This window comes from Stegodyphus dumicola, chromosome 4 (assembly GCF_044657685.1).
Source record: "Stegodyphus dumicola isolate Sdum_Otavi_A_Nest chromosome 4, ASM4465768v1".
NCBI classification, from domain to species: domain Eukaryota; kingdom Metazoa; phylum Arthropoda; class Arachnida; order Araneae; family Eresidae; genus Stegodyphus; species Stegodyphus dumicola.
The window spans coordinates 104,436,555-104,508,643 of NC_140771.1; the positions used below are offsets into that span (position 1 = coordinate 104,436,555).

General features: G+C 32.1%; 1 protein-coding gene across 1 annotated transcript; it reads left to right on the plus strand.

Moving 5' to 3' along the window:
- The first annotated feature begins 3,279 nt into the window (after positions 1-3,279).
- On the plus strand, positions 3,280-46,320 carry LOC118182797 (homeobox protein six1-like). Its single transcript, XM_035352186.2, has 2 exons — positions 3,280-4,036; positions 45,068-46,320. Exons 1-2 carry the CDS (start codon positions 3,426-3,428, stop codon positions 45,375-45,377), a joined length of 921 nt encoding a protein of 306 aa, XP_035208077.1. The 5' UTR covers positions 3,280-3,425; the 3' UTR covers positions 45,378-46,320.
- Positions 46,321-72,089: the final 25,769 nt, after the last annotated feature.

Consider the following 72,089-nt stretch of genomic DNA (forward strand, 5'->3'; position numbering starts at 1 on the left):
ATAGTTGGCCGACATGTACAAAAAACATCTGGAAAGTATAATGTGTCAGCTATACACTGACTACCAATAAGTATTTGGACACCTGTGATAGAAAAGAAAAACTAACTTTATTCAAAATCAATAATTGGTAGAGCCTCTACGAGAGGTAATTACAGCGTGGACACTCCGGAGCATACTTTCCACAAGTCTTTGTATGACAGCTAGTGGTATTTTCTTCCACTCGGAGAAGACAGAGAAGTTCCTTCACCGATTTTGCAGGGGTAGTGCACCCCTGAATTCGGCGATGCAACTCGTCCCAGAGGTTCTCGATAGGGTTCAGGTCTGGACTCTGGGCAGGCCAGTCCATTCGATGAACTTCATTGGCACCATACCAAGCTTTGGTTAACGTCGAAACATGACAACTGGCAATGTCGTCCTGAAAGTAACAGGGGTCCAACCCGTAAAACTGCCACAACGTAGGAAGCATATTGCCATCTAAACTAGTGCAGTAGGCATCGGAGTTGAGCTTACCATGAATGGGGACCAAGGGTCCCAGCCCATACCAGGAGATACACCCCCAGACGATAATTCCACCTCCGCCGAACTTGACTGTTGGCACAATGCATTCTGGCAAGAGACGTTCTTCAGGTAGACGCCAGACCCAGACCCTGCCATCCGAACAGTAAAGGGTGAACCTTGATTCGTCACTCCAAAGAACCCGTTTCCATTGACCTACGGTCCAATTTTGATGTGCTTTGCACCACATTAACAGAGCAGCACGGTTGGACTTTGTGATCAAAGGCTTATGGCCAGCAGCACGACCATGAAAACCAAGCAGATGTGCTTCCCTACGGATGGTATTCATTGAAACAATACTCCCAGATGCCTGTTGAAACTCCTCGCGGATGAGGGCCATCGGTTGGGTGAGGTTCTTCCGAATTTCTCTGGACACCACTCGTCGGTCTCTATCTCCCAGTTTCGTTGGTCTGCCGACTCGGGGCACATTCCGACAATCACCGCTCACCTTCCAGTTCTTAATCACATAGGCCACTGTCGATTTTGGCTACTTCAGATCGCTAGATATGTCCCTTAAGGATCGGCCACATTTGTGATACACGATAATTATACCTTTCTCGAAATCAGAGAGCTCCGAACTGCGAGACATCTTGCATGCGACTAAAGCCGGTGCTGTTTCCTACACGATATATACCGGCAGAGTCTGTGACGTACATTAGGACCGCAGATATCGTCATTTGCCTAGGTGTCCAAATACTTATTGGTATTCAGTGTATAAATGCCCTTTAAAGGCATTTAAATGCCCATGTCTGCAGTGAAATTCTTTATAAAATATTTAAAATATATCGCAGTTTAAAAACATTTTTACGTATACATCACTTACACTGTTCTTTATTTTGGGGAATAAAAAATAAAATTTCGACTTCTTTAAGAAAATTTTGAAATTTGAATGTCCCCTTAAACTCTGGACTAGTTCATTTTCGAATTGCCCCCCCCCTGGGGGCGTTGGCCCCACGTTGGGAAACACTGGTTTAGGTATTCTGAGATCAATCACCAAATAAAGATTTTAAGCAGCGAGCTCCAGTATTATTTGGGTATTTGTCCTACTACCAAGTGTTCAGCGACTTTACCGCTCGGTTATTTAAATTTTCAAATCCTAAAAATACATTATTAATATTCTCGCGCGCTTTCATTAATTTAGAAATATAATTTATGATATATAAAAAATCATTAAATTAGAAATATTTCACATTTTAAATTTATGTAAATAACGTTACGAGTTGCCGGTGCTTTAAACAATATTAAGTGCTTAAAATTAACTCTATTCCTTTGACATACTTTAGTAATTAAGCAAAAATGGGTAACTATAAACAGATAATATTGAATACGCAAATTAAACCCAAGTTATGCAAGCCTCGCTTAACAGAAGACCTGAATAACCGAAAGGGTAAAAGTAATATTAATCATATATGTAATACTATGTTAGTTATGTGTTAATAATATATGTCCGAAAAGTAAAAATGGCAATACTGACAAAATAAATATATAAATATGTTCGGAAAATAATAATCTTGATTTTTTTAATAAGCATTTTCATTGCCTTTTTTTCTTTGAAATAAGTACATATTTTACATAGCTAAACAGTCACTTCAGTCTATGGGACGCAATAATAGTGAATTATTAAAGCTCTATCCCGAACGTCACTTTCAAAGACTTACATTCAGCTCCCCTAGAAAAGTTCTCTTAAAAATGAATAAACTTTTGAAAACCATCATCAAAGATTTCAGTAAACTATATCAAAACAAACTACAAAACAAGTGAATTTTTGCCATTTTATAAAGAAATCTGCGAGCTTACCAGCAAAATATTCCAAAAGAAGATTTCTCGGGTTGAAAACTTTCGATGAATTTTTAAACGTCTGCAAATAAGATTTAAAACTTCACCATATCCTACGAATAGCACAAGGTCTTTTTGTTTATTCGGGGGGGGGGAGGAATTACTTCCCTGTTTTCATAAGTTTTATGCTTTTGTAAATAATTTACTTTTATATTTTTAAATTCTGCCTTAGGTTGATTTTCATCGTACGTTTTGTGGCTTCGCCTATGGAAAATTAGTTTAATAATTTTAGAATGAAATTTACATTAAAGCAAAAATTTAACTTTCCCTACCCCTATTTTTAAATTTTTGATATATATCATTTTCTCTGCGGGATTTAATTGAAAACAAATTAAAAGAGCTATTTTGAAATTTATGTAAATATAAAGGGCAAAATGCATTCGAAAATAATATTATAGAAAGTAAGGTGAAATCGAAAGTAACGTAAATAAAAAATTAACAATTTTCCTCCCTCTTTTTTTTCACGCAAAGAAGCCTGGGTGCTTAAGTTCCTGGTGGCTGCAGTGCTAAGTTCAGCCGGAGCCCTGTATGAAATCTAAAATTCTAATGGAAGCTCCCAAAAGAGAAGATTTCTAGTATTTTAATTTATTATTTAACTCCTCATGATTAATTTAATTTATGCATTTTATTAAATTTTAATAATTTATTATTATTTACAAGAAAATTCTTGTAAATAATACTTATATTATCGATTTGTATGAACAATAATATGAGACTGCAAAAATATAACTGTTGTGTGTTATGCAATCATCTCTACTTCTGTTCAGCCATCCTCTCTGATCTCTTCTTAGACGGAAGAATTGGCGGGTTTGGCGACATAACACCATGCGCCAAGTGCAGTACGTCGGCCTCGGCAACCTCCCCCAAAAATCACGTCGCGGGGTTAGATGCTTTTACTCTTCACAACGGCGTTTCTCCTCACACAGCATGGATAACAGCTCTAAAAAAACTCTTTAAACTTACGGAGCTATACTTAAACGCCTTTTCGGAGAAATTTGTTGGCAGCATTAACGGGCAACTTGCAAGAAGCCCCCATGATCGCCGGGGCCAACATGTCCGATAACGCGGGGTCTCCCAACAGCAATAATAATAATTTACCATCTTTTGGTTTCACTCAAGAGCAAGTAGCGTGTGTATGCGAAGTATTGCAGCAATCCGGCAACATCGAACGACTGGGCAGATTTTTATGGTCTTTGCCGGCTTGTGAGCAGCTGCAGAAGAATGAGAGCGTTTTAAAAGCCAAGGCGCTGGTTGCCTTTCATAGAGGGAATTTCAAAGAATTGTATAGGATTCTAGAGAGTCATTCTTTTACCCCTAATTCTCACCCAAAATTACAGAGTCTATGGTTGAAGGCCCACTACATTGAAGCAGAGAGACTGAGGGGCCGACCCCTGGGCGCTGTAGGCAAGTATCGTATTAGGAGAAAGTTTCCTCTACCCAGGACTATTTGGGACGGAGAAGAAACTAGCTATTGTTTCAAGGAAAAATCAAGGAATATTCTACGAGAATGGTATCACCACAACCCTTATCCTTCACCCCGGGAAAAACGGGACTTGGCAGACGCAACGGGACTGACGACCACGCAGGTCAGCAACTGGTTTAAAAATCGGCGGCAGAGAGATCGAGCGGCGGAGGCTAAAGATAGGTATGGTGATATATAATTTTACGCGTTATTAAATGCTATTTTAAAAAATGGCAATTGTGAAGTGCATGGTATTTTTATATAAACCCAAATATTTCAAATCTTATGCAGTACTCTTTAAAAGTAAACATAATTTAATATTCTTCAGTTATTCTATTTTTTTCTTCATTGGCAACTTAATAAAAAGTATTTCTCTTCTATTCATCAAATAAACCAACTAATATCGGACACTTCAGATGCTGGCATGTGTACAAAAGAAAAAGTGTTGCAGAGTTGTTCTTTAATAATCTTAAAAGAAATGATAACTTGATTGTTTCTCTGTAGTAAATTAAACAAGTAAGAAGATATAAAACATTGCTGTCACACATACTAAACAAAAGTATGCGTTTGAAAAGCAAAATTATATCTCAGATTTTATTTTAAGCTTTCAGTTTCATTAACTCTTCTGTCATTTCTTCTTCTTCTTCTTCTTTTTTTTTTTTTTTTTTTTTTTTTTTTTTTTTTTAAGGGGGGCGGTTGGAGGGAAAGTCTGAATAAAAGTCTGAATATAAACAGTAAGGTGAATGAAAATTACAAGTATAAGCATTTAAAATTGACAGTTCATATTTAATTTGAATTTCAGTAACCCAAAAGCATATTTAATGAGACTTGAAGAGATTTGCATACGAAATCTAAACAATGTATGATAAAAAAATCAAGCCTTGTGTGATTAAAAATATATGCACAATTTTTTAAAATTTATTACCCGTTTTTTTAATTATTTATTGTCATGCGTTTTCATTTATAATTCTACGGTTTCTTAACAACATGTATATGAAACAAAAAAATGCCACAAAATTTATGTGAGTATGTACAAAAAGTGTAGACCGTAATTTTAATTAAAATCAAAGATCATTAAATACTTTCTACTTGATGTAAACTTTACTTGATGTACTACTTTGATCTTTTCTACTTGATGTAAAATTTAAAATTTCTTCTTTTAATATAAGCTAATGAAATATTTTGACTTCTAAGTATTCCAGTCCTTATCATTTAAGAGATAGAAATCTGTACGTTTAAAAGAATTTATCTTTATACTTACATATTATGGCTGTTAAGATTAATGAGACTGTTTTAATGATTTTATGTTATGTTATATTAACATAACAATATCGCAGTAAAAAAAATAAGATAATGATAATTTTATTACAAATTAGTAATTTATCACATTTGTGATGTTACGGAAAGTTCAAAGTAATTCATTTGAAACGTAAATAGAACCAGTGTTATGAATTTTTTAACGTTTTTATGAAACATATAGTGTTTCACGGACACTTTTGACTCGCACTGACTGGACACTTGATTTCCAAAAGTTTAAATGCATTAAACTAAAACTATAAATTGCATTTTTATTTAATGTATACGTTTACCTGGTGTTCTTACATTAAATTCTTTTCCAAGAAATAAAATAATTGAACTTAAAAATTAATGTCTTCCCTAATGAGCAGAATGTTGCAAAATGTCTAAATGTCATAAAAAATCATCAGTCATTTATTCTTCTAGCAAATAAATATATAAATTTTTTCTATTTTTTTATTATAACTAATTTTCGAAAATGTGAATTAATCGTTTTATTATTTCTAAATCTTATCCCATTGTTCAAAATATCTACTCATAGACATAGGGAAAAAGAAGGTGAAGTTATATTTTGGTTTACCAAGCTCAGAATTTTTAAATTCCCACTTGGTCAGAGCACCCATACCCAAGTTCTCTTTAAAGTCTTTAAAGTATAGGTACATTCAGTCTTCGATTATTTTAATTACTTTTTACATTATTACATTATATTCCACGCATATTTGTGATGGTCTCCTAAGAATGCTAGAATGCTTTCATTTTGAATTATGTGTTGCTTTCAACATAATTTTACGGTATCGCAAACTGATAAATGTTTTAAATTAACCATTTGAATAATTTTTCCAATGGATTTCGTTTTTCCTAGTTGTATGTTAAGAAAAATTTATGAATTTAACTACATATGCTGTTTTGAAGAAGCTTTGAAGAAAAAGGGTTGGGCAGAGACAAATTCTTGGAAAAAAAAATTTAAAAAAATCTGAAATGTTTCAGATTTTAAATTACGTCCAAAGGGGCGTTTTTTAACATTTTGTGTGTTACCTTTCTTTATTAAATATCATGTTCCTCGCACTTAAACCATAAGATCCAGTGCAACGGCAATATCGCAAAATAGTTTTAAAACGAGCATATCTTTAGAGTTTCCGATACAGAGACTCACGCGCTGGAGATAAAAATGTTTTTTCTGCACAACGTTGCCATTGCTCGCTTTGAAATCCTTGAGTTTGTTTATCAAAAATTCGTCAAAGTTTTAAAAAATAGGAAATCGATCATAAAACAAATTTCAAATTTCAAATTTGGTCTTCCACATGCTCATATTCGTTGGAGGATTACGTTATTCAAAATTCGATGACTCTATGTACCGTTATTTTATGACAATGTGAGAAATATACATACATTTACGCAGATTTTCATTATTTAATTTCTTAAAATATAATGCAGGACTTTAACATTTTATGGCAACAGTTTGAAAAGTGAACCGACATTTATCCGTCCGACGCAAAATGCCAAAACGAAACTAAATAGTCCTTCGGGGTTCAAATCCCTTTGGACTAAAAACAGCTTTTGTGCACAGCAAAAATACTCACCCAACACATGTAAAAGCACTTTGACAGGCGCTCAAAAGAAGTTAAGAAAAAAAAAAAAAAGCGATATTCATCATTGCATATCAAGAAACGAAAATTCGGAATATAGTAGATATAAACAATATTATAGACATTAGAGATGTGGAATGCAAATAGATTGTCATCATTTATTCTCAAATTTTGTCCCACTTGGAAAGTTTTCGCTGAAAATTTGGAAATAATTCTTAGTTTGTTTACTTTCAGTTCATTTTCGAAAGTAAGTTATTTAGTAGTTAATTCAAAGTATTAGAATTATTTAAAATGAATGTCAGACCGAAAATTTAATATTTAGCTGTTAGTACGTTTGAATTACAAAGTGTAACCTACGGAAATTTCTTACAAATAGAAAATAAATATTGTAAATTTGAATTTTTTCCTCTACGTTATTTCTATAGTTATTTATGTATATTTTAATTACTATTCAGTGAGTAAAATTTGAAATTAAGTTATAATTTAATCAAAATTTAGCTAGTCATTTGAAATTAATTTTCATTTTGTATAAAACAATTGTGGCCCGTCGTCAGCTCTCAAGTCGCCCGCATACAGTTTCAGTTTGAGATCACAGCAGTAAATTATGACCATGCATATTGTATTTAGTACGGATTATTTTGTCTGGTACTTTAATAGTAATAGTGTCCAAAGACTTTTGTGGCATGATTTTCTAGTTTTGATAAGAAGATATTAATTTTAATTTTCTGAAAAGAATTAACATAAAGGAAGATTAGATAAATGCACATTTCGATGAAAATCACATGGTACAGTTACATATTTTATACGGCTGAAATGTTTTAACTTATTTACGGAAATTTTAAATGTCCGGACACTTTTTAGGAGGGATGTATACAGCATTTAAGAAATGGCAAATAAATTTTATTTGACATATAATTAATAAACCCAGTTTAATTTTTAAAACTGAGATTCTTTCCGAACACAGCGTATTGAAGATGTAGTACCATTAAAGTTGAAAGAATATTCACATCACCGTGTTCAGTAAATGGATTAATTAGAAATTTCAGAAAACACAGTAGTGCTCGTTTATTGTATGCCATATATATTATGCATATTATACATTGCATTTGATATATGTAGTTATGGCAATATATGAGTTGTTTATTAAAATTAGTACTATTATGTAAAAACTAGTCATATGATTTAATTTTTAGTCTTGAAAAATGAAAATATTTAAAGAAATAACGAAGGGAAAAACCAAGCTCCAACTAGCCTCAAAGCTTCTTCCCTAAATTATATTTTTTTGCAATTTTATGGTTTAAAGTGTTGATATCATATAAAGATATTAATAATAAATTATGTAATTAGATTTTAAATAATGTAAACCCGCATTCTTCTTATTTGAAGTAATTACTTTATTGATTTAAATTGAAGTAATAAATTAATTGATTTAATTTCAATTATATATCGAATTTCGATATAATTTACCATAAGTATTGAATTAGAACAACCTAGCGCAGGGTTTCCCAAATGTTTTCTTCCATCAACCCCTTAAAAAGAAGGGCTTTCTTCGTCGACTCCCCTTACAGTTTTCTCTATAACATACATCATATAATATAATCACTATATGAGTAATTGTGCATAAATAACTTACAAATAGCAATAACACTAAGAACAAGGTTAACGGTTTTGGAAATAATGGCTTATTAAATTTATGTTTTATTGTTTTTTGCATTATTATTATTTATAATTTTACAAATATAAAAAGTTTTTAGATACAAAATCGCAGATATTAATTGCACAAAGGTTCGATTTTAATGAATGTTATGGCTGCACTTGATATATTAATGCTATTTAATTTTATATTTGGCATAAAATTGCTTACCTTAATTCTTAAATCTTATTGTTCAAGAATATTCAACCTGTTTCTTGTTTTCTGTAGTAAATTATTAACCTGAATAAAGCCTGCTTTCAAGTAGGTAAAAAGATGATTTCAAGTCAGTGATACTGGCTTGGTAACAGCTTTTACTGTGGATATTTCTCTCAGATGGCTTTTAACTTCTAAAACTTAGCGTACCCATGTATTTTGAATAAGACTTGTGTTTGAACATCCTTCTTTAATTCAATAAACTATTCTTGCATCCCAATTTTATTACATTTTACCCTCATATTTATTTTACATGTTTCTTTCTTTACTAGACGACGTAGCTTTATATGAACAAATGATTAATTATTAATTTTATTAAAACTTTTTTATGTGGGATCTTGATTATGAAGATCAATGTACACATATTCGGCTATCAACCTTGATCAACAGTGATAATTTTTTAGATTTGTTTGACCCCCAGGAGTTTAATACTGAGCCTGTTGGGAACCTGTGGTTTACCTGAAGGAAATAAATAAAGTTCAAAATTATTTCTGCATAAGTTTCGATGCTTTTTATTACCTTCTTATATTTTTTATAAAATAAAATTAATTAGTTTTTTTTTTTTTTTTTTTTCCAATGTGCATGTTTGTTGTTATCGGACTTAAACACTTCCCAAACTTTCTATGTAGCAGATATTTTAAAAACATTTATGCGATTTGTTTGTACTCCCGTAAATGACTGCAGCCTTCAGTACTGCTTATCATTCTAAGATTATTTTTTAATTAAGTAAGCAAGGTAAGGGCATGGTGATGACTTTTCACATATTACAAATTCAGTGTAAAAAAGAAATTAAGATCTTTCTTAAAAAAACATTTACTTGCTCCCATTCCTTATCAGTTCGCTGGCTAACAGATACTACTGTACACGGTAATGATAAGTCTAGATTTAATACAGGTAATTCTGCACTGGAATTTTTTTTTCATTTATGAACGTAATCAAATAAAATATATCCTGTTAAATTATAAGCAAAATATTTTACATGAAGCATATTTTGGTAATATAGACTATGTAATACTTCTTTGGCGAAATGAAGCAACTCCAATGATGGAACACAGCAATAACTTTTATTTAACACACAAAAAAAATGGCGACATGCAAACAAGAAAAGAAAACATATTCTAACATTTAAAAATAATTTACATTCTTCGTGCGAGAGTCGCACGTTACAGTCGAGTCTGGTTTCAAATATTGCCATACACAAATACCTAAATGTTCATCTATTTAAATTATTTAAACTACAAAATTTTAATACTATTTAAAGCTGTTACAACCTCTTCCCCAACGGAGAGACTTTTTCCGAAGGGAAAAGTTCTGTAAATTTCGAAAGTTTATAAGCTCGGCTTGCTCAATTGCGTAAAGAGAAAAGATAACTTCTCTCATAAGTTTCCAAATTTTCAGGTCGAAAATTTTAAATTTTAAACAAATATTTTTACACCACATTTAAATAGGAAGAAAATGGACCAGTGTTCAAATTAGTCTTCTTTTTTTTCTTGACGGCGCCTAGATCTCTTCCATGGTGGACCAGTTCCTCGGCTATAATTCACAGCAAAGCCTTTCCTCAGTTCATCTGTGCCTTTCGGATAATATTCATTTGTCATTTGCTTTCGACAATTGTTTTCTTCGTCTATTAGTAGCGGCTTTGATATTAAATCAAAAGGCGAAAGATGATGATAACGCTGCATTGCAAAATGATTCTCAATATTAATTTCTTTATCATTTTTTAAATTTTCGTGAACATCTTCCTCGTTTAATTCTGGTGATTTAACTTCTTCTTCAAATACATCTCTCGATGCTTTATTTTCTTCCTTCATCGGTTCCAAGATCTCCTCTTCAGCTATTTTTCTTTTCCTTTGAGCTCTAGTAGAAATGGCATTAAAATGGTATCACTAAGTTTACGTTCAAGTGATAAACTAATAAAATAAGGCAGTTCAGTGTTAACAGGAAGTAATAACCTGATATCACTAATATTATGTTCAGTGAGGAACTAATAAAATAAGACAATTCAATATCAACAGGAAGTTACGTTCAGTGATGAACTAATAAAATAAGGCAATTAAATATCAACAGGAAGTTATAATCTGGTATCGCTAATTGCGTTCAGTGATGAACTAATAACATAAAGCAATTCAATATTAACAGAAGGTAATAATCTGGTATCACTAATATTGCGTTCAATGATGAACTAATAAAATAAAGCAATTCAATATTAACAGGAGGTAATAATCTGGTATCACTAATATTATGTTCAATGATGAACTAATAAAATAAAAATACGCACGATTATTCGATCTCAGTCGGTGCCTCCAAAATAATTAAGACTGTTAATACTTCTTTGGCGAAATGAAGCAACTCCAATGATGGAACACAGCAATAACTTTTATTTAACACTCAAAAAAATGGCGACATACAAACAAGAAAAGAAAACATATTCTAACATTTAAAAATAATTTACATTCTTCGTGCGAGAGTCGCACGTGGCAGTCGAGTCTGGTTTCAAATATTGCCATACACAAATACCTAAATGTTCATCTATTTAAATTATTTAAACTACAAAATTTTAATACTATTTAAAGCTGTTACAACCATTACCGAAACATACTATTATGTTATTTTACTAAGAGGTCCTTTCCCTTAGTCAGGTAACCCTCGTGTACTTTTTGACGTTATCAAAAATCTTTACTCTGCCGTTTCTGCTGGGACTTGACTTCCACATTCGGATTTAAATCTGCAGGGCAGCCACGTGAACAGCTATAGATGTAATTTGTTTGCCTGAGTCCTTGCGTAGCAGCGATGACGATGACAGGCCAGAAAAATTTTTGCATTTGCAGAAAAATACTACAGAATTTTAAATGACTTAATGATGATAAAATTTATGTAATGTATGTAATTATGTGATGTAAATTTATGTATGTAAAATTTCTGTACATACTCTTTTTCTGATTAAATCTGAAATGAATAAAGAACAGAAATCTTTCTTGTTTTTTGCTCTATCACTCTTTAAAACTGACTTCAAGGTTTTGTATGTGTTGTCTCTGTTATTTATATATTTTTAAATATTATTTCTTGAGCAACTGAGTGCTCACCAGTAGCTAAGTGGATAAAACCGCTGAACAGTAACAGCTTGACTCGGGTCCAAATGCCTGCGAATGCACTTCTGTGTGGGCGTTTTCATAGATTTTTCCATATGATAAAAAGCCCTCCGCGAAGGCATACTGCCTCTTAGGCCAGGGCTTCCCAAACCTATGCCGGCGGGCACCGGTGCGCCCGTCAACGGTTTTACGTGTGCCCGCTGCTGTGCAATCATGATAAAAAATATTATTGAAGTTTTCAATAAAATGTTATGTAAAATGTTTTATAGATAGTAATTAACCAGAGGGATTATAAGCGTATTTACTTAAAAAATTACTTATTTATAATTGTATGCTTATAATTTTAGGGGTTACCAGACGTGTCCCGATTTGATCGGTTTTGTCACAGTTTGAAGGTACTGTCCTTGCGTCCCGGCCAATTTGTCATTTTGACCAGTTATTTGTTAAATATTAAAAAAAATGACAAATATCATTGTTTTAATAATGATATCACAGAATCAAAGTACGTATCTCGAATTACGGTGAACAAATTAATAACTGCTTACGAGCGGAATATCATCATGATTATGAACAATAGTAATGAAATGTAGTGCCAGATATCACAAACCTGTGTCTGTACTATTTAGTACTAATTTATTTTATATAAGAATAAGATCAAATAAATAAATAAAAGAAAATCTGAAAGGTTTCAGGTTTTAAATTACGTCCTAAGAGGCGTTTTTTTTAACATTTTGTCTGTTACCTTTATTTATTAAATATCACGTTCTTCACTTAAATCGTAAAATTCATTTCAAGAGCAATATCCCAAAATAGTTTTAAATTGAGCATATCTTTAGAATTTCCGATAGAATCTCGTGCGCTGGTGATAAAAATGCTTTTTCTATACAACGTTGCCATGGCTCGCTTCGAAATCCTTGAGTTTGTTAATCAAAAATTAGTTAAAGTTTTACAAAATAGGAAATCGATAATAAAGCAAATTTCAAATTTCAAATTTGACCTTCCACATGCCCATATTTGCAGTAGGATTACATCATTCAAAATTAGATGGATCTATGTACCGTTGTTTTATCGCAATGCGAGAAATATACATACCTTTAATGCAGATTTTTCATAATTTAATTTCTTCAAATATTATGCAGATGGCAACAGTTTGAAAAGTGAAACGGACATTTATAGTGAACCAACGCAAAACCTCAAAACGAAAACAATAATACTTCAGGTACAAAGCCGTTTTGGACTAATAAATTTTATATATTATAGTTCTAGAATACCCCCCTTTTTTTTGTATGTGTGTTAATTATTATGTCAACTTATAAATTAACTTTGAAAGAGTAAATGTGCCCGCTACTCAACTGATATCCTAAAATGTGCTCTAAACTACAAAAAGGTTGGAGATCTCTGCCTTAAGCAGACATCCCTCGCATACTTTGTCATAATCAGAATCCATACTCTGTAGTTTCTGCTGGAATTTAGCTGCTCGACAGAGAAGCCGCGTTAACAGCTGTGGGTACGATTTATGTATGTTACTCTTGTTAGCCTGCGTCCTTCCGCAGTAACTATGACTGTCAGTTTTATACTCAGCTTTCATCCCAACTTTGAATTCCCAAAGAAATGGAACCAAGGTCTCGAACTCCTGTTCATCCACCACCAATTTTGGAAGGATCTTCAACTGGACAGATTTTAAGGTCTGCCATCCTGCAAAGGTAATTATTTACATCACTGCTTTCTACAGGATTCGAATCCAAACATGCGTTATTTAGCTGGGGGTTTTTGAAATGCGTTATAACTCAGTACGATTTTACATGGCCGTAAGAGATCTAGAAAGAAACCAAAAAAGTTTGGGAAATTTCAGTTTTTTTTCTAAACTGCAAGGTTTGCTGTATAATCAAGATATTCATAAATATAGTAATTGCAAAGAATAAACAAAGCAATTCATTGTTTTTCCATTTTTATGTGATGGAGGTAAATTTTAATTGTAATAAAAATTTACTGAGGAACGATCAACCTAATCTAAGAGCAAATGTGGACCATGAGAATTAAAGGGAAGTTCAAAGTCAGAGCATCTATTGTAACTATTAATCATTCTGAGGTATCTCATTTAGCATAGTTTAATTATATTAATTTTAATGACAATAATAATAATCAAGATAAAAGTAATATTATAACGTATTCTCTCACCTTCTTAGCGTGCCTTCGTGGTGTAGTGGTTCTGCACGATGGGCCGGTATTCCAGAGGTCCGTGATTCGATTCCCGGCGCAGGCGTTTGCTAAGTTTTCATCTTGCTTGCTTTCAAAAAATACCTAATGTCTCTACAGTGGCGCCCGAACTAAAAAGGATGTTGGATGATGATTCTCCACACCCAGGATTTGGCGATTGAGTCCCCTAAAAACCCCAGTCGGCCTTTAAAAGGGGGAGTATATAAGGTATTTCTCCCACCTTCTTAGCGTGCCTTCGTGGTGTAGTAGTTCTGCACGTTGGGCCGGTATTCCAGAGGCATTTGGTTCGATTCCCGGCGAAGGCGTTGCTAATTTTTCATCTTGCCTCCTTCCAAAAAATACCTAATGTATCTACAGTATTTGTAATCTTATAAAATGTTGTTATTGGGGATTCAAATCCTTCATATTACAGCAGCTGTATAAATTCATATTTTACTTTATTTTTAATTAATGATATTTTTTTAAAAATATTATTAATAAACTTTATTAGTATTTTCAAATTAGAATACATTTCTCGTAAGCAAGATCTAAGAAAACAAACTGTTATTATTAATGCTACTGAAAAAATCAGTTTTCTAAACATATTTTCTGAAACACGAATCTAAAATTACTAGCAAATGTTTGCGAAAAATATTTTGGCAAAGAATTATATTTAATAGCGAAAAATTTTCCGCTTAGATGTAGACTTCAGTGCGTATTTAATTGACCCATATCGATGACTTATTTTGCGCTTTTTATTTTTGCCACCTTTTCCCAAGGTCTATGTTTTGTTTGTTATCAATCAGTCTTACTCTATAAATAAATATAAACCTAATCTGTGATGCGTCTTTTTCTGTAAAATATTGTAAACACAACTGGGTCGGTAACCTTCTGCACTAGTCGAGACATTCTGTATCTAAAACGTCATGTATAAGTTGTTTTAGAAACAGACGCTGTTTTTTTAATATGTTGACGTTTTCTTGTTGCAACTGAGTGCGATGAAATTAATGATAAATAAAAAAGGAAGTGATAAGCGCTCTTTATTCGTGGCATTGCATAACTGAATGTTAGTTTCCCCTACCCCCCAAAAAAGTTAATGTTTATCCAAAGTAATTGAAATGTTGCTTTATTTGTAATTAATCTGGCCGTAAGCATGAGTAATGGGAACACTAGACCTGTATCAATGATTTGTCGACTATGCGGAATGTCTTAGTGAAAATTAAATAAGTATTACATAAAATACGTAAAAAATCAAATGATTCTGTATCACGTACGCACTTTTATATGGCTGTAGAACAGGGGTGGGCAATTGTTTTAGCTATGGGGTCACATTGTGAAAGCGGAGGTTAGCGAAGCGACGCCCCTATCCGTTAGTTAACTTTGCATTTCAGAATAGGTATAAATTGTGCTATAAAAATCAATATAAATTAAATACAATAGTGGAAATTCAATGTATTTATTAAGCTAATTTCATATCATCTATTGCTACAAGTACATTTAATTTTAGAATCAGTTTCATGAGATAAATGTGCCCTATCACAATTTTCAATATACATATATTTTTTTTAATCAGGAGCAGGATTTCTTGTTGATATTCTCATCACAGTCTGCAAGTTTATATCTGTCAAATAGCATCTATATTTACTCCTGTCGATCTTAAAATAAGAAAACTTTCCTCACAAATATATAGAGACTGAAATATAGAGCACATTTTATCAGCATTTTTTTTTTTTTTTTTAATACGTAGAAATTTTTTAACAGACAAACTTTTCTCAAAGTCAACTAAAATCACAACATTAAGCATTTCTTTCGCACTTTGAACTGACTGCATATCGATAAGTTGCAACCCCTCAGGTGCTGTGTCATTATCAGCAGTGATGGTTTAACAGATCAAATTGCATCTAGGCTCAATTTTTTTAAAATTCTGATATCTTCTTGAGACCTTGTCCCCCAAACTCTGCAGATGATCTCTAATCTTTAGCAGAAACAGTCCAGTGAAGCTTTACAAAAGCTTTCCCGACGCAAAATGCAATGAAAAGACAAGTTATCACTGTCTGTGTGTACTTGTAACTTGTTTTTTAAAAGCTTAACCATACCAACATTTTTTACTGAAAGCTCTGGCCCTGTCTGCTGTAATACTTGACCTAAGACAGGCCACTTTTCTTCACACAATTCACAGCAAATTGAAGAAAGTCCTGACCAGTGGTTCTATTTTTGATTGATTCTAGGCCAAATAATTTCGTTATGACGACGAAATTTTCATTAATTTGACGGGAAAAGATGAGTAATTGTGCAGTGTATTCTTTATCTGTGCTATCATTCAGTAGCAAAGAAAACCGAACAAAATCAACTGCTCTGTGAGTTCGTCGCAGAGTCAGTGCGCCGCACAATAGTCCTTATACAATGAAATGCTTTCAGTTTGCTTCTCGAAACAAAACGCTTTACCATAACCTGCTTAAACTCTTCATCCGAAAAAGTCTTGTTGCGTTGAGCAAAGTTGCAGGCTGTCATGAAGCTTGCTTCTGTGGAGCTATTTTGAAGTGTTGAATGCTTTATAAATAATATTTGGTGCTCCTTCAGCTTTTTCGCAAACTCCGCAGCTTTTATTTTGAGTTCTTTTTGGAAAGGTTGCAGCTAAATTCGCTGTGTTTTTTGTCGTGTTGTTTCAGGTTGTATTCTTTAAATACGACTATCGTTTCATGACACAACAAATATCCTATTTTATTCACTGTATTACCAAAAAAAAATTGGTGGTCCTTCTTCAATAAACACACGACATTCATCACCGAAGTAATCTTCAGGGAAGTAATTCAAAGAAATACATAAGTTATAAAATGGAGAAAAAAAAAAGAAAAAAAAAAGAAGAACTACGTTGTCATTTTACTGCACTTTCCATGCAGATGTGTATAGTGTCATAGGCTTGTATAGAGCAAAGGGATAAATGATTATCTTTTATTCGTCTCGTTCCTAATTTTTATATATTTTATTACTACGATAATTATTAGATCTTCAGATTAATTTAGTTTTTACGTGGAGTTTTTACGTGTTACTAAAATGACTGCAGAAAAAGAACTGGATTGTTTATTTATAGCAGAGCATGCTAGAGCTGATTTGCCTAAGAAGAGGTTGTCTCCGTGCAAGGTTTTCTAATGGAAACGGCTCGAGCTCACATTACACTGAGTGAATACTATAAACACGTCCTTGTTGTGCCAGCTCACTCGAACTACTAGTGTTAAGCGGTCTTATCCACTGGGCCATTGGTGGACCAGAAAAGGCGTCAATAGCATCAGAGCAAGAAAAACTAACTTTTATTTTACGTTCTTTTTTTTTTTTTTTTTTTTTTAATTATTTGAATAAATAAATTTGTCAACTGCTTTTAAATAATTCATGTCGGTATTTGATATGTCATATTAATGAAACGTTTTTTAGAGTAGCATAACTTTACATCAAAGTGAATATTTTATCACCTTATTTTACCGTACGTAATTGAGAATTTAAAAAAAAAGAATGGTAATTTCAAAGACTTAAAAGATGATAAGTAAAAAAATACTCTAGTTACTTGCATACAGAATGCGGCTGAATTCGTAATAGCGTGCATTATCGCATATGATAGCCATTGGCAGTCAAATTAAGACACACTTGCCATCATTCCCTGGATCATCCATTCTGCGGGCGACAAATGTCGGATGCGTGTCATCACTCGGGGGTGTCTGCAAGACCCGTTCTGAGAAGAACGGAAGTGGGGGACCTAATAACGGAGGGAGTAAAGAAAGAGAAGCGCGGTCTTACATTCACAAACAAGATTCTAGGCTTCTGCGCACAGAAGATGCAAAATAAACAAATCAGCAAGTTCCATCTGATAAATCCAACCGACGATGTCTACGATGAAAACTGACTCCTTCAGTAAGTAACCATGCATTGAAATTGACCTTGAGTTACTCCCTCTTATGGAGTAATTTTTTTTAAAGCTTTTTAAATTAAAATTTCTGTGTAAACCATCGAACGGATATTTCTTGTTTCATTGTGTGTTTATCTTTTCGTAATTTAAATACATGCATTTATATGCAAATCAGCCCTCTTCCCTGCTAGCGGTTCTTCACTTATTTTTCCCCATTTAGCACAGCAAAATTTCTATTGTTACCTGCTGATAAATGGTGCTCATTTCTGAAACAATAAAGATTTGTATAAATTGCTGTAGCTGTAACTTTTCTTGTTTGAAAGCTACAGTTTAACCTGAAGAGGAAATCTGTAGAATTACAGAATTAAAAGCAACAATAAAAAAAAAAAAAAACCTTTTTTGAGAAGCTCAGTTTTTTCGGTATCGAAAATTATGGTGCAGCCAACACGATTTACGTCATCAAATTAATTATAAGCCAAATAATCAACCTGTGAGGTTGAGATAATATTATCCCTATTTAAGGTTAAAATAATATATATATATATTTAATACAAAATGAAGTCATCTAAATACAGTCGAGCTGAAGATTCCGTTCCCCTCCCCCCGTAAGGCAAATTTCAGAACTACACCCAGTAAAAATATTTTCTTTCCAATTTAGAATTAATATTTAATTAATTATATTTTAATTTAGAGTTTTTTTTCACCATGGTTCATTTTAGGCGCGACTTTGCTTCTAAGTCAATTTGTGATGCAAGAGCACGGAATTCATAAGTACATAAGCCGTTTGAATTGATACTTCATTGTTTATGAAATAAAGTTTCGGAAACTATTATTTTTATTTAATGACTTTAAAGCTATTCGCAGTTAAGTATTTTAACGCAAATAAAGGAAGTTGCCACTAAATGTTATCGCCATATGTTATTTTTAAAGAAATAACATAGCGAATATAAAATAATAAGCGGCAACACTCAACACTATATCGAGAATTCTAAAGATATGCTGTTTTTAAATATTGTGTGATTCTGCTATTAACTTTTGTCTGGCTTAAATGATAAGAAAACGATTCTTACACCTTCGGCGGTTGCCAGATTAAGCAATTCTTTCTTTCCAAATACACTCAATAACCTAGCTAATGATGATTATCAAGCATAGTCTAAGCATACACTCAATAACCGTCATTCATAAATTTGTAATACGAGCTGTGTTCATTTGTGCCTACTGCGGTCTGTAACTGAAATGCGAACTGATCTCGTTGATGGCCTTGGAAATGTTAATAACGTTAAAAAGACAAAAAAGTTTGCTAGCAGGAGTGAGTCCAAGAGCAGATTTTTAAACTGCGAGCTGAGCGAGAGCACGGAAAACTTTAACAAACTCTCTGTTGCGGTACTAAAATTTGAAGCCTTTTAAAACTTTTTTAGTCCAAAGGGGCTTTTTTCCTGAAGGACTATTATTTTCGTTTTGCGATTTTGCGTTGAATCACTATAAATGTCCGTTTTACTTTTCAAACTGTTGCCACCAAATGTTAGAGTCCTGCATTATATTTGAAGAAATTAAAGAATGAAAAATCTGCATAAATGTATGGTTATTTCTTGCATTGTGATAAAACAACGGTACATAGAGCCATCGAATTATGAATGACGTAATCCTCCTAGGAATATATGGGCATGTGAAAGACGAAATTTGAAATTTGGAATTTGTTTTATGATCGATTTCATATTTTGTAAAACTTTAACGAATTTTGGAGTAACAAACTCAACGATTTAAAAACGAGCAATGGAACACTCTACCGGGGGAGGACTTTTTATCTCCAGCGCGCGAAACTGTGTATCGGAAATCCTAAAGATATCCTCATTTTAAAATTATTTTGCGACATTTATAAATATTACGCTGAATATTATTTTAACTCCTCCAACAATATCCTCTGTTTAGTCAGCCCATAAGCGGCCGAATGGTAAAGTCACTGAACTCTGATAGTTGGACCTGATTTAGATTGCAAGCCAACCGAGCTGATTGCCTAGGCATTTTCGTGATTTTCCTCATGTGTAACGTGGATACGAGTTAGTGTCTCTGAGAAAGTATTTCCCGAAGCCCCATCCCTTCCCTTCGGCAGATAGCTCTCGAGTGCTTTGCAATAATCAAATCAAAAAATAAAACTCTGTTTAGTGCCTTAACTTAAACTAAATGCATTTTCAATAATTTCCCCTTCTTTCTAATCTAGAATGTCTATCTTTATAACTAACTGAAAAACTACACGCTATTAATATCTGAAACCACAAAATCACGCAGATATGTGTCCAAAATCTAAAGATAACTTAATTGCGTAAAACCCGTATTAATAAATCAGTCACTGGTTCTCAAAAACATAAATTCAGATTCAGCGTGTAAATTCTCTCTTCTTTCCATCAGTGATGCCAAAAATTCAAAAATTTTATAAATATCATATTTTATAAAAAGGCCGTAATTACAGATTCGCTTTGCTTGAAGAAGGTGACGTAAAAAACCACGAAAACTTAAATATAAATTTTATCGTAAAACCGCAGATTTATTATGTACGAGGATTAACCATATTTTTAGATAGCCGGCCAGTTTACCTTTACAAAACCATCAATTATTAGCTCAAACCACTATCAATATCCTTATAACTTGGATTAAGATTATTATAAAATTAAATTAAAAATTAAATTAAAATATTATAAAATTAAAATCTTGTCTTCCGTTTTCTCAGAAGATGCTTAAAAAATCAATATAGATGCCTTCAAAACTAAACAGAATCTAAGGAACACATTACAAAAGTCTCTGTTAAAGGTTACATAAATCAGTTATGAAAATTCTCCCAATTAAGTAGAATTGCATACACTAAAATATAATTTCAGTTAATAATTAACTTAAAATAATTACATTAGAATCTCATGCGAACATCTCACAGATGATAACTATCCATTGTTTCTCCTGGAAATTCGCGAAGCTGCATCATCAAGACACTGTAGAATAAGTAAGCTCTTGATTGTTATTTTTCACAAAAACTGCTAACCATATTTTTTCCACATCAAATATACAAGTTCAAACAATGCACATAGCTGAGACTTCAGCATTGAAGACTTGGTAGTCTATTGACCTGGTAGTGTGAAGATTAACTTTTGCACATGAAGATTTATAGAAGAGGTTCCCAATGGAGTCGGTATGGACCCTTGGAGGTCGATGAAATTTTAAAGGGGGTGTCTATGATTAAGGGGGCGACTGGGGTCAACTGCCGAAGATGCGCCAGCAATTGATCGTCAGAATTAAGATCCCTTTAATTAACTGATAATTATTTTTTATTGATATACAGCTTTATCATACAAATAAGTCAAGTCTTATCCAAAACACATAAGTGCGCTACATTTTGTAATCGAAAAGTCATCCGAAAGAAATATCCTAAAATTAAAGTTGCTACCGAATGAACATATTTACTTTTCCCTCTTCAGTCCCAGTGGAGACTAGCTTTAGTCAAATAAATTACTTGCCGTAGAAATTAGAGCCGCCCAGATGGTCTAGTGGTTAGGTGAGCCTACTGCGATACCGAAGGGCCCAGGTTCGAATCCCGGAGAACGATCCAGGCATGGATATTTGTATATGTATAGTGTCTGTGCAGCATGAGTGCACTCTAAATAGGCAGCGAGCCGAAAGTCCTCTCGATAGGCTGGTGGTAAGGAAATAGCGGTGGGAGACCTTTGGACCTGTCCCCCTGGGTCCTCTCCTTCAAAATTGGGGGCGCAATTGAGCGAAGTCGAACTGACATCTGTATGGTGCTCTTGCCAACGACAGGCGCAATCTTGCATGAAATCCACGATGAATTTTGTGGGCTTCTGATGTCATTGTCAGGCAGGTGAGATAAGTCACAACAGAAATTAAGAAACAGATTGAATGTTTCTGATTGAGGGGATTTCAGAATTAAGCAGTTTAGGGCAAATATTCAAAAATATTGCATCCATACATCTTGGGCGATAAGAATCTGTGATTTTATGTGGGAAAACTTGTTTATATTTTTAAAATGTAAAATAATAAGAATACAAAAAATAATATAATGTAAGTCTAATAAAACATTTTGTTCATATTCTTAATTTAATTCCTATCTTATGTTACGTATGTGCAATTATTTGTATTACGATCATGTGGTATGTAAAGTACTCGAAACATGTGATCAGGTGAAAAATGTAAAGTACTCGATGAAGAAAAACTATTTTATTAAAAGGGGTCGACGCAAGACAAAATTTGAGAGTCCCTGACTTATAGCAGTGGAATAAACAAAAAGAATATGAAGGTATCGGAGAAACAGGAATTATAATAATTTATTATTATTATTATTTTGTTTTCAGTAAAATATTTTACATAATAAGCATTAAAATGGGGGAATCCTTAAATATATATATAGGGCAGCTTCCAAAATTAGAAGTGTCGAAACCCCACGAAAGCTGCCAGGAAAACTGATCAAAAATAAATTAATTAAATAATGATTAATTAATAATTAAAATGAAATAAAATGTTAAGAGATAAATAAAAAATAATTAAAATTAAAATAAATTAATGATAATCAATAAAACGATCATTTAAAATATCGCAAGACATGTTGTTTGGAACTGTAGTTGAAATTAGGATTTCATTTAAAAACTGAGAAATTACCAATGCAAAGAATTTTCCCCCTCTTTGCTGCGTGCTTTCGTGGTGTAAATGGAAACAAGTCCGGCAAGCATTCGAAAATCCAGACGACAGCATAGTAGATGTATCATACTTCTTGTTTCTAAAAAATTCTAAACAACTCTACAAGTCTCGCCCAAACTACCCGGATTCGGCGACTGCACCTCTTCTTCCTCAGTTGTCCTTTAAGTGGGGAAGAATGTAAGAAACTTTCTCCTTCCTTACCGTCTGCTTTCGCAGTGTTATTGCAAGCGTGTCCGGATATCAATCGGGAGTCCCGAATTTGAATCCCGGTCAAAGCTCTGCGGATTTTTCGTGCTTCCTGGTCTGATAAAAAAATTCAGTGACTGTACACAGGTTCGAGTTCTAGTGGATTCTGAATGTGGGGAGTTTCATATGCTTATGATTAGCAAAAGTTTCATATTTTTATAGTTGGAAAGAAGAGGAAGGCAAAAAAAAAAAAAAAAAAAAAAAAAAGCTTTCTAGAAAAAAAAAAAAAAAAGTTTTTAATTGCGATTAATTCAAATTTTTCTCCTCTATCTGAAAATGAAAACGGTATAAAGTTAACTTTGAAGATCACTAAATTTTAATAGCATAGAAATTTTCTCTCCTAGTACTTGCGTATTATCGCAATCACCTTAATAGGATTCGCCAAATTTTCAGATTGTGCCAAATTCTCGCTACCATGCCCTTAAACACTCTTAGAGAACCATGTTCCTAAGAATCCTTCAGTCAAGCCAACATAACCATTTTTTTTTTTCCAAGTTCCAATTGTTTTCAGAAACTGTGGTAAAAGTTCTACAGCAGTATAGTATTTTACTGCAAAATCCTAAAAAGGGACCAATTAAAAGATGCATTTAATAGACAGTCGGTGCGCAGTACCGAGTTTTTGCAACTCTGTCATGTTTTTAACCCTGAAATAGATGGCTCTATTCATGGGGAGAAGAACGGTGCTAAAAAAATTAAATAAGGATTTCGTAAAAAATTTGTTTTATATTTTTAAGGTATCATATAATCCTTATTTAATAATTTTAAAATTTTAATATAATTTTTAAAATGCTTTCTGTTTTTATGTATTTATAATGTTTGCCACCTTACGATAAATATTGATAGTTCAAGAATTTTTTTTTTTAAAAAATTCGCGTAGATCACCAACTTGCACTTTGTAATTTTTACTATTTCATTTGTAAACCCTGCCAAATTGTGTCAAGATGATTGCGTTTAATAAGTACCTTTTATCATAACCATGACGTCATTCAAACTACTTAATTAAAACCGTTACAAGTTTGTCGAAAGATATATTATGGTCCGAAATGTTTAGTCTAAAAATTACACTTTAGAACTTTTCGAAAGTTCTTCGGAATGAGATAGCGTTATTTACAGTTAATGTATTAAAAATGTGTAAAGTGTTACTAAACATGGTACATGAGAAAAGGGAAAATATTTTCAAGGCACGATCATAGCCAATAAAATTTAAGTTACGTACAGAAAGGCACGATCTAAATCGCTGCCCCTTTATGTCAAAATAATTTTATTATTTATTATGAGTGAAGATTTGTTATAATTTTTCATCACAGTTCTTTTACTATGCACAAAATAGTGCAGGATTTCTGTTAAGTGTTCTCTCAAAAGGTGAATTTCATTATTCATTACTTCAATTAAAAAATAAGTAAATAAAGGTTAAAAAGGAGGGAAAAAAAAGATTAAAAAAGAAATCTGAAAAGGGTTTAGGTTATAACAATCGCCCAAACAGGCTCTTGTAGAGATTGTCAATAGAGATGACTCAGGTGGAATAAACCAAACATTTTATGCAATATTAGATGAATGCATTTAGACTGCCATGGAAACGTTATACGTATATCCTGTGCATGTTTTAAAAAATATATTATGTAATTCTTTAAAAAATGTTTTTAATCGAATATATCAGGAATAAAATGCATTTTTATTTCAATCAGTCAGATTAAAGAGTAAAAAAGTAGTATTCTTAAGAACTGCATTGGCTTTTAAATAGTTTAGTTCCTTAATTAATGGTAGACAGATTAAATATGAAAGAATGATAGCTTACATTTTTCCGAATGGCAACAGACTCGACAACGCATTCAGGTGAAAAGATCCGAAGTAGTGTTTCGAAGGTTAATGGCCTTTTTGGGATAAAAAATAGAAATTAAATTTAAAAAATCTTTTTAATAAGCGGAGGGAATGATATTCTGACGCTAAAGGAAATAGAACGCCCCTTCTATAAAAAAGGAAATTGGAATAATATAAGGACTAAGAATACTAAAATAAGTCTATATATAATTCTTCGATTGAAGGAAGGAACTGTTTTTCTGTAATCTTATTAGATTACAGAAGATTAATTTTATTAGATTACAAGTTTTGTGGCGGAAAAGCTACGAAATACATACACATTGGACATATTTTTACTTCCTTGTACGAAGTAAAGGAAGTATTTGTAATCACGAAACGTTCCGGGTACCATATTTCAAGAAAAACAATACCCGCTCTGTTACTCGACTGTGTGAGCTCAGTTTTTTTATTTATTTTAATTGTATGTTCGTAAATTGTACATTTTTTGCTTTCAAAATGATTAAATTATGCTGTTCCTATCTTCCGGTTAAGGTTTTTATGCCTTTGATTTATCTGCATGTAATAGTTATAGAATTATCAACAATTTAAAAGTTGTTTGAGTGCGGCTAAGCCTAATTTTTCTTACCATAGTAGCCATATTTGTTTACATTTGAAACTTAGCAGAATAGTGAATCAAGTCAGTTTCTGCACCTTCAGTGTCTTTTTGCCGAGGGATACCAAAAGTAAACTTTCAGTTCTGTGCACTGAAAAATCTGCCTTCTTGCCTGCTGGCCGAATTGCTTGCTTTTGCGTAGAAACTGTAATTGCAAAAAACTTTTTAGTTGATTTAACTGTATTTGATGTTTTATGTTTTTTTATATTTTTCAGTTTTTAATGAAGATATTTTGAGGTTTTATGTATTTGTGCCTTGCCGCGAAGTGAAACTGAATTAATTGAATGAGAAATGTATCTCTAATAAATTTTAGTTTAAATGAAATGCCGCAAACAATGCGTATAATTTAATATTCCATACAAGGAAGTCATGTGGTGTCGGCATCAGATTTTTTTAAAGGATTTCATAACAAAGAAAGAAGGGAAATTAATATTGTTTGCACTTTTAAAAGATGAAAGCGTGCTTCTTCTTGCAAAGATAAAGTTTTGCAATGTACTGTATTGTTTAATTTAAAGAGTTCATAACTAGTCGAATGGATAAGTCAGCTGAGCAGTGATAATTCATTCGATTTTTGTTTCACGCAAGTGAATGTGTTGTAAGGGCTATGTAACGTGAACAATTTGCCTGAAACGTCCTCCAAAAAAGCATATCTCGTAGGGTGACTCGCCTTTGAATGCTTTGCCAAACTGCGTTTAATTAAATATACATATTGACTTACACTATGCAATTAATTTGTCCTAATTTTATATGAAAAGAAATTGTGCTAATTTTATATAAAATTCAATTTCTGCATTTTTTAAAAAACTTCATAAATATTCACAAATTTACCTGATAATAAACGAGGCAAGGGAATTTCAAAATACGAAAGATATTTGATTAATATTTTATTTTAGAATTTGTTAATAATTTTGGAAAACTATCCTTATTAAAAAATCATTGAATGTATCGAAATTCCATAAGATGCACGAAGTCTTAAGAATTTCATTTTAAGCACTGGTAAAATTAAATTAAAATCCTTTGCTTACGATTTATTTCATTAATATCTAATTCTGTTTGCCCTGATTCCCCCCCCCCCAGTCCCTGCACTTTCAGGTTTGTAAAATTCAACTGAGAGAGAAAGCTGGATATTTGAAAGGAAACGTGAATAAATATTACAGATAAAATTAGGTATTTTATTTCGGAGCAAGAAACGTAAAAAGTGTGCAATGCCGTTGCCGGGATTCGAAATCACATCTTCCAATTGCTTGTCATACTTGCTTTCCAATTACAGCACGAAAATATGCGGTAAGGAGGGAGAAAACACCTTACAATGTTATTCATTTGAGTGAAACACCAAACAGCATGACTGAAGATCTGAAAATAATAGTTTCCAGTATGTAAACTTGCTACAGAAAATTGCCCCTTGCTGCAGAAAATGCAAGAAATTCCTCGTACTGCAAAACGATATTCCTTGGTGTTGCAGCAAAATACAGACTTATTTCAGTTCTATTACTTCGAAAGACAGTTATAGGATTTTCGTAATCTGGTTGTTTTTAATTTGCTAATAGTAGTATCGGGTTGGCAAGAAAGTAATTTTGCCTTTTTATGTGAAATAAAACTCAGTTTTCTTTGATACTAAAAAAAAATATGAACGTTAACTTCCGTTCTAATCGATAACCTTTTGTCATCTTCCTGGTAACTTAATGATTCCGCGCTCATAGAACATCTGGTGTTTATCAGGAGAAAACTCAACAAGTAAGCGATTTGAGGTCATCGTTATTACTGCAATTCGTACTATTTAAGAAGTTTTGTAAACTTCGAAATAAATTATAATCCGACGACGCAAGTTCAGGATTATATGAGTGATGCAATATCACTTCGCAACCAAGCTCCAGTAATTTCGGACGTTGCTAAAGGTGTGTGACGTCTCGCATTGTCGAGGTGGAACACAATTCCTTTGGCAATTAGTTAATTCTGGCCTTTTCTCTTTGATCGCTTTCTCCAATGTTGCCAAGTTGTTAGCAGTAAATAGTATTTGAGTTGATAGTTTGATCACTGTCATCCGGCATTCTATTGAATGACTAGGCATTTTATAGAATGTGGAAGCCTGACCGGCAATGTATGAAACGGTTAAACATTCCACACACAGTCAGTATAGAATGCCAAATGGCAAACCGGCAAAGTATGAAATACATTAAGAAGTCAAACAACAAAAATCAGCGTTATATTTACAAAATTTTTCACAGGACTAGTTTCGATGGCTAGGACTAGGATGGTGGTTCGGTAAAACTATAGAAACTAGTCCTGTGAAAAATTTTGTAAATATAACGCTGATTTTTGTTGTTTGACTTCTGAATTAGTACTTATTTGGCGTGTTATTGTGTCTTAATTATGAAATACATCTCCATATTATATACAATACCTAGAGAAAGTATATAGTAATTCTCATATTTTATACTTTGCCTAAAACGTTGGTACCGTTAACTCGTTAACCGTAATTTTACTGCAAATTTCTAGTAAATGCCTAGGTATTCAATAGAATGCCTGCGTTTAACACTTTGGCGGTAACATATCGTATTTTTTTAGGGGGGGTGTCCACTAATACGGTTTCTGCTAATGCATTAGTATGCAAATATTCAGGTAAGAAGGCAAAGAAACACTGATTATTACCTATAAAATAGCGCAGTAAAATAATAAGTTGGTCAATGTGCATGATTTCATGTGTGGAATCGATAATTATTGCGCAGTTCTTTATATTTAATTTTAAAAATATTTATCATTTTTCACTAGTAGTTTCTGTATTTGCATTTCTTTTTTTCTTCTGAGCCATATTTTTGTATGTGAAATTAAAGATTCATCAAATTCAGCTGGAAATTCCTATGTAGTTTTCATCAAATGAAGCTTATAATCCAGAATATTTCATTACAGCCACAAATGCAAGTTAAAAATTTTATTGTTAATCATTCTTTGAAACACGTTTCTCTATTAAATATAATAATATTTTCCCATCCAAACAAAAAAAATCATTTTTTATATTAATAAGATCATAAATTTTTTTTGCCATTAATGCTGTTATGGAATCTTTCATGTTCCACTGCGCATTCTTGTTCAATTTAACCTTTTTTACAATCTCCGTAAACTTCCGCAGCCTTATATATAATAGTAAGGTAATTTAATATTATTATTGTCCATCGATTACGCTATCTTTTATGTAAATATATTTCAAAATGTATACATTTAAATTATAGTATGAAAAATGTAAACAATTTTGTAATTTTATTGAAAAAATAAATCTAACAAATTTTTTTAACGATTTTGTAATTTTCCTTGCAATTTCTGTTAAAGTTACTTTCGACGTAGTTAGTAGGACATTTTTGACAGCGACTGATTTTAATTATGAAACCTTATATAATGTATGTACAGTTTGTTGTCCACACAGGTATATCTCACTTTTGCAGAATTTTCAAACACTTTTATTGACTGTTATTGATTATTTCACATACTTTCTTTTCTGTCGTGCGCTGATCTAGATCTTCCTAACTTGCTTTTCTTTCATTAAGAGATGTTACTGCTGTTTCCTTCACATCAATCTTTCAGGTTCATTTTGTTTCTGTTCTTCACTTTCGTTTCCTTCTTTTTCTAGTTTCTTATCTAATATGCACCAATCCAGATCTCCAACACTTTTCTCTTCATTTATTGATGCTGATAAGTCCACATGATTTTATGTAAAACATTTAAACAATGCATCGTGTATTCCTTTCATTTTCCCCCTTTTTCGAAATCCTGACTTATCCTAATAGCACTTGTTTGGCATTTTAATAAACTTTAATAAAAAATAAAATCTTAATAGCACATATTTGGCATTTTAATGAAATTTAATAAAAAAATTAAAATAAATCTAAAACATTTACGTTACTTATTACGATAGAAATATAAATGAATGTACAGCATTTAAGATTTTTTGTTACAATAGAAATGTAATTGTAAGTGATAAATATGCACAGTACGCATATTTGAAAACAATGAACATTATAGTAAACGTATTTGGAATTACCACAAATGTATATTTCACGCGTACTGTACACTGGTGGGGGGAGGCACCGAATCCGATTTTCTTATCAATCATTATGATGACATTTAATCGTATTATTTAATAATAGCAGCAAATATTAAAGATATATTTAATTTTTTATTTACTATTATTCATTTATTTTATTTATTTCCTGTATCGACTACAGGAGCCTTCGAATTGCAGGCCTTGGGAAAGGGTTGCTATCGATGGGACACTTTTACAAAATTATTCTTAAAATCCTTAATTTTGGCAATTTTACAGTTTTGTACACGTTAATGTAAATATTACTTTCCATACTACGCATATCCAGTAATAGACGTTATAATCATGAAATGTTAGAAAAATAAAAATAAGTGCCACTGATCCAATGAAGAAAACCGGTCGCCTTCATCGAGCCGCGGAGTTCTTATGAATGGGTCGGTAGCTATTTTTTTTTAATGTAGTATTATTATTTTAATACAAATCAATAAAATGTTTTAAACTATTTTGAGCTCGATTTTTAAATATAAAATGCTGGTTAGAAACTAACACAGGCCACTGAAAATACATTGAAACATATTAGCTTCGCATTATTCACAAAGAATCAGGAGTTCGATTTTAGTTTATTCTTTATAATCATAAAATAGGCCTAATGTGACAGTCTACGAAATAGCCATGAATTTCGTTTATTAGAAACAATTTGGTGAAAATGAGAATTTGAGGGTAATTTATAGTTAGGGTAGTATCAAAAAACAAAAACCATAACTTGAAAACTTTCAAAATAGCATAAAATAATAACTATTAATACCTACTATTGATACTAGGATATAGATCTTAGACAAATTACACTCGTAAGCGGTTGGCTAGAAGTATTTTTTCAAACGAAAGCCTAAAAAAGAGTTCGAGCTTTGAAAGTTGAACGGAAGCGATGGCAAGAATGTATAAATACACTTATATATTACACTTGGAAGGGGGGCACTGCAACCTATTTTTTTACTGATTACCGGGTTCTGCTTAATGATTCTCTTGCGTTTATAAAGATTTTGGCATCATGACATGATTCTTGGCAGTGTAGACTAACTGCCAGCTGAAACTCATAAAGAATGAACTTTTATCGAGCACATGCATCTAACTCTTCAAGAGCAACCATTTATCGTTGGTGACGCTTCATTGTGCCTGTAATTAATGAAGCGTATTAAGACTTAAAATTAACCATTGGAGTTCTGGAAATTGCACAATAGATTTCTGAGATTTTGAATCTTGATATGTATGTACTGAAGCAGCAGAATTTCATTTTAAACCTTTTACGACATAAATCCATCCACATATGTTTGCATAAATATTAAACTACGAGAAGAGGATAGTATAGGTTGGATTATCTGGATAACGACAAAGCAAACGAGAACTGTCTGCCTTTAAGGTGAGGGAAGTCTTCGTGAAGGATTTTGCATAATGGGCATCGCAGCATCTGGAACAGAGTTTCTAAAATTGTAGACATGAAAAAACGTGCTTTTAATGTTAAAGAAATTATAAGCTGCTGTACTATGCAATGGTTAAGTAGTGCAGTTTCTTCGTAACATACTGTAAAGGCGGGAATTTTAGGTAGGTCTTTTGAAAGTCTAGCTCACATCGAAATTTTAATAATAACGCAGAAGCACTCAGGTACTGTCTGTCTGGGGAGAAAGGATGATTTCTTTGAGCATTTGCTAAGAAAACGCGGCTTATAGAACTGCGAAATTCCTTGAAACAAGCCCCTTCAACCATCGGAAGTCTAATGTAGTCTAATGTGGACCAGTGTTCTCTGGTCTGAACTTTTCAATAATTGTTAGACTAAGAAACATATGAAAATTGATGTAAATAAAATTAATAAGGATTAATAATCTTGAATATTCAGTATTCCATCAGATTTGCGCTCTTGCATGGCCAGATATTGAATTTTGGGAAGTTGCGTAAGCTCCAGTTAGTTTCCAGCTTGTACAGTGGACTATAGCCATAAATACACGAAACATTTCTTAGAATCCAAATAACATATCTCATCTATATATTTTTACACTTTGCAATTATTTTCGGCTTCGATGGACTATAGCCATAAATACACGAAACATTTCTTAGAATCCAAATAACATATCTCATCTATATATTTTTACACTTTGCAATTATTTTCGGCTTCGATCAACTCTATAAAAAATTTAGAGTTGTATGTAGTTTCGAAACGTAGGTTTGCAAATATTCCCAGTATTCCATTCGCATGCAAGTGATTAAACAAAGGCAAATATTCTGAAATTTTTAAATGAATTTGATTTTTTGAAATAGTTTTTAAAATCATAAGATATTTAATCAAATTATAAATAATTATATGATTTTTCACACCAAATTTTGAAATAAAAAACAGTAATAAAATTTTTATTTAAAAGAATTAAAATAGGTGATGGATTGTTCTTCTGATAAGCATTTCATTTGTTTACGGCTATCTACGAAAAAGACTTGAAAGTCTGCCCATCTTTCCTCAGGCGCAATTTCGGAATTTTAAATCGTATGCAAGCAAATTATTATGTTCCCTTTTTTTATACTTTCAGTAATAACTTAATCATAATTCTGTCTTTAATGCCTTGGTTTCTTGATGCAACTATTAAAACCTCATATTTAGTGACGTGAATAAACACTTGTTACGAGGCTTACATGTGTACTAAGATTATTTAATAATTAGGAATTTTGTTCTATCAGTGCCACAGCTCTGCTGTTATCACTCTGTATCAGGCATATCAAACTCAGTACCTCAAGTGGCCCAAACAGTCATCATTTTACTGCTGTGTGAGTCGCAAGACAAAAAAATCATCTTGCCTAATACTATAGTTCTTTAAAAAATAGATGGAGGGTAGGAAGATCCTGGTAGTAGCTGGATACTTAATGTTTCTTTCTCGACATTTGCCATCTTTTTTCTGCAACCAGATTTCAGATGCGTGGAGATTGCTCTTACTAGCGATTTTCAGAGGTCAGATAAATGTCTGATACGTTGAATCTCATTGGGATTTCTTCCTTTTGAAAATGAAAAAAAGTTGTTTTCACTAATACGTACTGCGGAACTTAGAAATCCCGTAATATGCAAAATTTCGGCTTTTTGGAAGTCATGCAGGCATGCATTTGTAAAATTTGAGGATATCTACTTCATTCAATTTTTGCTTGAGAGATCACAATGAATTTCTATTCATTTCATCCGTAATTGGACTGAATATTTTTGTAAATATATCATCTCAAGAATCCTTTATAGCACCCAGGGTTGTATATATGTCTCGATATGGAATGGAATATCAAGTTTAATAATGCATTATAATTATCTACCTTTTGTCATTTTATCAAGGTAAACCGAGGACCGCAGAAAAATGAGCCAAAGGCCGCATGCGGCCTACGCGTTTGGCATGCCTGCTCTGTATCATCATCAAGTAAAATTACTTATCACCTTATCTAATAAAACAGGCTTTTTTATACACATATGGCAGGTCACTTTTTGACTCTTATAATTATAACGCATCTATTTGACTTGTTATCTGCTCCTTCATCGTGATTTATATGCTTACAATTAGTGTTTATGTTTATTTGTTGCATTTTTTTACATAGAATGTGTATTACTCGTACTATTTCTTTCGCAAGCATTCTTGATTCTCAGGTCAGCAGTTAGTTTTTGGCAGAGTTATTCTTCCGACGTGTAAAACTGAAATGCAAAAGATTTATGGTGGCCCATCAACGGCCGAGCAGAAAAAGCCACTGAGCACTGGTAGTTCGGTCCGAGATCAGCAAACGGGTTGGCTGCATGGGTGTTTTCGTTGTTTTCCCCATGTGTAACGTGGCTATGAGTTAGTTTCTCTTAAAACGTTCTCCACGGAGCAAAATTAAAAAAAAAAAATATTTTTGGTTGCTTTTACCAAAAGCAGAGACGTTGCAACCGGTGCGGCAGAGGCAGCAAAATTTTTACAACTTAAAGAAGCAGCGTGCAGCACAGTTTAGGGATGGCACAATTTTTAGAATTTAAAGGAAGTACTAGGCAGCAGAATTTAGGGGCGGCAAGAGTTTTGGAGTTTAGGGAGATTTAATTTAGAGCAGGGCAAAATGCTTGGCCTTGCCTCTGTAATTTGGGGCCCACAGCGATCGCACCGGAGGGCAAAATGCTTAGCGTCGCCTCTGATCGGAAGATTCATTATTGCCTAACTCTAACAGTTTTTTTAATATATAACTTCAGCTAGTGCGGTACGGATTCTCGGTGCTTGACTGTTTCGTTTCATCTAATGAATTTGTTGGTTTACATGGGAAATTTCCTGCGTATCTCATTTCTTCGGTGAATTTGAATCGTATTTATTAAACATAATTAATATTTAGAAATATTAGTTGTGTCTAATATTAATTAAAAGAGCACACAATTTTTAATTTTACTTATTGGCCCCGTTGGCCCTGACCCTATCAATTCACAAATTTTTTCAGTATTCATATAAATAAAGCTCGGAAATAGAAAAAGAATCGATTTTAATGGTAGAGAGCAGTTTTCTTTCGACTTTTCCTTCAAACTTGTATTTGAAATTTAATCCTAAACCAGATTCATTCTTTTCCTAAATTACATGTACGCTTTTGTCAGTATTATATGATCAACTGAGAGCAAATGGCCATTGATTATGTGTATAGAAGGGAAGAAATACCCATCACTTGTTTAGAATGTGAAAGAATAGGTTTTAAAAATATTACCTAAGTTTTTATTATTAGCATTGTGCCACAGCCAAACAGAAGTGCAACACGTGAGAAAAGAACTCTGTAAATTCTGTGTTGCGGCAATCAGAGAAGAGAGAGAAATACAGCCAAACCTACTTTCTTGGCGGGGTGAGAACGAAGACAACTCGCGTTGGTAGAGTTTTTTGAAGGGTGTCAGAGGATACTGGAAGACATCCAAGATGGCGGTTCGTGGTACGTGCACGGAAAGGGCTATTTGCGTCATCCTATGCCGCGGATGGGAACATTATACCCCTCTGGATGCTGTTTCGTAGTACAGTCGAAAAAGGGATCGAATTTCCCCGCTCTTTTGAGCTGTTCTTGAGGTCACATTATGCATGCTTAAAGTTTCATCGTATTCCGAACCGTCTCAGTGCTCGTTCTGCAAGCCCAAATCGCCAATTAGTGTGAGCGTATATTTTGGCGCCGCGTCATACATGAATCCTTTTTTTTTTCTAAATAATACTTCATAGCCTTTCTTTGCTGTTGCGATTAACGCTTCGTGTTGAGACACATTTATTTGATATGATGTCTATTTTTAAGGCTGCTTGTTCTGTGTGTTGATTTAACTCACCGTATTTTAGAAGCTCAGTTTAAAATCATTTGAAATGTCGATTCTAGTATTTAAAGAATGTGTTTAATTTTCTGAGCTGTAATAAGTGTAGGAAACATTAGAAGAATCTTTTCCGCAGTTTACTAAACTAGTACTTATAAAATAAATGCAAATTCAATTCAGGTTCTTTTTTTAACTTTCGATAAAAAATGCCTTGTAAACTAAATATTTTTGAAGTTTTTTCCAAATTTTTTTAAGTAAGGATTCAACGCTTACAGGGTTTTCATATCCGATAACCTGTAAACTAGGATTGCCTCATATTTTCCCTAGTCACGACTTCGTTTGAGAAAAGGAACTTTTCGCAGCCTTCTTATTTGATGAATGGTGTATTTAATTATGGCAAAGCACACGAGGGCTATCTGCCTAAGGGGAGGGATGCCTTTCGTGGAGGACTTTCTAAGGGAAACTGGCTCGTATACACGTTACACATGGGGAAAACCACGAAAACGCCCATGCAGCCAGCCCGTTCGCGGGATTCGAACCTCGGACCGAACTACCAGTGTTCAGCGACTTTACCGCTCGGCCGCTGGTGGGCCCCCTTATTTGATGAAAGGTGAATTTATAATATTTGCTAGATACAATAGCGTAGTTAGAGCTTTTGCTATCCAGGACGGTCTCGAGTTAGTCGCCCTTCTTAATATACAAGTAAATAACTTTAAAAATGTCAAAATGTCATATAGGGAAATAAATTCAAATTCTATATTTATATTTGAAGAAAGACAGATTTCCTTAGAAAGTCCCGCAGGCATCCCTTCTCTTAGGTAGAGCCCTCGAGTGCTTTGCCATGATTAAATGAACAAAAACCATGCAACTGCAACACAGTTTATAATTCAACAAAGTTTTAGGTCCGACAGCTCTATCTGCTAAAATCCCTTTATTTCCTTTCTATATTATTATATTCATATGTGTTAAATCTGAATCTAATGTTCTTAAATACTGTTCCAAATTTTTCTTCCTACCCTTGAAAAGTATTGTTTATTGAAATCCTTGGTGCAAGAGTATGATAAGCAGCAGTCGAACTATTTTTCGATACGACTGAATTGTGAATTTACTGCAAGTGTAAAACATAATGATTGAGAATAATCTAACAACACAATTAAGGCATGGTTTATAAATAATCAGAATAATTAGACCTCAAATTTGCGTTTCTTGGTTCACAAATTTATTATTCTGCAATATAAAAAATTAGGAGAATCTTTGTGAGTTTATTTTGCTTTGCCCAAAGAAACAGAGTTAAGAGTTTTTATGTGTTAATATTGTAATCCGGGGATTCATTGATTAAAAAATTATTGATTAAAATTTTTTCTTAGTTCTATAAAATTAAAAATAACCTTACTTTTAAAGAATTAAAAACTGATTAACTAGTTAAATCTGATACTTTTTTAAGTTTATTAAAAACTGATGCTTTTTTATATTTATAAAATAATAATATTTTCCTTATTAATGATTTTCTGATACTATTAATTAATGACGATTTGTATAAAAAACTGAGAGTTACCAAAGCAGTGCTTCTGTGGGCTGAGGTTGAATTAAGATTTTATTACCCGAAAGGTTGTTCTTTTGATGATATTTTCTAATTTGCAATTTACAATTTTGAATTTATATAATTTTATTTTTATATATTTATTTAATTTTGTTTAGACGAAAGGGTAATTTATTACGGCAAAGCGCACAATGACTGTCTGTGCGTTTTAAAAAAGCATTCATCAAAGTTCCTAAAAGAATTCAAAGTCATCTAAGTCCCCTAAAAGTTTTCTTAAAGATAGTTGAATCATATGCATCTTAAAGCAGATCATATAGCTGATTGTATATAACCACCATTAATTGAATCCAAAACAATTTTAACCAATTATAGGACAAAAGCTAGAGCAAATCATATAGCTGATTGTATAACCACCATTAATTGAACCCAAAACAATTTTAAGCAATTTATAGGACAAATGCTTTTTGGGACTCTTTTACGAACTTGACCACTAATGAGCCTGCTCATTTAAATATTTTAATTTATTTTGTAAATTTATTTGCAAACCATCAATTTAACAAACTGGAGTAAGACAGTCTTTCAAACTGGAATAAGACAGTTAATTTCATTTTTATCTTCCTACTTCGGCAACAGAGAGAAAATATTTCTTGTGAGCTTGCCCATGAAACTTCAGATGTAAAAATCCCTGTATAAACCAAACCGAGCTTAATGTAAACATGAGTCAGTCATCTGCTTCCGCATAAACATACTAAATGGCGTAAAAGATTTCCTCGGCTGCGGCAAGTGCTTTAAGACTGGTGGTCTTCAGGGATTTTTATTCACCATCAGAGGGAAAGATTTTCGATGACTCAAAGCGTCTGAAGATATCAGCCTGTACGAAGAAGTATAGTATTGCAAAAGTTGTAGGATAAAAATAATATTAATGACCTCATTATCTCAACTATAAAAATGATTGCTTTTAGTAATCAAGCAAACACATTTTCATAGCTTTTAAAATAGGTAAGAAAATTACATTAGTAATGCTTAACATCAATTCAGCGATGATGACATTTCTAAAAACAGTCATATGAAAGATCGCACAGCATTTTACTTTTCCATTTAAACTGTCGGTGCATTCTCTTCTCTTAAATTGTTAATTATTTAACTATCTCTATCTTCTTATTATTTACCTTGTTAAATAGCTATCATACTATCATACGCATGCTGTATAGAGAGAAAGGGAAATAGTTAAATAATTTAACAAGTTCAGGGAAAAGAAAAACTTAACTAGACAGCTTGTTAAATTATTTAATTAATAACCGCCAAATTATTAACCTGTTAACTATTAGTTATCTTTTTTTACTATGTTTTTTTATTTAACTTTCTATGCCATATTTGCACACTAGTCGCCTTTGGATGCGCTATAAATAACGAAATAAGTATGGTTTGCGTATGCATGGATAAAGAACTGCTTTCTGCTAAACCTTTAAGGGGGGAAAATGGTATATTTTAAGGATTTTTAAAATACTATACACTAGTATGCTATGCACCGACGTAAATAAAAGTCCTAGATATTTAGAATTGTGTAAAGTTCTTCTTAACGAAATAATCTTTTAAGTGAAATCAACCTAGTTGATATATGAAAAAAAAAAAAATGGTTTCAAATAGCTTATGATAGCTTAAGGAGTAGAATAATGCTTCAAAATTATTTAAAAATGAATATTGGGTAAATGTAAATTCCTTGTAGTTTTCGACGCAGTTTCTGCATTGGGTGTTTCGATCAACCTGGAATTTTTATTTTTATTTGCATATCATCGTTAATGCTACTGCATGTATGTTGGAAATCATATGTATGGTCGCAGTTGTTGCTGGGACTGTATGTCAAAAAACAACCTTGTTGCATAAAGGTACCATTCATGGTAAAATAAGGATCTCTAGCTCTCAGCAAACTATTGCATAGATTAACATGAAATATTGCATATAATAATGCGAGTACGAGCTAGCACAAAAATTTCCTACATAACTTAAAGCCTTTATAATTCTGTTCTGCTTTTCGCGTTGCTTTTGTTGATGTGTTATCCAATTTAGGAACAAGACAGTCCTTTCGAAGAGTGCAATTCCAGCAGTCCCGTCGTAAATAGATTTTGACGTAAGTCGTGATTTATTTTATCCCTGATACTTTTGATCATATTGTAGAGACATTAGGTATTTTATGGAAGCAGTTAAGATGAAAAATATGCAACGCCTTCGCCGGGAATCAAACCGCGGACCTCTGGAATACGTGCCCAGCGTGCAGGCTACCACACCACGAAGGCATGCCAAGTAAGCGGGAGAAATACCATATATACTTCCCCTTTTAAAGGGCGACTGTGGTTTTTAGGGGATCCCAATAGCCAAATCCTGGGTGAGGAGAATCATTATCCAATTCCCTTTTAGTTCGGGCGCCACTGTAGAGACATTAGGTATTTTTTGGAAGCAGGCAACATGAAAAATATGCAACGCCTTCGCCGGGAATCGAACCACGTCCCTCTGGAATACGCGCCCAGCGTGCAGACCACCACACCACGAAGGCATTCCAAGAAGGCGGGAGAAATATCTTATAATTTAGGCTTATATTTACCGTAAAATTAGCTTTAAAATTCATAAATTTACGTAACATTTACAAATAATTTATTCGTATATTATATATATAAGCACTATCTACATACATATATCAGTTGTTAGTCATTTGTATGATTCATTGCAATCGAGAATATTTTCTTTTATCAAAAAATTCGTTAATATTATCCTTTTCCCCCGTGTAATTTCCGATAATATGTAAGTATCAACTTTGACGTAAAGATGAGTATTTTGATCTAGGTTTTCGACAAAGTTCCTATAGCTCAATTTATTGACGCAACAGCGTTTTTTAACGGTCGCGCAATGTTTCACGTACAAAAATAATACTTGTATGTACATAGACTGTTTCCAGAATTATATGAATTTAGCTCTAGTTCAATTCCTAGAACTTGCAGGCAATGATATTGAACACAGACATCTCTTAACATGTTTATGCAGCTGTTCTACGCAATATTGTTTAGCCCGATTCAAGTTGTTTGACTGCTACAAGCTCATTTTCTAGCACTTTTTTTGCAACCATGGAAGATGCGAAGAGCAATAATTTTCATTTTGTAAAAAGAGGGTGCGAAAACTTCAGACATTATGCAATATCTGCAAGGCGTATTGTGTTCGCATATTTTTGTTTCCACATCTATTTCCACATTTGAAAAATCCTTTACGATGTGTTCGATCTGAGAGTTAGAACATGCCATAAGGAGACTAGGAGAGAGGAAACAGCAAGAAAGTTCATTGAGGATGGCTTAATTTTTTTTTTTTTTTTTTTTTTTTTTTTTTTTTTTTGTGGGATAATTGTTTTCAATTAAATGGGGATTATGTTGAAAATCTGCATTGCATTATTGATGAAAATTTACAAAATTAAAAATATTATCCAAAAATTTTCAGAAGTCTGGAAATATCTCTCTATAAACTGGCGGTACACAATTACAAAATTTGTATTCTTAGTTTTTAGCCATTGTAAAAGCAAGTCTTCGTAAATTGGGCCGTCGTAATTCGAAAACTTCAGTATATGTAACTGACTGCTGTAGATATTTAGAAATTGTGTTGCTCAAAACTGGTGTTAAAAGAGAATTACTGCTTTATACGGTGCTTTGATTTCTTTTTTTTTTTTTTTTTAAATCGTCGAACAAAATATTTATTCGTATATAGTTGTTCGATCACTTTAAATTAAAAACAAAGAAACATTTGAAAAAATATATATATTACTTTGAATTTCTTATAATGTACAGAAATTTTGTTCCTAATAAAAATTTCAAAAAATATATCATTAATACTTGATGATACTTCAAACTTTTACCTCTTAGAGCAATGTAAGAGAGTTTTGTGTCTAAAGCGCCCACTGTGGCGAACTACAGCAAATCAGTTCACTGTTCTATCATAAAACTTCCTGACCGTCTTAAATGACAGCTGCGTTTCTTCTGTCCTCAGTAATTCCTTTCTGCTTTTCATCCACTTCCAACGATACTCAGGTGTGTGGGAGTTCTTGTAAACGTTGTTAATAGAAAGTGCCTACATAGCAGAAATTTTTGAGGAATTTGCAAAGTTAAGACCTTTAAGAAGTCGAAATACGAACTGCTATCTCTCAGCGCTAATTTATATTGCAGCGTTTTTTAAGCTCATTTTAAATTAAACTGAAAACTGCCGCTGTACTCCCTTAGACAGAAATGTGAGAAAGAACGAGCAGAGAGTGCAAGTTAGTGAAAAAAGAGGATTTTCCCTATTTTGATTTGATGTTTAACAACATTTATTAAAAATATTAATAAAATACTATCTGCTTAATATATGTCTTTAAGCATCACTTTCTTTAACAATGTTAAAATAATATAAATAATATGTTAAATTATGCTTCCTTTCTCCGTAACTGTCTTACAAGTGTAAAAGTTTAAAAAAAAAAGAAATGAAATTATTGTTTGCAGATTCTGGGTGCCGGAGAAACGAGTTTGCTACTATGTTTTGAGATTTTTTTCAAGTAAGACAACATTTTCAAGTGGTAATATAAATTTGCTCCGTGTTTGGAGCAGTTAATTAAATTAATTAGCCTTCATTATATACATACTTCGCTCGGTCGAAAAGTTCTACTTTCCTTCTTCGTTAAAAATTTAGAAAACTGAAATTCGTATCTATTCCTTCTGTTTCAAAATTATGGTAAGAGTGATTTCGTCAGTTTCTGTCATAAAGTTATCTAGTGCTTGTTTCATGCAAAGAAGTTTTGATTTTTCAATAGATAACAGATATGAGCGAAAGACTTTGTTTTTGATGAATTAAGAATTTTACAGAAGAATTTGTTTCTGTTTTTGATGAATTAAGAATTTTACAGAAGAATTTGTTTTCGAAATTTTTATTCAACATAGTAAGCATTTTTAAACTTCAGAATACCTACTTCTGTTTTTCCAGTAAAGTCTATATACATCTCAAACTGTAATAAAGAATAGTTGTGTCCTCTTAAAAATATTGCTGCTTTTATGAGTTTTTTTTTTTTTTCCTTTGTTCGCTCATGTTATTTGTCGTTGTGGTCAAGAGATATTCATCGGTTTTTAAACCACTTCCTAATAAGCTAGAGAGTTTAAATTGTGTATTGCTTATGGATGAGAATATTATATTGCATATATGTATAGTATATTATTGTTTCGAAATTCGATTTAGATATTTTTAAAATTTAATGCAACACAGTTTTTCGGGTGTATCTACATTTAACGAACAAATTAAAATTTACTGTTTAAACTATTGGATAGAGCGGGAAAAAATCTTTTAAATGAAATTTGTAACACAATTTCTGATTTCTTGGCTAATTTTAGAAAATCGCTCGATCATACTGATTTATTAATGATTTTGATTGTCCATTATTTTAAAACGATTAATGATTTTTATTTATTGAAGATTTTGATTGATGACCATAATTTAAAAATTTTAACGTCTAGAAATGTATTTTCACAGGTTATGAAACACACTTCACCCTCTTAATATACCCAAAATATATTTAATTGATGGTTTTCTGTATTTTTTTAATTACGCTACAATATAAAACACAAGGCCTTGTATTGGTTCTGAAGATATATTTTTTATTTATCTTAATATTTTATTTTAAAAATTGATTTTCATAAATTTATTACGAAATTAATATTATATTTTTATGGGATTTTAAAATTTTAACATTTAACAATGTACCTGCTATGAAGATCTGAAATTTTCGAAGGTTATAAAACAAACTCTTCACGCTATTTCAAGACAATAATGATGCAAAAATATTAATTCTAGTTAATAAACGTTCTCGTTTTTTACTTATATGCATTTTATTTAACTCACTCTGTTTATCCGAATGGTCAAAACTTGACGATTTATTTTTAAGCTGTTCCCTGATAAGTTATTGAGTACATTGAGTACAGATTTTGCACAAGCAACTCATTGTGGATGGCAATACAATATGGTGAAGCGATTTTTTTCAAAATTTTATTAAGAGTTTTTTAATTTAATGTTGAAACGATTTTTTGCACTTACCTTCATTTAACGAACAAATTAAAACTCTCAAAACTTTACTGTTTATACAATTCCCCATGGAATAGACCTTTTTAATGAAGTTTATATAAAATTTTGATGTAATTTATAATAATTTTTTTTGGGGGGGGACAAAATTGCTGAATTTTTTTCCAGTATTTAAAGTAACAAAATTGTTGGAAATAATTGTTGTAAAAAGTAACAAAATTGTTGGAAGTCTAATTATTAATTGTTGAAAGAATGATTTTTTTAAATAATTTGATTGATGACATGTCATTGAGACTAAATTGATGGAAATTAAAAAAATTAAAAGTTTTCATCAAATCAGCTTTTATTTAAAACTTATAAACAATGAAATAAAAGAAGTAAAATGATTGTCATAGAGCTAAATCGGAACAAAAGATCAAAAGATTAAATGATTCTCTTTACAAAACTCATTTGCAGTTTTATATCATGAATAATAAAAGTGTCAGTGCCTATATAACGAAATCTATTAATTTAATTGCATTGTCAAAAATATAAGCCATTATATTTATAAATTTATCAAGGGCACCCACACTTATATTATTTATAAAAATGCAATTACAAAGAGACTGATTTAATCTCTTATTTATGCATATTTTATTGGAAAAAATGCGCAACTGATCAGCATAATCAATATCACACTGATTGCCAAAAATTATTAATAAAATCGGTAATTAATTGTTTACAGGTAAAATGCTTTATCATGAAATAAGAAAGAAATCATATAAAAATAGAAGTTTGTGATATATTGACACATGATTTAACATTTATTATTTTCTGTTGTCTGTATTTTAAATAATTGTAGTAGTAAAAAATCTGATGGACACCACATGACTTCCTTGTACGGCCTATTAAATTATACACATATTTTGCTGCATTTCATTTAAACTTATTTACTCGAATTTCGGTAGAGATATATTTTTCATACAATTAATTCAGTTCTCATTTCGTGGCAAGGCAAAAATACTTAAAAATTCAAAACAACTTCATTAAAAATTGAAAAATCTAGAAAAACGTAAAACACCAAATACAATTGAAACAGTTAATTTTTTTTTTTTTTTTTTTTTTTTTACAATTAAAATTAGTCTCTGTCCAAAAACAAACAATTCGGCCAGCGCTGAAGAAGGCAGATTTTTCGGTGCACAAAACTAAAAGTTTACTTTTGGTCCCGTTCGGCAAAAGACACTGAAGGTGCAGAAACTGACTTAATTCACTATTCTCCTAAGTTTCAAATCTAAACAAATATGGCTGCTGTATTAGGCTTATTCGCACTTAAACAACTTTAAAATTGTTGATAATTCTACAAATATTACATGCAGATTAACTAAAGGAATAAAAACCTTAACCGGAACATAAGAACAATATAATTCAATCATTCCTGAAAGCAAAAAGTCATAATTCACCAAATTATAAGAATAAAAAAACTGAGCTAACGGAGGCGGGTAACAGAGTGGGTATATAACATTTATATACTTTTGGTATGGCCGATTTGAACAAAAAAAAAAAAAAAAAAAAATAGTGGTCCTATATGCAAAATTCTAACGTTCTGAGGCTACTCGCTTTTGAATTATGCGAATTACGTACGTACTGACGTCACGAACAAATCTCTTCTGAATCCATTTTAAATTCATTTTATAATCCGTTTTGGAAAAAAAAATGACCTTTATTATGTCCTTACGTACAGATGTCATTCAAAAACATCGTTAAATTGCATTCAATAGCGGTCAAAATGGATATTTTCGTTGAAATACGATATCTGAAAATTTTAATTCTGATTTTAAAGCACCTCACTGATTAATTATTAAAGTATCAAATATATTATTCGTCCTTCAATTTGGAAATCTGCCGCATTCCATCTTTTAATTGGATAACTATGATAAGATAACATCATTTTGGGTCTTTAGAAATTCGATTTACATTAAAATTAATTATGATCTCTCAGATTTATAGATCTGATAGCCGTTGCACATTAAGGAAAAGAAGTTTGCATGCATTACTGCGTTTGATAATCTTAATATCAAATTCCGATTACTGATGAACTCATGTGCTTTGATGCATTAATGATTATACTGATGACTGCTTTCAGTTATCACATTTATGTTGCTATTTAAAGCTATGTTATCGACTGCGGTTTTGATAGCATTTCTTCAAGTGGATTCATTCGTGTTCAATGTTATTAACAATGAGAATAAAATGCAAGGAAAATTCTTCAGGTTTTCAGTAGAAAGATTTTCCAGATGGTGTAAAGAATGAATTACATTTCGATACTGAAATCAAAGATCATTTCAAAAACTATAATGAAGGATCGAAATCTAGAAATGTGATTCTGTGGTTGTATTAACAGTAAAGTAATAAATTTTTATAATAATTTTCTTATCGCAGTGTTATAAAATTATTGTAACATTCATTTTTTCTAACTTTATAATACGCTTATTATGATACAGATAAATCAGTCCTAGAACGTTTTGCTGTAAGAAACGAAAGTAAATTACAGTGTGCTTTTCATAGCTGTTATTTTTGTTAACGTATGTACCATAGTTGCATGAGACGCAATGTTGAAATAATTATCGCATCTTAAGAAGTCGAGGTACTACTGTTCTCTTAAAAATATCCTCTAACAAAAAATTACCTAGAATAATGCTTTCAAAAGTGCAAAATTTCCAATCTGGAAAACCAGTTGTTATGCTGCACCGTTTATCTTCATGTGCATTTGACTAAAAATGTGATTTAAGAGCGTCTCAACTTCTTAACAATTCAGTTTTAAATTCTTAAAAATTTCTCATATTTTATTACATACGCTATATATTGCTTACATATTGCTGATTTTTCTTTTCTTTTAGGGATATTTTAGGAGGTGATCGGTGTAAAGGTAGTGGCATGGGTAGCGGAGATTCATCCAATGAAGATGGAGACTCCAGTAGTCGGAAATCTCCGGATGACTCCCTCTATCCTTTGGATATAAAGTCCGAATCTCACCATTCCTCCAGAATTGAAGATCAAGCAACTGCAAGCCATCATCAACAACTTCCCGGCCAACAACAACAACAGTTCCGTTTCTCCAATGTTTTGGACGCTATGCCTCACCATATTACTTCATCCGCTATGAGTGACTTAGAATTACGTATGGTTGCTGATTATCAGAGTTTATGACAACACTGTTCAACTGCTAATGATTGCACACATAGTGAGTGAAGGCCGTGGTTTATTAAGAATAGATAGAAATGAAAATTAATGGATATGTACATAAATTTTCCAAAGTGCAGTTTGTTTTGAGCGAATTTGTATTTTGACTCTGTATAGGCAGCCAAGGCGTATCCCTTTTTGCTTTCATTAATTAAATTTAATTTTAATAATAGCAATTATTTTCATTTAGGAAACTTCCTGAAAAGCCTGGAGTTAGAAAAAAAGAAAAAAATCTTTGGTGACTTTACTTGTGAATCCCCTTGAAAGACATCCAGCGCATACTTGAAAATATTTGAGGCTTTTCTATTATAAAAATTTATTACTATTACGAATTTCGAGCAAAGGATAATGTTAACATTCAGGTGCATTATCGATAGTTACTGATTTACAAATAACGTTTAAAATGTTGATTTCATCGTGTAAGTTAATTCTTCTAGTACAAGAATCTCTTTTTATAAATGCTTGCGACACTAACTGCCTAATATTAGCAACCAATGAATTTGTATGGCAAGAGACTAAATATTTCGTAAACTGAAGTATTAATGGAGCATAATTTTGTGTAAACGAAAAAAAAAAGGGAATTTCAGTTGAATGTCTGTTTGAAATAAACTTACACAGACAAACAGGGGACACGTAATAGTGGATTTTGTCCGAGATAAATGTGATAACTGGACTCCTCATAATGCTTAAATTTTGTGATATTTCCGTTCTGTAAGCATAAGTTCTAACTGATATCAGTCATGTTTTGTCAAATTTGTGTGCAGCCATCCGAAGTGGGTAGAATATTGAGATTACAAAATGTACATTTGGACATATGTGTAAAAAAGTAATTACTTAGATGTATATCAGTGTGTTCATTCAGATTTGAAGACTGTAATTTAAAAATAAATTAAACGGTATTCATGATTTATTTTGCTTTTTAGAAGTGTTTTATTTCTAAATATTCGTCTTCTCAAACTGCATCTTGTTGTGGTTCTGTGTCTATTATATATCCACATTTAAAAGCAAATACTAACTCAAATGTAAATTTACAATTTATAAAAATGTAACGCTGTTTTAGTTAAAATTCTTTCAGCAATTACTTTAAATGTTGTCTGATTAAATCGTACTTAATTGAATATCGATGAAAAGTTGCTGTTTGAAGTATTTGCGTGGTTGTCATGGATAGACGCTATGCTTTCTCAAAAAAGGTGCAAATTTAATTCCTTCTTATCATTAAAATTTTTAAATGTTATTGAAACTTAAAAAAATTTGGCAATACCTAAATAATTAAAAGTGACTATTGGAGCCAGCTTGGCATAAAAAATGATTACAATGAAATATTAAATAATAACAAAATATAAAATAATTTCTAGTAATTGACAGTATAGTTACTAAGACTCAAAAAATGATGTCACCTAATTTAGTTTTACAACACATAATGCCCGATAATTTATGTACGGTTGTCCGTACCTCGCCCAGCAAAAACGGAACTTGTCAAACTGGTACTTGGAATTCCATCAGTGACAGCGTTCACATGCGGCCGAGTGGTAAAGTCGCTGAACACTGGTAGTTCGGTCCCAGGTTCGAATCCCGCGAATGAGCTGGCTGCATGGGTGTTTTCGTGGTTTTCTTCATGTGTAACGCATATATACGAGCCAATTTCCTTAAGAAAGTCTTCTACGAATGCATCCCTCTCCTTTGAGTCTTTGCTGTAATCACATAAACCAAACCCGACCATTAGTGACAGAGCGATTCAAGTCACTTAACACTAGTAGTTTGACACGAATTTAAAACTTGGCGAGTTCAATTCGGTTGACGATGAAAGGGGCACCTGGTCTTAGCCAGTGATCAACAGATGATGTCTCACGTTCATCCTTAACTAGATTTCTTTTAATTTAAAGTAATAATAACCAAATTAATTAGATTTTTCATATCACGAAGCATAATTTCAAAGATTTGTTTGCATAAGTATATTTTCCAGGTTTTTCCAACGTCATCACCAGTTTTCCTAAAATAAATCAATTGACTTTTTTTCAATTTGGGGAGAAACACAATTTTCTGTGTAAGAAATTTTATCGCCAGGGCTAGAAATAAAGTTAAAATCTTATAGAGTTTGACTTTCTTTCGTTGCATAAACTAGTATCAAACTCCTAACATACGCAGAGCTAATTATCACTGACCTGAAGTAAGGAAAGAGTTCTAAAAAACAAAACTTGAATATAAATACACTTCTCGTGCTCACAAAATCAGCTTGTGGCCATTTGTGGCAAGGTAACTTAAAGGAACAGTCAAATTCAAACTTTAAACCAAACAGTCACAGACTACAGAAATGATTGAAATCGAAGTTGGCTCAAAACGTTTGACAGTGTAACAATTAAATGCCGGCAGCAGTAACGCACAGCCGAAGAATTACAATTTTATAAAAGCTGGCGAAACCTAGTAATGTGGCCTTGAGAGGTAGAAACACGCTCTGTCTCAGAATCCAAAACCCTCTGAAAAATAGCCTGAAACTGAATTCCATTCTGTTAAAGAAACGGAAAGAAGAAGTGATAGTAAAGCAGAAATTATAAATAACTGGTTAATTAAAAAAAAAAAACTAAAATATTTCAGATTTTAAATTACGTCCAAAGGAATGTTTTTTTTTTTTTTTTTTTTTTTTTTTTAGTATAGTGTGGCGATTTTTATTTATTAAATATCATGTTCTTTGCACTTAAACCATAAAATTTAGTTCAATAGCAGTGTTGCGAAATAATTTTAAAATGAGCATATCTTTAGAATTTCCGATACACAGTTCGACGCGCTGGAGATAATTTTTTTTTTTTTTTTTTTTTCTCCCGTAGAGTGTTGCCATTGCTCGCTTTTAAATAGTTGAGTTTGTTACTCAAAAATTCGTTAAAGTTTTACAAAATATGAAATCGATAATAAAACAAATTCCAAATTTCAAATTTGGGATTCCAGATGCTCATATTCGTAGTAGGATTACGTCATTCAAAATTCGATTGTTCTATGTACCGTTGTTTTATCACAATACGAGAAATATACATACATTTATGCAGATTTTTCATTATTTAATTTCTTCAAATATAATGCAGGACTCTAACATTTTGTGGCAACAGTTTGAAAAGTGAACCGACATTTATGAGTCCGACGCAAAATGCCAAAACGAAAGTAATAGTCCTTCCGGACTCAAATCCCTTTGGACTAATAATAACCCTACGATCTTAATCCTAGTTAACAAATAATTAAAAAAAGGAAGCCTGAATAACAGAGAAAACTGAAAATGGTAAAAACTATAGATTTTTATCAGACCAAGACATTCTTGATGCAATAGCTAAAAGCGTGATAAAGCAAATGAAGGTGAAATAGCAAAAGAAGTCCCAATCGGGCAATAAAATCGATGGATAAGATGTTAGAATATGTGAGCGAATAAGTTTAATAAAAATTTAATGCCACCATACCTTTACTCTCTTTTTACTATACTATATGAAATAATATCAACATATTTTTCGATATATTTTTCGAAAAGTAAACTGAAAATTGCATAAATTTTGTTATTGAATAGCTGGGGAGATTCTATCGTTTCAGAAATGGGTAAAAAATATTCTCACCTGATTGTTCTTGCAAATTTCTCCTGTAAGCCTTTGCTTTTGAGATGATTTAATTAAGGTATGATTCGGTCCATCGAAAGTTGCTTGCGCAAGCTTCTGCTTCTTTTTCGTACCTTGTTGGATTCCATTATAATAGGTTATGAAACAAACAGCATTTATACCAAAAGCGTAGCCCTTGTAAACCCGAAAGTCTATTACAAAATACGTGTTCCGCCATTACCGATTCTGACACATGGGCGTTACACGGGCGAACCCCACACCTCCGTATTAGGCGTGAAGTCGGGAAAATTGTCAAAAAGCCTCCAAAAGAACTCCTCGTTACGTATTCATAAACTGCACGCAATGGGATACCACTCTTCTGCGGAGTTTCTGAAAATTTGAACTCTCTCGGCACCCCTTGCTGAACCGGCAACCCAGGGTCACCATTTCCAGGCATACGGAGACCAAGAAGGATGAGAAAGCCGATTGAAAAACCTCAGTTCTGGCCGCTATGCTAGCCCGCTCGGACGGCCGAAACCATGACCGTCCGAAACAGCACTGGCTGCCCTTCTGGCCATAGGAACTGGGTTCGTGTTATTGTGCCCCCCAGAGCCGCTACTGTCATGGTATTAACCCAATTCCAAGGGAAAATGTAAACCCGAAACTAGATCAAATCGCATTGGTTTCAGCTGGAATAAGAATGCAACCTGCATAAATTTGTATTTTTCGTTGAAAGATTCAAAATATTGTTCGGGATTATAGAAAATTAATATTTATCCATCGGATGAATTTATAGCAATAATAGCTTTAGGTGAAGTATTGCTTATAATCAATAAAAAGTTACTTCATGAAATTTCACTGCAGATAAATTGCTTAAAGACTTTTTACTTCATACTTGACCGCTATCGAATACAATTTAACGATGTTTTTACGTGACATCTGTACGTAAGGACAAAATTGAGAACTCTTTTTCCTAAAATGGGTTGACAAAAGGATTTAAAATGAATTCAGAAGAGATTTTTTCGTGACGTCTGTACGTACGTACGTATGTATGTATGTATGTATATATCTCGCATAACTCAAAAACGAGTAGCCTCAGAATGTTGAAAATTTGTATAGGACTGTTGTAACATGTAGTTATGCACCACCCTTTTTTGGTTGCAATCGGCCGCACTAGAAGTATATATACATATCTCTTCTGCTCCTCAGCTTCGTGAGCTTTTTTTTTTTTTTTTTTTTTAATTCTTATATGTTGCTGAACTGTGCATTTTTTGGTTTAAAAATGGTTGAATTATGTTGTTCGGTTAAGGTTTTTTTATGCCTTTAGTTAATCTGCAGGCAATAATTGTAGAATCATCAACAATTTAAAATTTATTCAAGTGCGACTAAGCCTAATTTTATTACCATAGCAGCCCTATTTGTTTGTTTACATTTAAAACTTAGCAGAATAGTGAATTCAGTTTTTACATGTTTAGTGTCTTTTTGCCGAGTGGGACCAAAAGTATTGTGCACCGAAAAATCTGCCTTCTAACCCGCCGGCCGAATTGCTGGTTTTTGCGTAAAATTCTACTTTTAATTACAAAAAAAAAAAAAAAAAAAAAAAAATATTGTTTTAACTGTATTTGAGGTTTTATATTTTTTAATATTTGATAATGATATTTTGAGGTTTTATGAATTTTTGGCCTGCCGCGAAATGACAGCTGAATTAATTGAATGAGAAATATACCTCTAATGAAATTCGGGGAAATAAGTTTAAATGAAATGCAGCAAAAAATGCGTATAAATTAATATTCAGTACAAGGAAGTCATATGGTGTACACATCAGATTCTTCTTTTTTCACCTAGCTTTAATGGGCACTTGTACAACACTTTGAAATATGAGGCTCTTAATTCTTGCCTGCTAGTTAAATGCGTTAATATTACAGTTTAGATAATATTATGTTTTATTACCTATTGAACCACTTAAATTATCTGGTTAGCTTTAGAAAGATCTGATTAGTTTAATATAAATCATTTTTAATAAGCATATTTAATGAAAGCTCATAATAGCTCATTTTTTGCTTCAAATCCCAATAAACTTAGCATTATTTAAACTATTTAAATAAAAACGATTGTACTTTCATCGCTGGCAAAGGTAGGCTGAAAACGGCATCTCTCCTTAAATGATTACGTTCGACCTTGTGATGTCAATAAAAGTAATAACAGAATTAAAGACGGAAGAAGGAAAATATTTTTTAAATCTACTTATTTTATCGTGCACTATTTCCGTATGCTATGGAAGGGAAATATCTGTCATCTCCATTGATCCTTTAGCCCGCAATAAGCAGTCGTAAATCTTGTATCTTTAAAAGATCTTTGTCTTTTAATGAAATGTCTGAAGCGGCATAAATCTGCCTCGTTTGTCAGATGGCGCGGAGGAAATATCCCTCTTTAATGTAGTTCTCCATACCCACCTACCTCTGCCGATAACCATTTGTCTTTGTGACAGGTCTGTTTGAATTCTCACAGGTAGCGAAAAGATGTAAGGATGTGCGTGATTTTGGTGGCAGGGAGGGAAATTGTCTGTCACTGGAGAAGAAAAAAAAAATGGGGGGGGGGAATCTGGTTAGTTTGCTTTTTACAGATTATATGGTGGTAAATAAGATTAGATCGCAATGATAGGGGCCGGCAATTGCATGTCAATGTGTGGTTAATTTCAGTGTCAAAACTAACGTCGCTAATCGAGTAACGAGTAATAAAAAGAAACCTTCATGAAGTCAAATTCGCAATGATGTAACTGAGAAAGATGTGATTTTAATATACGCTTACTTCTTAAGAGTGAAAAGATAAATTTTACTTGATTTACATAGGTCAAGCTTTGTTTTTTCTAATGAATGAATTCTTTATGAAGCAAAGCATAACAACCTTCTATTTTACTAAAAATGGCTATAGGCAGGAATTAAAAAAGGGCAATTTGTAATACAGATAAAAATATATTTCATAATATTTCGAAATAACGCACATTTTTGTAGGAAGACGTCAGCACGTTTTTTGAACAATTTTCAACATTGCGAAATAATGAATTTTAATATAAATATTATTATTTTAAGTGAGAAACTGTCAGCTCTCCTTAACTACAAATTCTGCACCCTAATTTCTGTGACAAAAGAGCATTTCTGTTTTTATCTGGGAAATTTTTTCGCATTCCTCTTTTGCTGCTTTCTATAGAACGTTAACTGTCTTTCATCGACAGATAAAAAGTGCTTTTTAAAAAATCTGAAAGCAAAGTAGTCCATAGGTGCTAGAACAGGAGACATTTTGTTGTGGCGATGTCTGACTACAACAAATGTTTCCTGATGTAGCACCTTCTATCAAAGCAGAGCACCTTCTATCGGAGCAAAGTCGCGAATGTTATCGTGTCAAAGAGCTCAAGATTGTGTCTGTTTTGGCATCGGCCTTGAGCACCGTAACTGGCATATGATTTTCCCAGCTACGACCCATTTTTGAAAGACAGCAAGCGACCGAGGGTCTTTTCCTTACCACCAAACCACTCGAAAGTATTTTCGGCTCTCCGTGTATTTTGCGTGCCCCCATGCCGAACAGACCACCTATCCATTCATACCTTTTCCGACAATCGAAGCTGGGCTCATCGGTACGGCAGTGAGTGTCACTAATCACTGTATCGTCTGGGCGTTCTCGGAAATACTGTTAGAATACGTGAAAAAGGTACATTTTATTCTGATTTCTTTTTCTATTTCGTCTAGAAGTTTAATCTTTGATGTTGACAGGCAACTCATGGTTTTGTGCTATTGAAGTTTAGCTGCTTTTGCATCGGCTGTATAAAAAGGACAGGAATTTTTATTTTTTTCTTTTAATATAAATATCAAGACATTGTTTCAATAATACATATAGTTTAGTTTTACTCTCTTTCAACTTTTCATAATAATAAATTTCTGTTCTTCGTAATTTTTAATATAGATATTTTGAGTTTTTATGTATTTTTGCCGTGCCGCGAAATGAGAACTGAATTGATTGAATGAATATATCTCTAATGAAATTCGAGAAATAAATTTAGATGAAGTGCAGCAAAAATTGTGCGTAATTTAATAGGCCGTACAAGAAAGTCATGTTGTGTCCACATCAGATTTTTTTTCAACCTAACTGTCTAAATTCATTGTTGACTTTGACTGGTAACTGTTGAAATTTTGTAAGAAAAGGCGATCTTTTATGCATTCTTTAATTTCATTGTCGTTTTATAACAAAAATTCATGAGAAGACAAAGTATTTTCACGAGTTGAATTGCACAGGGAAGTCAAATAGGAAATCAATACAAAATTTCATTTTCAATTATATATACTTTTCACTTGCATTATAATTGATGTAGTTTTTATAAGAAGTATTTGTTGTTGCGCAAAAAGAGTAAGATTAAAAAGTTTCCCAAAGAAAACATACTGTTCAATAAAATTATTTAAAAAAACATGAAAAATTACTGTATTTTATCTTAAAACTTTCTAATCGCATTAACATACCTTGACTTATAAAAATAAATTTTACGCGAGATTTTCATGAGACAGGAAATTTATTTCAAGATTCATGCACGACAGACATCTGTAGGTTAAAAATAAAAGAAAAGTTAGATTCAGCATAAAACTTTCAAGAGAATATATGAATGCATACCTTATAAGGTATTTCTCCCACTTTCCCAGCGTACCTTCGTGGTGTAGTGGTTGTTCACGCTGGGCCGGTATTCCAGAAGTCCGTGGTTCGATTCCTGGCGAAGGCGGTTGCTAATTTTTCATCTCTTCTGCTTCCAAAAAATCCTAATGTCTCTACAACATTAGTGAGAATAATATTTCAAGATTTGAAACAAAATGATGAACGGAATGCTGCCTAACCATAATAGAGCAAATGATTGTATTGCGAGAAAGTAACTTTAATATCGACACTATTAGTTTTTCTAATACAGTGTATTCTTGATTATCCGGACTGATACCTGGAATACAGATAATCAAGCTAGTTTTCATGCATATAGTGTGCTTATTTCTTCAAAAAATCTTTTTTGAGAACGTTTAAATATTTGTTGAATTTCTCTGCATACTTTTCGTAATCTATTTTATCACTGTATTCGAATCCCCTTTGGCCGAGGATGTCCAACAAAGTTTCAACAGAAGTCATTGCAGTCTTGGGACTAATGTAATTGTCACTATCTTTTTCGCTTTTATTTTCAATATCACTATCTGCCGCTTCTGTCCTTGTTACATTTGAAACGATATCCGCATCGCTCAAGCACTGAAAGCTCGGCTCAGTCCAATCGCCATTGAGCCATTCGTCAATGTTTCTGCGATAGACATTTACATACAAATACGACAAATACATGGAACAAAAAATCTCAGTTTTTAACCCAAATGATGCTTTCGACTCTGCACATGCAGAACGAATTGTACGAGGAAGTCGGTGAAGCTAAACCTAAAGATGCAATTCAGCGGTTTGTTAGAGCTTGCTGTGACTTGCACGTGTTAGCAAAAAAATGTTGTTTTTTGCACACTCCGACGTATAGCGTTGAGCAGGTGCGGGTGTGGGCACAGCTATGCATGGATAATCCACACCTGGATAATCGTGAGTACACTGCAGCTGAATATGATTATAACAGAATAAATGTGAATTAGAACTTCGATAACTCAAAATTTTCTATAAAAGAACAGAATGTCGAAACCGAAATTAATACTTTCTCGGTAAACAGAATATTCGGTTATGCGATCACCTGCTTGTCTCTTTAGTTTCGGTTTATCGAAGTTCGAATGAACTTAAGTTTACTAAGTGATGCAAATATATTTATGACGCGACACCTGAATCTCTGAAGCGAATAACCACAATCGTTCTTTCATTCATTTCTTTCACTCAATTTTTTTTAGCGCAAAACAGACGTTAGTCGCGAATGGGATGTTAGTCTCGAAACGGCATTTTGCGTTGAATCACTCTAAATGGCGTATCACTTATACTATGGTTGTTATCATCAGATATTATGGGTCAGTATTATATTTTAAAAAATTAAATAATCAAGAATCTGAATAAATGCATATTAGTTCCGCGCACTGTGAAAATTCAACGGCACCTAGAGCCATCAAATCTTGAATAACGTAGTCCTCTACCCGAACATGGCACCTGGAAGCATAGAGTGTAATTTTTGAATTTGTTTCATTATCTATTTTGCAAAACGCAAACGAGTTTTTAATTAACAAACTCAACGATTTCAAAGTAAGAAATGGCAACACTGTACGAAAAAAAAAAACATTTCTGCGTCAGCGCGCGAGACTGTCAATCGGGAATTCTTAAGATATGCTGTTTTTAAATATTTTGTGATATTGCTGTTGAATTTAATTTTATGTGATTAAAGTCCGGAGAACATGGTATTTAATAAATAAAAGTAACCCACAATACGTTAAAAAAAGTTCCTTTGAACGTAATATAAAATCTGAAAGCTTTCGGACTTTTTAAAAATTTTATGAATTTTTTTATTATTACTGTTAAATTGAAAAACGTTACGACACATAAAAAATTATCCATAAAATGTTTTATTACGCGATATAATTTGATATAGTATGTCAGATATGATGCAGTATACACCTATTCAAACTTTAAAAAATGAATAAAAAATAAATTTGATTCACTTTACTTTATAAAAGTGCTAAACGTGTGTGTGGTATTTCTAAATGACCTCGTTCGTCACTTACAGAATGAGAAATGCTTATGTTGAAATTTTATGGATATCGGAATTTGATCCAAGTGCTCAGCGCACTCAAGAGAGAATAAAAAAGAAAGATATTTTACGAAGTACTTAACTGTTCAGAAAAAAAGGGGGGTCATGCTGGAATAAGTTAGTTTAGCAGTGGAAGATTTGAATAAATGTAGTAAGCTTCAAGGAAACCAAACTCATCACAAAACTTTTATTTATTAGCTTATTTACTTGATAGTTTTGGCCCAAAGAAAATGAATCAGTATGATAGCGAGAAATCAACAATGATAAGCTTCATGTATTTTAACTTAAAATTTTAAAGCTTTCCTATTTTGATCAATGCGTAATAAACTGTAAATTGTTCCAAGATCTTCTAATACAGTCATTCTCAACCTGTTTTACCCCATGCAGCCCTTCCACGATTGCTAAAATATCATTCCCTGACATCCTTTCCAAAACTCGAAAAATACGTTTCTTTTAAGTCGTTTTTAGTTAAAATACTGTTATTTAGTAACGAATAAATGATCGACAGTGATAATTGAATTAAAGATATGGTATAAAGATGCACAGTTAAAAGCTAAATCATTTTTGTGTCTTTATTGGATTTTCCTTGCCACTCTGCAAAAGCCATGCCTGAACTTTGATGCCAAGCTTCACTACAACTGCCGAAATGTGACACACACACACACACACACATATATATATGACTCAGTACTTAACAGATAAATGAAAGGTTGACGGTATTCTCCCCTTAAACTACGAAATTTCATCTTAGGGACAACTGCCTCCTGAAAAATCGAAAATAACAGTTCCGTTAGTATGTATGTGAAAATAAAATAAATGTTGTAACACAACTATAACAGAATTTACCTTCATCGTTTCCCTTCTTCAAACACCATATGGTGAAAAATGAATTTTTGTTGTGCAAGACTGAGTCACGAAGTGATCAGAATTATTTGTTTCACAAGAAGCAACGGCCAGAGAATGTGCCACGATTCTTTTGGAAGCAGTCGCCCATTGATCGATTCGGATTACCCAGAAAAATAATAACAATAATGGTGCTCAATTTTACTATGTTGTATCTTGAACATTGATCAAAGTCTTACTCCTGTCTATCACTTACAATCTAACCCAGGTGAAAGAAAGACCAGAGATCTGAAACCTCGTTTAGCAACATTTGTTAGTAATGACCATCAGGCATATAGGGATAAACTGCCAACAATAAGGTCTGTTTTAAACACAGCCAAATGCGACTTAACTGGACAATCTGCCGCATTTCTCCAATTTGCACGTGAATAACGAATCTTAGACGATGTAAAACATGGTATAAACGCTGTAATTGAGAATGACAATTTTATTCCAGAAATTACTCCATATTTGAAACGTTTTGCGAGCAATGTACAACAGGTACGAGAAAGAGTCCAGTTACAGTGAGATAAACAGAAACGATATGCTGATAAGAAACGACAAGAAAATCTGAAATTTACTCCTGGAGATAAAGTTTACAATCACTACCCTGTCAGCAAAGGCCCACTAAAGAAAATAGTAAGTTCATCCTAAAAGAAATGGTCCCTAAGTGATAGTGATTACAAGATCTCCAACGATTTTGATATTGCCGATCCCACTGAACCAGACAAAATTCTCGGCAAATATCATTGTTATGAATAAGTTCATAAAAAAAGGTAAGCGGACTGTATATATCACTTGTTTATTTTACATAACACTTTGAAATAGAAGGAATGCCGTCCACGTGACGACACAGCTCACATCACTCCAAACACTGTAGCAATTAAAAAAAAAAAAAAATAATAATAATAATATACAAATCACATAAATTATGAGTTGAAAGTTCGTTACCATAGCAACCAGAGTAGATAAAAAACACGCGTTCTGCCACACGGGGTGTGGGGTGTGGGCGTGGTCAATGACGTCACACAGAGGGCGGGACCAAAGGCAACGTCATCACACTAGGAGGCGTGGTTTCGAGTGGAGTTGAGGTGTTGGTAGATTGCTGATTGAGTTGTAGACCTCCTGCTTTTCATTTAAAGTTAGTTTTTTTAAATTGGCAACGGGAAATATTTTCTGCATCTTAATTTTGATGAAATGGCGATGCTGCCCTCTATTAATGAAAAAGTGAATGATATGTTTTAGAAATATATTTTTACGTCTGGTGTTAAAATTATTCAATGCGCGACTCTGAAAACAATGTAAAAGAAACAAATATAAAGAAAAGACTTTCCTTTAATGAAACTACAAGATAATTTTTTTTTTATTACTCAATTTTATTCTGATACTTTTATTCTTTCTAGTTTTTCCATGAAACTTTAACTTATTTCTCAGGTTTTCTGTTCATAATAACATATTCATTTACTGTCATATTTTTTTTAATACTTAACATTTCTAATTTGTAATATTTTATTTAATTTTCACATACTATTTTTTTTTCATACCTTTCATAAATTTCAGCATACCCTGATTTTTAACTTATATATTATATTTTACAAACGTTACCGCACATGCTGTTTATTTGTTACACTACTTAATTTTAGATGCAATTTCACACTTTTTTTAACGTTATAATGTTCAATATATTCTGAATTTTAACTTCATTTACTTTTTTTAAACCATTCTAGTATTCTATACACACTTTAACTTAGTGGTATGAAATTGTATTTAAAAAGAAACGTTTATTTTTCGTGATCTTAGTTCTTTTACTAAATTTTCTACAGAATTTCTAATTTCTTTCACGTGTTTAACAATATCTTCCTTACATTACCGAATATTTTTTAAAAAAACTTAAGTCTATAACTTTTAATTGCTTTTCTTACGTTCATGATTTCCCTTCTGTGTTTATATTTCATAATTCTAGTTTAACTTATTTATTATAATGTTTTTATTTCTGTCTCATCACTCGTAATTCCAACATTTTATCCCTTTTTATTCATTTTAACGATATGGATTGTTTTCATTTACTCCATATTCAAATATTTCCTTACAATTTTTATAATACTTGTTTTATTCCTCGATCATAATAGATCATCTACAGGTTTTACTCAGAAATTTCCATTCACAACTTTACAGTTTAATACCATTTATATCTAAATGTATTTCTTTCTCATATAGTTTTATGGTCTTCAAAGTTTCTAACATCATGTTTAGTTTTAAATCCCGATTACCTTTAAGTGTGTTGATAATTTTCATTTCTAATTTTACAACCACGTTCAGTGTTTCATCCACACATTACCAAAATATTTCTTACATTTTCTGATATTTAGTCTATGTCATATTTCAGTACTTCAAATGAATTTACACTGCTCACACTATTATTTTTTCATGTTTTAGAGACACTAACTATACTAATTTTACTATTTTTCCTGCACTAATTGCATCTATGTCAGCACTCATGATAAACTAGCAATTGTGTTGCATCACATGCATAAAGAAATTCTTAAAACCAACTTTTTCAATATCGTACTCAAATTACTGTTTTCCAGATGGGAATTACCAGTATTCTTTGGTTTTACTCTGTTACATCTTTTTAAATTTTAACATCTTACTTTTAATTCTAACATACATCTTTTAAACAGTTTTTTCTTTTAATGATAGCCTTACCTTATTTGTTCAAATTAATTCTTTCATTCACCTCCTTTGCTACCTTTCAGTACCTTCATAATTCACTATGCAAACGCAATGTCTTTCACTGACATTCTATTTAATAATACCACAAGTTTCCTTAATTGACAAAAAGCGAATTATTTCTCATTTCAAAATAGAACTACTATATTTTTGCACAAACATTACCTTTATCCATTCAAGCCACCCCTTAACCTGTAACTGACGTAGCGATAGGAAAGGAGATTCTTATCATATGCTCTTTCGACATTTGAGGTTTCTAGAACTTCTTTGACAAGTATATCAATACCATCAGAAAATATACTTAACACTTTTACCCAGTTTAAAGGCAACATACTGTTATAAGAATGGTTTTAGTTAAATTTATAACACAAATAAACGCATTTTGTGCTAAATAGGCATAAACATTTAGATTCAGAATATTTCTTTTTAATCCGATGTAAGACTTGAATTTCATTCATGATACGGATTGTCTCTTGATTTTCTTTTTGTTTACCTTACACTAATAGAAAATTTTTATTTTACAAGTTCAGCTTTTAATGAAATAGAAATAAAAACTACGATACACCTGCTGTTTTTAAGAAAAGGAACTTTGATATATTTCTGGAAATGTAAATGCTTTTAGACTTTTCTTTCAATAACGTTGATTTTCATTACTTTACTAACTTCAATAATTCTCTTATTAGCTAATATGAATGAAAGAAGATTGTCAAAAATGTGACACAGTATAATTCTTACGAACATACGTACCTTTACCAGCATACAGATATTACCGATTGAAATGAAGAAAGATACAGATATTTTACTCCAATCTACATTAAATTAAAAAAAAAATATTTAAACTTTCATACATTCCAAAGAATAAACGAAAACTCAATAGATATTGTCATGTTTGTATATATGAGATAAAAGTTTTATGAATGGTATTTAAAGTAATGCTTAGAACTTCATAAAAGCGAACATTCACTATATTAATACACATATCATCAGTTATTTACATTAATCAATGTAATATTAATCATTACATATACTATATGCATATATATTTAAAGTTTAATTGTCTTACAATTGAATAATTAACTATTGAGAGAAAGAGGTTCATATCTTACACTATTTAATTCACATGGAACAAATTTTTCCATCAACCACATTGAACCACGTTTATTAAATTCGCCAAAGCTCTTTTATTTCTGCATTTTCACACTCACGACACATTTTAAATGTAACTATTGATTACCATTTCAAACACCGATATCATAACTCAGTGTAAAACTACATCATAACTCATTTTTTCCCTACTAACTACAATTTTATATATTCAAGAAGTACATCTAAGACATGATCATTTTCTATGTTCTAGCAAATCGATTCAATTGCGAACATACTATTAAGACTTGCGATTTTAGAAGACTTGCATGTATTAACGATATCAACGTTTCTTCGTTTTTGTAAGATTCGTATCAAACCATGTCGCATTCGAATGTGGTGTAAGAGATCACTTTTTCTTTTAAACACTTGTAAACAATGGATGCAATTTATAAGAAGAGAAGTATCATGCTGTTTCAAAACATCATCATCAGCATATTTCTGTTTCTTTTGACACCAGCAAAATTAAAAAAAAAAAAAAAAAAGGTTCGTGAGATTTTCTTCAAATTCTGTTTTACTTGAAAAAATGTCCGAACATTCAATACGATGTAAAGAATCATATTGTTTTAAATTCTTATACTCACTAAATATTTTTTATCACGATTTACTCTTAAAAGTAACTTTATAAGTTTTCATATCCTTTTTACATGAAAAGAACTTGTGATTATTCACTACAAAATTCTAAGACGAGAAGCTTCGCGACTTTTCAAACTATAAACTTAAATTTCTTAGGACATACACTACATCTGATGTTTCTTTCATGAGATTTCAAATATCTCTTCAGATTACTCCTATTCAAGAAACCTTACAAATATATCACATAAGTTCAGCGAATAATCGCTTCATAAACTCTTAAATTTTCAACACGAGTGAATCACTTGAAGCATATACTGCACTGTAAACATACAATACTTAAAAAAATTGTTATAAAAAATAAAAATACATTCATTTCACCAAGAAGCTTTTCTATTTAAATACATTTATTTATTTCCAAAGAACAAGTTTCTGTATTATACATAAAATATACTTAGAATTTTCTTTCATTAGTTAATATCAAATTAACAACAATATCCATTTACTGATATTTGATATACATGTTTGCTTTAAAATTAAAACTAAAATTTCAATATATTTCTATTAAAAAAAGACATAAGGAAAAAAAAAATACTCATAACATCAACCAAAGACAGAAATTTAAATAGAATAGCTGTACTTATATTAGTGCATTTTTATAATCTTCATAACATTTCGATTCAAAAAACCTATTACAAAATAAATGAAACATTTTTTTCTGCCTTAAAGAATCTCTTATATTTTTAAAATTAATACATAAAAATATATCTTCCCCAATATATTTAATTCTATCCTCAACACGTATTATAATGCAATCATATCTTGTTTGTGAAGGATGATTTACAATACAACCTTCGCATTTAAATAGTTTTTTAATCACTGAATTTAATTCAGTTTTGATAGAGTTTATGAGTTCATTAAAAAGTTCATCATCACTTACCATATCCGAACAATTGTTTTTACATTTGATTTGCAACGGTAAAATAATTTCAAAAATAATTTTATATAAAGTATTAGATACATCAGGAATAATTTCTTTCAATTTTTTTAAAATATCACAGTTTACTTTTAGGTATGTAGGTTTTAGTTTAAAAGAATTTTCATCTTGTTTAAAAACTTGTTGAAAAATACACTCACCTTCTTTGTTGAAAACTACCAACTCATTATTGCAAATGATGCTGGCAGTCGTATAGACAAGATTAAATTCATATATTTTTGAGGAAAATTCTTGCTATGTTGCAGGAGTTATAACAACACCGCGTGTAGTAGGGTATAATATTTTATTTTGTTCCACACATTCACGTAGATGAATGTTCATTCTGTTTTCAAACTGATTTATGGACACAAAATATCCCCAACCAAGAGTTCACTGTGCAATCAACTTCGAACTTTCTTTTTTCTGTTCTCGATTATTCGGCATGAAAATATTTTCAGGAACAGACTTCATATAGTGGGCAAACCAGTCATCCTCTGGAAGTTCATCCTCATTATCTTCCAAGCGTCGTTTTTTAATTTTCGAAATTTTTATGTTTCGGAATGTGATACTAATTCTAGGATCTTTAACGTCAGGTTGAGAGGGTATTCCGTGCATCCAAAATTGATTCGTTGGGGGTTTCATTACAAGGAGAGTTCCATGAGTTAAGTCCACGCTTCGAGATGTGAAATTTCGCCTGGTAAATACCATTTGACGTTTTGCACCTAAACTGATGATAGGTATATCACTTTCAGGTTCGAGACAAGTTTCATTGTCTTTATGCGTTGAAATTTTCGCCACTCCGACAGGATAATAGTTCAATAAAGCAAAATTATATTTTTTGCCAGTTATCGTTTCAACATAATCTTTTACATTTAGAAGAGTTTGAGTCCATGGTTCTGCACAAATGCTCGTTCCAGAGAATTCGTAACTAAGTCCTTCATCACCAAAACCGAGTACTTTTCTTCGTGGAACATACTGAGTCCCATTAATTTCAAAACTAATATTTTTAAAATCATAATTTGATAGTTCATCTAGCAAAATATCAGCTTCATTTCCTGAATAAAATTCTTCGTATAATTCCACATTTAACTCTGTATCACATATATTCCTCATATTCGCTTCTGAATCTAACGACAATTCTGAATGATATAGAAATACGTAGCATTCTTAAATAGCAAAAATTATCTAAAACATACATTAACGAAATGATTTCATCAACACTTATCGTAATACATTCTTGTCATGTCTTGTTTGTGAAGCCAGTCTTTCCGGCGTCATATGTGTAAAAATAATCATGATAGGATATTGGGAAAGAGTTATAGTGTCCTAATGTTGTTATTCTGAACCTCGATATTACATATATGCATAAGCAGAATCTTAAAAGCATCATCCACTTATCATGATAGAGTAATGGAAAATTTCTAAAACTCTGATAATCATACGCGAAAGAATGTATTATCTTAAGGTTATTGTTGCTATTCCAAGTTTGACAATACACACAGAAGTGAAGGAAGACCCTTAATAATGGCTGCACGTTATCATGATAACGTGAAGTCTACAGCGCTTATCAAGGATCTTCCTTCACTTCTGTTTGTACTGTCAAATTTGGAATAGCAACAATAACCTTAAGATAATACATTCGCGTATGATTATCAGAGTTTTAGAAATTTTCCATTACTCTATCATGATAAGTGGATGATGCTTTTAAGATTCTCCTTATGCATATATGTAATATCGAGGTTCAGAATAACAACATTAGGACACTATAACTCTTTCCCACTATCCTATCATGATTATTTTTACACATATGACGCCGGAAAGACTGGCTTCACAAACAAGACATGACAAGAATGTATTACGATAAGTGTTGATGAAATCATTTCGTTAATGTATGTTTTAGATAATTTTTGCTATTTAAGAATGCTACGTATTTCTATATCATTCAGAATTGTCGTTAGATTCAGAAGCGAATATGAGGAATATATGTGATACAGAGTTAAATGTGGAATTATACGAAGAATTTTATTCAGGAAATGAAGCTGATATTTTGCTAGATGAACTATCAAATTATGATTTTAAAAATATTAGTTTTGAAATTAATGGGACTCAGTATGTTCCACGAAGAAAAGTACTCGGTTTTGGTGATGAAGGACTTAGTTACGAATTCTCTGGAACGAGCATTTGTGCAGAACCATGGACTCAAACTCTTCTAAATGTAAAAGATTATGTTGAAACGATAACTGGCAAAAAATATAATTTTGCTTTATTGAACTATTATCCTGACGGAGTGGCGAAAATTTCAACGCATAAAGACAATGAAACTTGTCTCGAACCTGAAAGTGATATACCTATCATCAGTTTAGGTGCAAAACGTCAAATGGTATTTACCAGGCGAAATTTCACATCTCGAAGCGTGGACTTAACTCATGGAACTCTCCTTGTAATGAAACCCCCAACGAATCAATTTTGGATGCACGGAATACCCTCTCAACCTGACGTTAAAGATCCTAGAATTAGTATCACATTCCGAAACATAAAAATTTCGAAAATTAAAAAACGACGCTTGGAAGATAATGAGGATGAACTTCCAGAGGATGACTGGTTTGCCCACTATATGAAGTCTGTTCCTGAAAATATCTTCATGCCGAATAATCGAGAACAGAAAAAAGAAAGTTCGAAGTTGATTGCACAGTGGACTCTTGGTTGGGGATATTTTGTGTCCATAAATCAGTTTGAAAACAGAATGAACATTCATCTACGTGAATGTGTGGAACAAAATAAAATATTATACCCTACTACACGCGGTGTTGTTATAACTCCTGCAACATAGCAAGAATTTTCCTCAAAAATATATGAATTTAATCTTGTCTATACGACTGCCAGCATCATTTGCAATAATGAGTTGGTAGTTTTCAACAAAGAAGGTGAGTGTATTTTTCAACAAGTTTTTAAACAAGATGAAAATTCTTTTAAACTAAAACCTACATACCTAAAAGTAAACTGTGATATTTTAAAAAAATTGAAAGAAATTATTCCTGATGTATCTAATACTTTATATAAAAGTATTTTTGAAATTATTTTACCGTTGCAAATCAAATGTAAAAACAATTGTTCGGATATGGTCAGTGATGATGAACTTTTTAAAGAACTCATAAACTCTATCAAAACTGAATTAAATTCAGTGATTAAAAAACTATTTAAATGCGAAGGTTGTATTGTAAATTATCCTTCACAAACAAGATATGATTGCATTATAATAAGTGTTGAGGATAGAATTAAATATATTGGGGAAGATATATTTTTATGTATTAATTTTAAAAATATAAGAGATTCTTTAAGGCAGAAAAAAATGTTTCATTTATTTTGTAATAGGTTTTTTGAATCGAAATGTTATGAAGATTATAAAAATGCACTAATATAAGTACAGCTATTCTATTTAAATTTCTGTCTTTGGTTGATGTTATGAGTATTTTTTTTTCCTTATGTCTTTTTTTAATAGAAATATATTGAAATTTTAGTTTTAATTTTAAAGCAAACATGTATATCAAATATCAGTAAATGGATATTGTTGTTAATTTGATATTAACTAATGAAAGAAAATTCTAAGTATATTTTATGTATAATACAGAAACTTGTTCTTTGGAAATAAATAAATGTATTTAAATAGAAAAGCTTCTTGGTGAAATGAATGTATTTTTATTTTTTATAACAATTTTTTTAAGTATTGTATGTTTACAGTGCAGTATATGCTTCAAGTGATTCACTCGTGTTGAAAATTTAAGAGTTTATGAAGCGATTATTCGCTGAACTTATGTGATATATTTGTAAGGTTTCTTGAATAGGAGTAATCTGAAGAGATATTTGAAATCTCATGAAAGAAACATCAGATGTAGTGTATGTCCTAAGAAATTTAAGTTTATAGTTTGAAAAGTCGCGAAGCTTCTCGTCTTAGAATTTTGTAGTGAATAATCACAAGTTCTTTTCATGTAAAAAGGATATGAAAACTTATAAAGTTACTTTTAAGAGTAAATCGTGATAAAAAATATTTAGTGAGTATAAGAATTTAAAACAATATGATTCTTTACATCGTATTGAATGTTCGGACATTTTTTCAAGTAAAACAGAATTTGAAGAAAATCTCACGAACCTTTTTTTTTTTTTTTTTAATTTTGCTGGTGTCAAAAGAAACAGAAATATGCTGATGATGATGTTTTGAAACAGCATGATACTTCTCTTCTTATAAATTGCATCCATTGTTTACAAGTGTTTAAAAGAAAAAGTGATCTCTTACACCACATTCGAATGCGACATGGTTTGATACGAATCTTACAAAAACGAAGAAACGTTGATATCGTTAATACATGCAAGTCTTCTAAAATCGCAAGTCTTAATAGTATGTTCGCAATTGAATCGATTTGCTAGAACATAGAAAATGATCATGTCTTAGATGTACTTCTTGAATATATAAAATTGTAGTTAGTAGGGAAAAAATGAGTTATGATGTAGTTTTACACTGAGTTATGATATCGGTGTTTGAAATGGTAATCAATAGTTACATTTAAAATGTGTCGTGAGTGTGAAAATGCAGAAATAAAAGAGCTTTGGCGAATTTAATAAACGTGGTTCAATGTGGTTGATGGAAAAATTTGTTCCATGTGAATTAAATAGTGTAAGATATGAACCTCTTTCTCTCAATAGTTAATTATTCAATTGTAAGACAATTAAACTTTAAATATATATGCATATAGTATATGTAATGATTAATATTACATTGATTAATGTAAATAACTGATGATATGTGTATTAACATAGTGAATGTTCGCTTTTATGAAGTTCTAAGCATTACTTTAAATACCATTCATAAAACTTTTATCTCATATATACAAACATGACAATATCTATTGAGTTTTCGTTTATTCTTTGGAATGTATGAAAGTTTAAATATTTTTTTTTTTAATTTAATGTAGATTGGAGTAAAATATCTGTATCTTTCTTCATTTCAATCGGTAATATCTGTATGCTGGTAAAGGTACGTATGTTCGTAAGAATTATACTGTGTCACATTTTTGACAATCTTCTTTCATTCATATTAGCTAATAAGAGAATTATTGAAGTTAGTAAAGTAATGAAAATCAACGTTATTGAAAGAAAACTCTAAAAGCATTTACATTTCCAGAAATATATCAAAGTTCCTTTTCTTAAAAACAGCAGGTGTATCGTAGTTTTTATTTCTATTTCATTAAAAGCTGAACTTGTAAAATAAAAATTTTCTATTAGTGTAAGGTAAACAAAAAGAAAATCAAGAGACAATCCGTATCATGAATGAAATTCAAGTCTTACATCGGATTAAAAAGAAATATTCTGAATCTAAATGTTTATGCCTATTTAGCACAAAATGCGTTTATTTGTGTTATAAATTTAACTAAAACCATTCTTATAACAGTATGTTGCCTTTAAACTGGGTAAAAGTGTTAAGTATATTTTCTGATGGTATTGATATACTTGTCAAAGAAGTTCTAGAAACCTCAAATGTCGAAAGAGCATATGATAAGAATCTCCTTTCCTATCGCTACGTCAGTTACAGGTTAAGGGGTGGCTTGAATGGATAAAGGTAATGTTTGTGCAAAAATATAGTAGTTCTATTTTGAAATGAGAAATAATTCGCTTTTTGTCAATTAAGGAAACTTGTGGTATTATTAAATAGAATGTCAGTGAAAGACATTGCGTTTGCATAGTGAATTATGAAGGTACTGAAAGGTAGCAAAGGAGGTGAATGAAAGAATTAATTTGAACAAATAAGGTAAGGCTATCATTAAAAGAAAAAACTGTTTAAAAGATGTATGTTAGAATTAAAAGTAAGATGTTAAAATTTAAAAAGATGTAACAGAGTAAAACCAAAGAATACTGGTAATTCCCATCTGGAAAACAGTAATTTGAGTACGATATTGAAAAAGTTGGTTTTAAGAATTTCTTTATGCATGTGATGCAACACAATTGCTAGTTTATCATGAGTGCTGACATAGATGCAATTAGTGCAGGAAAAATAGTAAAATTAGTATAGTTAGTGTCTCTAAAACATGAAAAAATAATAGTGTGAGCAGTGTAAATTCATTTGAAGTACTGAAATATGACATAGACTAAATATCAGAAAATGTAAGAAATATTTTGGTAATGTGTGGATGAAACACTGAACGTGGTTGTAAAATTAGAAATGAAAATTATCAACACACTTAAAGGTAATCGGGATTTAAAACTAAACATGATGTTAGAAACTTTGAAGACCATAAAACTATATGAGAAAGAAATACATTTAGATATAAATGGTATTAAACTGTAAAGTTGTGAATGGAAATTTCTGAGTAAAACCTGTAGATGATCTATTATGATCGAGGAATAAAACAAGTATTATAAAAATTGTAAGGAAATATTTGAATATGGAGTAAATGAAAACAATCCATATCGTTAAAATGAATAAAAAGGGATAAAATGTTGGAATTACGAGTGATGAGACAGAAATAAAAACATTATAATAAATAAGTTAAACTAGAATTATGAAATATAAACACAGAAGGGAAATCATGAACGTAAGAAAAGCAATTAAAAGTTATAGACTTAAGTTTTTTTAAAAAATATTCGGTAATGTAAGGAAGATATTGTTAAACACGTGAAAGAAATTAGAAATTCTGTAGAAAATTTAGTAAAAGAACTAAGATCACGAAAAATAAACGTTTCTTTTTAAATACAATTTCATACCACTAAGTTAAAGTGTGTATAGAATACTAGAATGGTTTAAAAAAAGTAAATGAAGTTAAAATTCAGAATATATTGAACATTATAACGTTAAAAAAAGTGTGAAATTGCATCTAAAATTAAGTAGTGTAACAAATAAACAGCATGTGCGGTAACGTTTGTAAAATATAATATATAAGTTAAAAATCAGGGTATGCTGAAATTTATGAAAGGTATGAAAAAAAAATAGTATGTGAAAATTAAATAAAATATTACAAATTAGAAATGTTAAGTATTAAAAAAAATATGACAGTAAATGAATATGTTATTATGAACAGAAAACCTGAGAAATAAGTTAAAGTTTCATGGAAAAACTAGAAAGAATAAAAGTATCAGAATAAAATTGAGTAATAAAAAAAAATTATCTTGTAGTTTCATTAAAGGAAAGTCTTTTCTTTATATTTGTTTCTTTTACATTGTTTTCAGAGTCGCGCATTGAATAATTTTAACACCAGACGTAAAAATATATTTCTAAAACATATCATTCACTTTTTCATTAATAGAGGGCAGCATCGCCATTTCATCAAAATTAAGATGCAGAAAATATTTCCCGTTGCCAATTTAAAAAAACTAACTTTAAATGAAAAGCAGGAGGTCTACAACTCAATCAGCAATCTACCAACACCTCAACTCCACTCGAAACCACGCCTCCTAGTGTGATGACGTTGCCTTTGGTCCCGCCCTCTGTGTGACGTCATTGACCACGCCCACACCCCGTGTGGCAGAACCCGTGTTTTTTATCTACTAACCAGAATTGAATCATCAGGCAGCAACGCCATCTAATGTTGCAAAGACACACTAGTAATTCGTTTGGTAACAAAAAATACTAAACATAGCCCCAGGCCTTGAAGCCTTCTAAGGGTTCAAAAAAGACAAATAGTTAAAGCATACATAATAACATTAACAAAAAAATTAATTGAAAATATAACTAAAATTAAAGTTCAATAATATGAAAAAAGGCAATAGTTCATAGTTCATATTAGTCATGATTTGGGATAAGACACAATTTAGTAACAACTCGTTTGAAATCACCAACGGCTGTATGGATTGTAACCACTCGAACTTTTTTATCACTACCTGGATGAATTAAGGCAATTCTTCCAATTTTCCATTGGTTTGGAGGCAGTTGTTCGTTTTTGATCAGAACTAAATCACCACATTTTAGATTTAGAGACGCACGAAACCACTTAGCACGTTGTTGAAGTGTTGTTAAATATTCTGCACACCATCGTTTCCAAAAATGTTGCACAGTCTGTTGAACTAGAGACCAACGTTTAAGTCGTGAAGATTTCACATCACTCAAGTCAGATTCCGGAATGGCAAGCAAAGGGGCTCCAATCAGAAAATGACCTGGAGTCAATGCAAGTCGTTTGGATCACTAGACATCGCACAAAGAGGACGGGAATTCATACACGCTTCCACTTGTGTAAGCACTGTTAAAAATTCCTCGTAAGTTAGAAGTGTGGATCCTAATACTCGTTTAAGATGAAATTTCATGGATTTCACGTTAGATTCCCACAAGCCACCGTAGTGAGGAGATGTCGGAAGATTAAATAACCAAGTTATACGTTCTGAGGTAATGTAGTCACATAATTCACTGCTTTTCTCAATGCGTGCTGCATTTTTATAATCTCCTTCAGTTCCTTACTAGCACCTTTGAAGTTAGTAGCACAGTCACTTGAAATTTTAGATGGTTTGCCTCGTAGGGCGATAAATCTTTTTAGAGCTGCTAAAAACGTTGAAGTTGATAGATCACTGACTAACTCCAAGTGTACAGCTTTTGTTGAGAGACACACAAAAATGGATACGTAACACTTGAAAGTTTTTGTTCTTCTCCCAACTTGGGACTTAATAGAATATGGACCAGCATAATCAACACCGGTGACTGCAAAAGGTCTTGATGGTTGAACTCTGGGCGAGGGTAAATCACCCATTATCTGGGTCACAGTCTTGCCTCGATTTCTAATACAAGGAATACATCTGTGAATAATCTTTCTCACTACGCTTCTCACCGAAAGAATCCAAAACTGCATTCGTAAAATGCTTATTAATAACTCTTGACTAGCATGCAAATAATTGACATGGTAATGAGTTACGATGGGATTAGTGACACGTCCTTCCTTTGGAAGCAAAATAGGATGTTTGCTATTTTCAGGAATGTTTGCATTTTTTAAGCGACCACCTACTCGAATGACGCCTTCTTCATCAAGGAAGGGAGTTAATTGTATTACTCGGCTGCTCACACCTTTTAATTTTCTCGATGTTTTTAAATAAGAGAGCTCTTGAGGAAAATATGATTCTTGGACATTTTTTATCACTGTTTTAGTAGCTAATCGAAGCTCATCGGTTGTCAGAAAACCTCTCAAACGATTTTCGGAGAAGTTTCGACAGTTGTAAATAAATCTTAGGCATAATGCAACTATACGATGTAATTTTGTCCAAGATGAATACCGTTTAAAAATGTCATTTTCCTTTACTGTACAAGATACTGAAATGCAAGTTTTTCTTTCTTCTCTACTAACTCCTTCATAGTCTACATCAGCAAGATGTTCACTGTTAGGACATGGTTCGAAATCTTGTGAATATAACCAAGTAGGTCCAATGAACCATCGCTCACACTTCAGAAATTCTGCTGGAAACATTCCTCTTGTACCTGAATCAGCTGGGGCCCGCTTTCCATGGATATGGTTCACATTAGGAATCCATTAGGTTCCTTACATTAGGAATTGTATTCTGTATTTTAGCAACGCGGTTTGCAACAAAGGGAACCCAACGGTATGGTTCTGCAGAAATCCAGGACAGTACAACAGTTGAATCTGTCCAGGCCAAAACTTTACGTATAGGAAACTCTAAATGTTCTAACACTGATTTAAGCAAATTCACTAACAAAACTGCGGCGCATAACTCTAATCGAGGTAATGATTGCACTTTCAGAGGGGCAACTCTTGTTTTTGATGTTAAGAGTGTTACCTTGATGTCCAAATTACGTGACACTGAACGCAAATAAATTGCTGCACAGTAGCCTTTCTCGGAGGCATCACAAAAAGCACAGATATCAATATAGTTCACGTCAGGAATCAAAACAAATCTCGGTATTTTTAATTGTTGAATAAGATGTAAATCATTTCGGAAAATCTTCCGTTTGTTAGCAATCTCATCACTAACAGGTTCATCCCACGATAAATGGAGTTTCCACATGTCTTGTATCAAGATTTTGACATAAATAATACAAGGAGCAAGCCAACCCAATGGGTCAAATATTTTCACTAAATCAGAAAGGA

Coding starts and splice junctions, on each gene's coding strand:
- LOC118182797 (XM_035352186.2), top strand. CDS start 3,426: ATGATCGCCGGGGCCAACATGTCCGATAACGCGGGGTCTCCCAACAGC. Junction 4,037..45,067: donor GCGGCGGAGGCTAAAGATAG/GTATGGTGATAT, acceptor CTTTTCTTTTAG/GGATATTTTAGGAGGTGATC.